At 46.3% G+C, this 72089-nt stretch overlaps 2 protein-coding genes across 2 annotated transcripts; one reads left to right on the top strand and one right to left on the bottom strand.

The window, feature by feature from the left end:
* The first annotated feature begins 17742 nt into the window (after positions 1 to 17742).
* On the top strand, positions 17743 to 18714 carry LOC115091631 (putative olfactory receptor 52P1). The gene has a single exon (XM_029601796.1). It carries the CDS (start codon positions 17743 to 17745, stop codon positions 18712 to 18714), a length of 972 nt encoding a protein of 323 aa, XP_029457656.1.
* An 18820-nt stretch (positions 18715 to 37534) lies between these two features.
* LOC115091630 (olfactory receptor 52M1-like) lies at positions 37535 to 64409 on the bottom strand. The gene is made up of 3 exons (XM_029601795.1): positions 64405 to 64409; positions 40556 to 41497; positions 37535 to 37592 (listed from the first exon to the last, which is right to left on the bottom strand). The coding sequence occupies exons 1-3, from the start codon at positions 64407 to 64409 to the stop codon at positions 37535 to 37537; spliced, it is 1005 nt and encodes a 334-aa protein (XP_029457655.1).
* Positions 64410 to 72089: the final 7680 nt, after the last annotated feature.

Genomic DNA, 72089 nt, shown 5'->3' with positions numbered 1-72089 from the left:
CCCCCTGCCATTGATGCAGAGAGCAGTGCTAGAGCCGCATCGAAGTAAAGTATCTAACTTAATTGGTTAGGGGTAGTAACCGCTACAATAAGCAAGCTACTTCCACTCTTATTTGTTTACCCAGCCTATGCAATTCAGTCCTTGTTGGTTGTTGTCTGAATATAAATCCACTTTTCTTCATTCACCCTGCCGTTGAAGCAGTGAGCTTCGCTGGATATGTATTCCAAGTGAAGTATCAGGCTTAATTGATTTGAGTTATTAACCGCCGCAATAAGCAAGCTACTCCCACTCTTTTTTGTTTACCCAGCCTGTGCAATTCAGTCCTTGGTTGTTGTCTGAATATAAATCCTCTTTTCTTCATTCCCTCTGCCATTGAAACAGTGAACTGCGCTAGATATGTATTCCTAGTGAAGTATCAGGCTTAATTGATTTGGGGTAGTAACCGCCGCAATAAGCAAGCTACTCCCGCTCCTTTTTGTTTACCCAGACTATGCAATTCAGTCCTTGTTGGTTGTTGTCAATGTAAATCCTCTTATCTTCATCCCCCCTGCCGTTGTTATGTATTCCAAGTGAAGTATCAGGCTTATTTGGTTTGGGGTAGTAACCGCCGCAACAAGCAAGCTACTCCCCCACTTATTTTGAATGCAAATCCTTTTTTCCACATTTCCTCTTGCCGTTGAAGCATAGAGCAATGTTGGAGTCGCATTAACCGTGTGTATGTTTATTGAATAAGGGTATTAATCACCAGATTGTAGCCGTCATTCCCGCAAGCCATTCCCATGCCTTTTCTCCTCACTCACGTCCTCTAGATTTTATGGATCCACAATGTTTATCCCACGCCCCTTTGAAATCCTTCACAGTTTTGGTGTTCACCACTTCCTCCGGAAGGGTGTTCCAGGCATCCACCACCCTCTCCGTGAAGAAATACTTCTGACATTGGTTCTGAGTCTTCCTCCCTGGAATTTTAAATCGTGACTTCTGATTCTGCAGATTTTTTTCTGACGGAAAAGGTTTGTCGTTGACTTTGGATCATTAAAACCTTTCAAGTATCTGAAAGTCTGTATCATGTCACCTCTGCTCCTCCTTTCCTCCAGAGTGTACATATTTAGATTCTTCAATCTCTCCTCATAAGTCATTCGCTGAATACTCTGTGTCAGCTGGATTGCCAGTCTCTGCCTCTCATCCTCTAGGTGTTTATAACTGTTAGCCATTTTTTAATGCTGTTAAAGGAGTATGGGTTTCTTAGTTTTTGGGTACTTGCCAGGTTCTTATGGCCTGGATTGGCCACTGTTGGAAACAGGATGCTGGGCTTGATGGACCCTTGGTCTGACCCAGTATGGCATTTTCTTATGTTCTTATGTTCTTATTTGGTGTGTTTTATGATAATTTATCAATGACCAGCAGTAGGACCAAAATTAGTCAATTACTAAAATCAGAATTAATTGCACATGGTTCTAAATCACTGATTCTTATTTTGAAGATATTCATCCTAATGGGGGATAATAAACTATATTAAAAATAAGTGACTGAGATGGATGAGAGATGGGAGGGGTAGGTGGGAATCAAACAATGGTGACTTCTTGCCCAGGAATCAGTACTCACACCTTCTCAGAGCAAGCATGTGACTTTAAATTAGAAGCCTTCTAACTTTACAGTACACACGAATAATTCAAGCTGTCTCTAGCTCCCAGAACACATATACGTAGTATTTATCTCCCTAAACTTCACCTTTTAGCTGCTAAAAATAGCCAGCTAAGTAAAGATAAACTTAGTGGGTTAGATTTAGAGCACCTTTCAATATGCTCAGAATTAGCCAGCTAAATTTACCAGTCATGCTGAAAATAAGCTCTAACTAGTTTTCTTCTCCCAACCACACCTCTGGGCCTGCCCATTTTCCCACATAGTGATTCAAAGTGATTAAAATTTAGTCGATAGGCCCTGGTGAATTTTCAAAGACTTTGATTTTACCAGCTAAGTCCTTACTTAGCCAGCTACATCCCTTTGAAAACTGATCCTTAGATGCTCACCAAACTCCTTACTGGCACCTGCCACCCTCAGGATACAGGGTTATACCACATTCTTCCTGTTGCTAAGGACAGGACTACATTAATAATATTCTAGTGAAGCTGGGGGGCCTTACATGTTGTTCTGCAATACCCTTCCAGCTGAGATGCATGTTTAGAGGATAAAGGCAGATATCTAAGTGACTGCAGCTGATGTGGGGATTGGCTCTGATTGACTTCTTGCAGATAAAAAGGAAGTTTTTTACTGATGAATAGAATTGACTGAAGTCTTGCTTTGCTCCGTATCTTCCTCTGGATCAAACAAATAATTGCCCAGACTCTGAAAACCAGTGAACTCAGTGATCTTTTTTTCTTAACCAGAATAATTACTTATGAACATGCTGTACATATCTCTTACTTACAGAAAATATTTTCGTAATGAAAAAGAGCCGAATATGGACATCATGTCACCTTCTAACACCATCAACATCTCATCTCCTACTTTCCTCCTGACTGAGTTTCCAGGGCTGAAAGCTGCACACATCTGGATCTCCACCTCTTTCTGTGTGATGTATGTTCCCACCCTTTTAGGAAACAGTGCTATCCTGCTTATCATCAGAACAGAGCAAAACCTTCCCACACCCATGTACTTTCTCATTTCTGTCTTATCCAGTGCTGATCTAGGTCTGTCTCTTTCTACCTTGCCCACAGTGCTCGGGACGCTATGGTCACAGGCCCTGGAATTTGATTTGGACTCTTGCGTTACCCAAATGTTCTTTGTCCATTGCTTCACAGGGATAGGATCGAGGGTTTTTTCTCATCATGGCATTTGATCGCTTTATGGCAATCAGTAATCCTCTGAGATAAGTTGTCCTCTTAACCAATTCAACAATAGTTAAAAGTATATTACTGATTCTACTGAGAACTATAGGTCTTGTCATCCCAATTCTTATTCTTCTAAAAAGACCAAACTTTTGTAGATCGAATACATTTTCTCATGCCTACTGTACTGTTTGCATTCAGATGTAATAAAGCTGCCATGTTCTGATGTAAGAGTTAGTATCTATGGACTATTTATAGTTCTGTCTACATTCGTTTTAGACCTAATACTCATTGCACTGTCCTACATATTGATTCTCATGACTTTCCTGAGTATTGCATCACAGGAGGAGCGCTGCAAGGTATTTAATACCTGCGTGTCCCATATCAGTACTGTCCTGCTCTCGTCGCTCCCATGACATACAGATTTGGAAAACACATCTCGCCTCTGATCCGCATCCTGATGGCCCATCTACATTTTCTTGTTCCTCCTGTGCTGAATCCGGTTGTGTACGGCATCAGAACTAAAGAGATTCCAAAGAAGCTCCTCGCCGTGTTTCCTAAGAGATGGAGCAGATCAGAACATGTAAGAGCCGCACTGAGTGTACTTCAGGTGAACTCTGTAGTGTACAAAGAACTATTTAAGAATAGTCAACAGTTGACATGAGGACACCAAATAAAACATGAGAACTTTCACTTGTTACCAAGTGTTGGCTATAGAGGAACGTCTTATAGAGACCTAGCGATCTCCTCCTGCCTTCAGGCTGCCTTCTCTCTGGACCATCTGGGCTGCCCCCAGCTTCGACAGTGGGGGGAAGGGGGAAAGGGGAACTGGATTCAGACGACAGCCAATGCTGGGCCCTGACTTTTAAGGTCTGGGGTACTGACGCGCAGACATTAGGAAAATATGCAGGACTACTTCTATGGACCAAGTAGAAAAGCAAAGCCTGCTCAAGCAGCATTGTCTGAATTATCGAGAAGCCTCCTCACCCCGTAAAAATGTTGCTAGCAGTAATTTTGTTATGGGTTTGACAGTTGCTTGCTTTTGATTGTAAATATTGCTTGGGCTGTACTGTCCTTAGCATAAGGTTTGGGGGTAACTTGCATGGAGCGGCAGTTACTATACCATAAGAATCTTGCTGGGCAGACTGGATGGACCATTTGGTCTTTTCTTACTACAGGTTTATCAGGCCAAAGCAATACAATGTGCTCAGCTGAGTGCACAACTTTACCGGTGCTTGGACTTGCGTTTTGGACTTGTGTCCAAAACCCCTCATGCAATAAGGGGATTAGTGCATCCAAAACATGAGGCTGTTAGCTATTATCCCCGATGCAAAAATAAATGTGTGCCCGACGCACACGTTTTTACTCTAAAAAATTAACGCCTGGCCCGGAGCAGACATTAATTCTTGAAAAGCCCCAAAAGAAACATATAGAAACTTATTAATGATGGCATAAGAGGACCAAACAGTCCATCCAGTCTGCCCAGCAAGCTTATGGTAGCATCTGCTGTGCCATACAGGTCACCCCCATAATTAGTTCCCCAAACTGTCAAAGTCAGGGCCTTTGTCGGTTGCTGTCTGAGTCCTGCTCCCCGTCACTTCCTGCCATTGAAGCAGAGAGCAATGATGGAGTTGCATCATCAGTACGAAGGTTTATTGGTTAAAGGTAGTAACAGCTACACCAGCAAGTTACCCCCATGCGCTCTTTTCCTCATTTCCATCCCTTAGCCTTTAGGGATCCACAGTGGGCACCGCAGGAGCGGGTTTTCGGGGTTATGCGCGTAATCCTTTCAAAATACACCCCATTATGATCACTATTGCCAAGCGGCCCCACCACCATTACCTCTCTCACCAAATCCTGTGCTCCACTGAGAATTAGATCTAAAATTGCTCCCTCTCTCTTGTCAGTTCCTGAACCAATTGCTCCATAAAACTGTCACTTATTTTATCCAGGAACTTTATCTCTCTAGCATGTCCCGATGTTATATTTACCCTTCAGTCAATATTGGGGTAATTGAAATTTCCCATTATTCTTCACTACCAATTTGGTTAGCTTCCCTAATTTCTTTTAGCATTTCACTGTCCATCTCACCATCTTGATCAGGTGGACAGTAGTGTACCCCTATCAGAATAGTCTTCCCCAACACACAAGGGATTTCAGTTTTATCTGCATTGAGTGCCAGGTGGAGGTTGGCCAATAGGGAGTTGATGGAGGAGAGGCAGGATTCCCAGTATTGTAGGGAGGCCTTGAGTGTTGTTTGAATGGGGATGAGGATTTGGACATCGTCAGCATAGAGGAGAGAAGATGGCAGAAGGGGAGAAGATAGATATTGAAAAGTGTGGAGGATAGGGAGGATCCTTGGGGAACGCCTTGTGTGAGTGGGATGTGTGAAGAGGTACATTTATCGATTTGTACAAAGTATTCTCTGTGGTTAAGATAAGAGGAGAACCAGGATAGAGCAGTGCCAGTGATGCCTATTTCTACCAGCCTGGAAAGCAGGCTGGTAGAAATAGGCATCACTGGCACTGGTTAACAGTGTCAATAGGCTCTGCCGCCTTTGACACTGTTAACCACCAAATCCTGCTTTCCAGGCTGGTAGAAATAGGCATCACTGGCACTGCTCTATCCTGGTTCTCCTCTTATCTTAACCACAGAGAATACTTTGTACAAAGAAGAAAGGTCCGAAGTGGCATAGAGAAAATGAAAGGTGAGAAGGATCAATGTGTGGAAAGAGACCAAGAAAAGGCAGAAATATTAAATAAATACTTCAGTTCGGTGTTCACTAAGGAAAACCCTGGGGAAGGTCCGTCGTTGGTTAATAAGGCTGTGGATGGGGGTGGATTTGATGAAACCCTGATTACGGAAGAGAATGTGTGGGAAGAGCTTGGAAAACTGAAAGTGGACAAAGCCATGGGGCCGGATGAGGTTCATCCTAGGATACTGAAGGAGCTCAAAGATGTGCTGGCGGCTCCGCTGTGTGACCTGTTCAATAGATCCCTAGAAACGGGAGTAGTGCCGAGTGATTGGAGAAGAGTGGTGGTGGACCTGCTTCACAAGAGTGGGAGCCAAAAGTAGGCTGGAAATTACAGGCCAGTTAGCCTCACCTTGGTGGTGGGAAAATTAATGGAGACGCTGCTGAAAGAAAGGATAATGAACTACCTACAATATGGTGGCTTGCTCAATCCGCGTCAGCACGGATTCACCAGGGGTAGGTCCTGTCAGACAAATCTGATTGATTTCTTTGATTGGGTGACTGAATTGGATTAGTTACCCAGTTACTGTTTCTTGTTGATGTTTATCTCTTGTATGCAGAGTTTACTGTTCTATGTAATGGCAGTGCCAAAAGTTCTGTATAATGACACTGTCAAAAAGTCTTAGTTATCTGTAAACCGATACGATGTGCAAACGGCTATCGGTATATAAAAACCTATAAATAAATAAATAAATAAATAAATAAATAAATAGGGAAGAGCGCTCAATATGATTTACTTGGATTTTAGTAAAGCCTTTGATATGATCCCACATAGAAGACTCATGAACAAAATGAGAAGCTTGGAAGTGAGCATCAAGGTGGTGGCATGGATTACACACTGGTTGACGAATAGAAGACAGAGTGTGTTGGTAAATGGAACCTACTCTGAAGAGCAAATAGTGTTAAGTGGAGTGCCACAGGGATTGGTGTTGGGACCAGTTCTGTTCAACGTCTTTGTGAGCGACATTGCAGAAGGGATAGAAGGTAAAGTTTGTCTATTTGCGGATGATACTAAGATCTGCAACAGAGTCGACACACCAGAAGGAGTGAAGAGAATGAGATATGATTTAAGGTCATTTGAAGAGTGGTCAAAGATATGGCAACTAGGATTTAATGCCAAGAAGGGCAGATTTATCCATCTGGGATGTGGTAATCCGAAGGAACTGTATGTGATAGCGGGTGAAGCACTGCTGTGCACGGATCAGAAGAGAGACCTTGGGATGATAGTGTCTAGTTATCCAAAGATGGTGAAGCAATGTGACAAGGTGATAGCTAAAGCTAGAAGAATGCTGGGCTGCATAGAGAGAGGAATATCTAGTAAGAAAAAGGAAGTGATAATCCCCTTGTACAGGTCCTTGGTGAGGACTCACCTGGAGTATTGTCTTCAGTTCTGGAGACCTTATCTCAAAAGGGACAGAGACAGGTTGGAAGCAGTCGAGAGAAGGGCGACCAAAATGGTGGGAGGTCTTCATCAAATAACTTCTGAGGAGAGGTTGAAAGACCTAAATATGTATACCCTGGAGGAAAGGAGGAGCAGAGGAGATATGATACAGATCTTCAGATACTTGAAAGATTTTAGTGATACATGATCAACAACAGACCTTTTCCGCTGGAATGAATCTAATAGAACTAGGGGTCATGAAATGAAACTCCAGGGAGGATGTCTCAGAAGCAATATCAGGAAATATTTCTTCACGGAGAGGGTGGTGGATGACTGGAATGCCCTGCCGGAGGAGGTGTTGAAGACAAAAATGGTGCAAGATTTCAAAAGGGCATGGGATAAACACTGTGGATCCCTAAAGTCAAGGGGGAGGTGAATGTAGTAAGACATGGGGGAATCTTGCTGGTGTGGCAGATACTACCCTTAACATATAAACCGTCACGTGGGGGTAACTTGCTGGTGTAGCGGATAATACCCTTAACAAATAGCCTTCAAAATGTGATGAAACTCCATCATTGCTCGCTGCTTCAACGACAGGGAAAAGAGGAATTGGATTCAGACAACAACCACCAAAGACATTGAACTATATGGTGTGGGAAAACACATAAGCGTGGGGGTAACTTGCTTGATGCAGCAATTACTACCCTTAATCAAAAAGCATGATACTACAATTCTGATGCAACTTCAATATTGCTCTCTGCTTCAACTGCGGGGGGGGGGGGGGGGGGGAAGAAATTAGACTCAAACAGTAACCAACAAGAGCCCTGATCTTGGCAGTCTGAGTAACTGATAAATATGGGAAAATGATAACTATGGGAGCTTGCTGGGCAGACTGTATGGGCCATAGGGTCCTTTTCTGCTATCACTTTCTATTTTTCTATGACTAAATTTCACAGATTTAAGGCAGTAATGTAATATATTTAGCTTGGAGTTCTTCTGGACAAGAAACCAATATCTGGAACAAAATGCCCACAGACCTGCGTCTTGAACGCTGCCATAAAAAATTCAAGCAGAACCTCAAAACTTGGCTGTTCGAACAAGCATACTCACAATGATCTTCCCCATTTTCTGAAACACCTATTACTTGTTCGGCATCTCCGATCGATCGATTATGATTATATTATTATTATTATCAATTGATTATGATTATCTTGAAGTTAATTTGATTAGTGCTTAACTATGTCATTAATTTGTTCTTAATTGATTTATTATGTTCACATGAGTTTATTCTCTTTTTGAATGTAAAGCTTGTTGCTGATTTACTGTTGATTGTGAACCGAGGTGATGTTATTAACGTGCCGCGGTATATAAAAAAACTTTGAAATAAAATAAATAAATAAATAAATAAATAAATAAAAGAGACTGGCTAGTTAGAAGAAAACTAAAAGGAACAGTTACAATGGTTAAAAGTCTGCATGAGCTATGGAAGCTATTTAAAAACACTTTTTTGGAAGCCCAGACAAAATACATTCCACAAATTAAGAAAAGTCAAAGAAAAAGAAACACAAGTACTAACCAGCATGGCTACTAGGTGCCATAAAAGAGGACATCAAATACAAAACAGTATCCTTTAAAAAATGGAAAGCAGGGCATAGTGAGGAATATATAAAGACAGACAAGCACTTCCAAATTAGATATAAAACACCAACAAAGCAAGCCAAGAGGGAATTTGAGAAGAGGCTTTCCAAAGAGGCAAAAAGATTAAGTAAACCTTTTCAAGTACATTAGAAACTAAGAACCTGCAAGGCAGTCAGTTGGGCAGTTAGATGATCAAGGAGTAAAAGGAGTGCTTAGGGAGGACAAGGCCATAGCAGAAAAATTAAATGAATGTTTTGCTTCAGTTCTTACAGAGGAAGATAATGGGGAGACACCTACACCTGATCCATTCTTTTCTAGATAACAGGACTGAATCAAATCAGTATGAATCTAGAAGACGTGCTAGAGAAAACTGACAAATTAAATAGTAGTAAATCACCAGGACCTCATGGTATTCACACCAGAGTTTTAAAAGAGCTCAAATATGAAATTGTACACCTACTATTGGCACTCTGTAACCTATCATTCAAATATGCCATTATACCTTAGGACTGGAGGGTAATAAATGTAGCACCAGTTTTCAAAAAGTGTGTGTGAGAGAGAAAACTCTATGTGTGTGTGTGTGTGTGTGTGTGTGAGAGAGAGAAAACTCTATGTGTGTGTGTGTGTGTGAGAGAGAGAAAACTCTATGTGTGTGTGTGTGTGTGTGTGAGGTGCTGTGTGAGAGAATGAGAATATGTGTGTGTATGTGAAAGAAAATGAGAGCATGTGTGTGCCTGAGAACCTATGTGTGACACATAGTGTCTCACATACGTACAGATTCTCAGTCTCTCATGCACACAGTTGGGGGAGAGGCGCCATCAAAGATTTTCTCCCAGGGCACCATTTGCCCTAGAGCCGGCCCTGCAAGAGCCATTAAGGGGCCAGACCCTTGTTTCAGAAGAGGTTTGTAATGCAGATTGTATGCATAAAAAAAAGGAATCAACACAATAAGTATTCTCCATGCCAAGCTTCGAAGAAGTTATACTACTCTACTTATGGATACATTAATGTCAACTGAGGATGGCAATTAAGCTGAGGATACCCAGCGGAGTTCTGTGTAGCTGGTTAATAAATACGCCTTCCCTGGCACAGACGACAGTAACACGGCTCGTGTTCTCTTAGGGTGGAGACAGTGCTGGAGCTCTCCATGGTTCAGGTGAGTAAGTTACTTCCTTCCATTGGGGACAGTACATGGTCTTACTGCTTGGTTAGGGGCTCAGTTATTCAAAGAACGTTTTCACTGTAACAAAAGGCTAGGTTACATCAGTTATGTCAAGATAATCCTTACAGCCCACATGCTAATGTGGATAAACGGTGATCAACTTTATAAAATAATTTACTGGGCATTTTGAGTAGGAATAAGATACAATACGGTGCCACGGAGCCACGTGGGTTCAGATAAATGCTTTGCAGCAGAGCAGAATCTTCCATCTAGACTCATCAGTTGGGTTACTACCTTTTAACTGGATGCGACCAGCTTTTGAGAGCGCTACTCCCTTCATTAGATAAAGAGACCATAGCTCTCCAATGTTTGCCACTCACACTGATTTCATTAGTCTAATAAAAAGGTCTCGCCTGCAACTTGCTTGATGACTTCTGTTTCTGCAGGGCTTAGCAGAAAATGTATGATTCTTCTTGAAAAAAAATGTAGATGTAGACCTCTAGAAATGCAGGTCAGATAACAGCCAGAGCTCTCGCTAACATTTCTGCTCAAGGGGGGAGGTCCTCAAACTGTGGCATAGCCCATGGCATTCCCATTTTACATAATCTCACGCATGGTTCAATATGCACCCCAAGCAAATTAGAAATAAAAGTGATTGGATGCAGCAGTGTTAGTTTTGTTTTATATCAGCTGCATTCATGATTTATGCATCCCTTGTGGTGTAACTGTATCACTGACTCACTCTTTTCTCCCCCAATTCTGTTTCAACTCCCCTTCCTCTCCTCCCCAAGGTTCTTCTTCCTCTCTTACCCAAAACAAGGAATCCATCAACCTGTTTCCCTATTTCCACTCCAACCTGTTTATTTCTCCTTCCAAAAAAATGTGTATTTGTTTCTCTCAACCACATCCTGCCTCTCAGTCTCTGTCACCCAGCCTCTCTCTCTCCCACATCCCCTAAACCTGTTTCCTAAATTTTTTACAAAATAAGTCTGTCCTTTTCACTTTCTTCCTCTCATCCTGGCTCACTTTACCCAAACTCACAAGTCACACATTAATACGAGCTCACGTTCTGTAATACAGCATCATTCATCCTATCACTGATTGTAAAACTGAAATCCTGTGCTCCATAAGAACATAAGAAATTGCCATAATGGGTCAGAGCAAGGGTCCATCAAGCCCAGCATCCTGTTTCCAACAGTGGCAATCAAATCCCGGTCACAACTACCTGGCAGGATCCCAAGGGGTAGATAAATTCCAAGCTGCTTATCCCAAAAATAAGCAATGGATTTCTGGAATTCTACCTTAATAATTGTGAATGGACTTTTCCTCCAGGAATTTGTCCCAATATTTTTTAAATGCAGCTGCACTAATAGCTTTCACCTTATCCTCTGGCAATGAATTCCAGAACTTAATTATGCGCTAAGTAAAACAATATTTTCTCTTATTAGTTTTTAATGTATTACCCAGTAACTTCATTATGGGTCCCCTGGTCTTTGTACGTTTTGAAAGAATAAACAACTGATTAACATTTACTCGTTCCACTCCACTCATTATTTTATAGACCTCTATCATATCTCCCCTCAGCAGTCTCTTCTCCTAGCTTAAGAGTCCTAACCTCTTTAGACTTTCCTCATAGAGGAATCATTCCATCCCTTTTATCATTTTGGTTGCCTTTCTCTAATTCTCACGCCTCACATTAACATTATCTTGTGCTCTGTAATACAGTGTCACACTACTACATATCATTTCTGTAATGCCACTAGAGTTACACAGTGTGTATATTCCTAAAAACACTGAAACTGTTTACAACTGAGAGGGCTATGATAAGGGTCAGCCTGGGTCTAAGATTTAAAAACATCCGGGATTTTAGGCAGGACTTAACTACGGCCAAGGAGGGAGCACGGCGCACCAACTCACGAAACTTGTTGCAAGAACGTAGCACAACAAGATGGAAAGCATGAAACCAGGAGCTGGCGATGGAGGAGAAAGACACAGATAAGAGCAGTTTGCCCAATGAACGGAGTTCACGAGGGAGGGCGAAGGGATAGATAGGGAAGAAGAGGTACCGAGGAGCTGCAGAGTGAAGGTGCTTGCAGGTGAGTAGGTGAAGCCTGAATGCTCTGTCAGGGGTGGCCAATTCAGGTCTTCAAGAGCCTCAGACAGGTCTGGTTTTCAGGCTATCCATGTTGAATATGCATCCAATAAATGTGCATGCACTGCCTCCATTGAATGCAAATCTATCTTATGCATATTCAATGTGGATATCCTGAAAATCTGTTTGTGGCTCTTGAGGACCAGAGTTCGCCATCCCTGCTAACGCAGTAGCAAAGGGGAAACAAATGCAATGAGTTGAAAAAGGGATTATTTATGTATTACTTATTATTATTAATGTGCATAGCCACAGCAGCAGCGGAGGAGGATACATTTTGTCTTAGGCATGTTGTCTGAAGTGGCAGTAGGATTCTGGGGGAAATTTCTGGTGCAGAGAGGTAGATTGGGAGTCATCTGCATAAAGATGGCACTGAAAGCTGGGAGAGAAAATCAGAGCATGGAAGGAATGACTTTAGAGCCTGTATTATCAATTGTAAACCTGGGACTTTTTATCCAGCTCCTTCTTCAGGTTAAGCCAATCTCAGATCCCAAAACAGAGTGTCACTCGGTGCATGGCTGATTGTAATGCTTTGATGGTATCTCTTATCTTGAACACCGCTCCACAGTGAACACTGATAATCTATCTAGCCGGTCTTGGATTGGGAGCAAAATTTACAAGTCCTCCGAGAAGTCGGTTAAGTCACAGAATTCAGAGACTCATGGCTAGTGGTGAAGGGAAAGTGACCAGTGAGATATTACAGAGATCAGTGCTAGTTTCAATCCACACCAATGTCCACTCCAAGCATGACATAGTGGAAGGGCTAAAAGAGAAATGCACCAGCTGTGGAAGATAAGTAAATCTGTAAGATGAAGGATGAACTTGAAAACTGTAGAATGGTCAAGGGTTCAATCGCTGTGTTTTAATTCATAAAACGCATATTAAATGTTGAGTTTCTTATATCCAATGGCCAAGAACCAGTCGGGAGGGCAAGATGTAGCAGTCACAAAACAGAAAAAGACCCAGGGAATTAATCTCTCATGGGCAGCTAAAATTCAATGCAAAAAAGTGCAGACTCATGCATTCAGGATGCAGAAATTCAAGGATGCAGCAAATGATGGAAAATGAGATATTAAAATGCACCAATCAGGAGAGAGACCTCAGGGTGATCCCATCTAATGTCCTTATGATTGCAAAACAGTGTAAAAGGACAGTGGCCAGAGTCCAAGAAATCCCAGGGTTCACAGGGTGAGGCATAAGCACAGCAGTAGGAAAACTTAGGAGGTGGCGCCTCTCTACAGCATATTAGTGAATCCTCATCTGGCATATTGTGCCCAAATCTGCAGACCCTTCCTCCAAAAGGATAGAGGCAGGGCAGAGTCTGCATAAAAGATGCACGCACTAGAGGAGAGAGAGGGGGTTATGGTACATCGCAGGTATAAATAATGCACGAGAAGCAAAGTTTTGTCAGAGGAACAAATGCAGTAGAACAAGGAGAGGTCATTGTATGAGGCTCCAAGGGGGTTAGACACGGTGGAGCATTACAAAATATAACTTCCCAGAGAGGGTGACAGATGCATGAAATATCTCCCTGGCACATGCAGAGGATCCTTAGCTGCGGAGAAATGAAAGGAAAGCCCAGGATCAGCTGGGATCTATGGAAATTCCTACAGGAAGTGATTTGTGCAGATTTTGTAGATGCTTAAGGTCCTTAACTGCAATTATTTCCTGTTTTTCTGATGTCCTGAAGGAAGCCAAGCTGTGTGACCAGGCATTGGGAAGGGCGTATACTATGGGCTCAGATGCATAGGGGGAGGTATCACTGGTAGAATGAGGGTGGTATTAATACCTCTCTGCACCTTGGGGTAGATTTTCAAAGGGGTACGCGCGTACCCCCTGAAAACTTACCCCAAACCCCCCCCTGCATGCGCCGAGCCTATTTTGCATAGGCTCGGCGGCGCGCGCAAGCCCCGGGACACCCGTAAGTCCCGGGGCTTGCATGAAGGGGCGTGTCGGGGGGGCGTGCCGCGAGTGACGTGGCGTTTCGGGGGTGGGCCCGGGGGCGTGGCGCCGGCCCGGGGGCGTGGTCGAGGCCTCTGGACCAGCCCCTGGGTCAGGTGATGGCGCGCCAGTAGCCCGCTGGCGTGCGCAGATTTACGCCTGCTTTCCGCAGGCATAAATCTGCCAACAAAGGTAGGGGGGTTTAGATAGGGCCGGGGGGTGGGTTAGGTAGGGAAAGGTGAGGGGAGGTGGAAGGAAAGTTCCCTCCGAGGCCACTCTGATTTCGGAGCGGCCTCGGAGGGAACAGGCAGCGCGCGCAGGTTGCACAAATGTGCACCCCCTTGCGTGTGCTGACCCCGGATTTTATAATATACGCGCATCTTATAAAATCCAGCGTACTTTTGTTCGCGCTCGCGCAAAATTATAAAATCTACCCCTTTGTGTATTGCGAGATCAATAGCAGCGACTGCTCAGCGGCGAGTTTTGAAGATGCTTCTGGTGCCAGCAGAGAGGTGAAGCAGAATGGTGGGAAGTGATGGGACGGGATCCCGCTGCTCAGCTAGGCTACCTGAAGGAGGTAGGGAGGGGAGAAGCAGGGGATACAGAGGATGGGGAAGAGGAGGGCAGAGGCTGGAGGACCGATGATGGAAAGGGGTAAGAATGGGAAACGGGGCACATGGATGAAGGATGTTGTGGAGAAAGAGGTGGACAGGATGGGAGTTGAACACAAAAGGAATGGGAAAAATAGGAGAGAGGAAAATGGAATGGAGGGGTGAGAGAGAGCTGAAGGATGTGAAGGAATGAGAAGAGATAGCAAGGGAGCTAAGAAGAGAGCTGGAGGGAACCGGGGAGGCGGATGGAGCTTGCATCCTGGTGACTGCAGCAGAAAGTGGTGCGAATATGCAAGCAGTGCAAGCAGTGCAAGCTAGGGATCCCCCCGCCTCCCTTGCTCACTTGAATACCTGATGCACATAGTAGTGGCCCTAGGCTGGTGGGGAAGAGGAAGATGCTGGGCAGGGAGTGGAAGAAAGAGAGAGAGGGAGTGTACTGCTGGGCAGAGCTGAGGGGGGGGGGGGAGGGGATTCTGTGTCAGAACCACTACTGCCAAAGGAGGAAATGCCAGAGCTTCCAGCAGCACTAGGAGAGAGCACTATGCAGGAGCTGCAGCCAGAGGGGCCACAAGGCTGAAGGTTTCTCTACAGTGCCCAATCCCCCTTTAATGTGCTGGGCTGCTGCAAGGGATTCGGCACATGGAAATGCTTCAAATATTAGGTGTCTTTGTGTGAATGAATGTGATATGTTTGGGAGTGTTTATCCATGAATGGTTGATAGGTTTGTGCTATTTTTAGAAGTGCATGATTTGTATGTATTTGTATTAGTGGATAGATTGTATTGAATAAAGGTTATTTAAGGTTTGGATTAGAGATTTCAGTATATCATTTATTTGTGTTTATGGTTTGTTGATATATATTGTCTTCGCCACCTTATGTAATTATCAGTATTAATATGCAGCATTCTCCGTAGAATAAGAAGCTCAAGACCAAAGGGTAGTCATAAGAAACAGACGCTTGAAGGAAGCTCAAAAGGAGTGTGGGAAACCCTTTCACAGGCTTCTAGCAGAGCTGGTAGACAGAATTCAGGCATTGAAGATTAGATCCTGTAACACGATGAGACTCACTGCCTAATTCATCTCCTATTACAGAGTGTGAGTTCATGCTAATCTGAAGGATGAGTCTAGGGAATGTCCCCATGGCGCAGCGTCTTACCATCTCAACCCCTGTGAGAAAAAGAGTCCCTGGCTAGGAATCAGCATCCTAGTTGCCAGTCTAGCTGGAAAGGCAGAGGGCAAATGTAGTGAGGGGTTTCTTCCATTCACAAAAAAAAATGTTGTGAGCATCTTGTTCCAAGCATTAAATCCACTTGGAATCCCTTTTGTTGCCTTGAGTTAGTTCTACCAGTATTGGCTTGAGACACTTTCAACAATATCCACGTGGGAAAAATGGTCGTTCATGATTGAGCACCCACTTTCCTAATGTACGCTACAATATTAAGTCAGAGGAACCACGGAAAAGCAGTATTTCCAGCTTTTCTGTTAAACTTTTGATGCTCCTCAAGGCTTAATGCCAGCTCCACGGCTGGCATTATGTTTTGAGGGTTAAAATGTGCAGGTTGGGTGCATGGTTATTTTTTATATAAGGGGGTAATAGCTAATAGCCTCATCAACATGGCATTTACATGTGATGAGTGCTATTAGCTATGTGCTGGTTTGGATGCGCGTTTTGGACGCATTGTTATGAAAAAGTCTGTTTAGTGAACCCTTGGCCCGGCTGTCTGGACAGCGGAATCCAGACGATGGAAAAGGAGCCGGGAGGCGGTACGGGTCTGGCGTGTAGGAGAAAGTGTTCGCCCTGGAAACCCGAGACCCCCCCAGGAGGAGCCCGTAGGGGTCCGGGTCGCTGGGACTTAGGAGGTCCGGTATTCAAGGCTGGCTGAAGACGAGAAGGGTCAAGCAGGAGTCCGAAGGTCAGGGCTGGCTGAAGACGAGATGAGTCGAGCAGAAGTCCGAGGATCAAGGCTGGCTGAAGACGAGAAGGGTCAAGCAGGAGTCCGAAGGTCAGGGCTGGCTGAAGACGAGATGAGTCGAGCAGAAGTCCGAGGATCAAGGCTGGCTGAAGACGAGAAGGGTCAAGCAGGAGTCCGAAGGTCAGGGCTGGCTGAAGACGAGATGAGTCGAGCAGAAGTCCGAGGATCAAGGCTGGCTGAAGATGAGAAGGGTCAAGCAGGAGTCCGAAGGTCAGGGCTGGCTGAAGACGAGATGAGTCGAGCAGAAGTCCGAGGATCAAGGCTGGCTGAAGACGAGAAGGGTCAAGCAGGAGTCCGAAGGTCAGGGCTGGCTGAAGACGAGAAGGGTCAAGCAGGAGTCCGAAGGTCAGGGCTGGCTGAAGACGAGATGAGTCGAGCAGGAGTCCGGAGGTCAAGACTGGCTGAAGACGAGAACCTGGAAAGGCAGGAGCGGAACCACAGGAACAAGGACTGGAGCAAGCAGGAACGGATCCTCAGGAACAAGGACTGGAACAAGCAGGAACGGAGCATGGCAGGAACCACAGGAACAGGACTGGAACAAGCAGGAACGGAGCACGGCAGGATCCAGGGAAGCAACTAAGTACTCACAGGAGCGACCTCGTTGCAAGGCAAGATAAGAGAGACTGAAGCTGGTTTATATAGCCAGCCAGCCTCTGACGTCAGGGAAGGGGCGGTTCAGCACTTCCGGGTGCTGGACCTACAAGTGCCTTCCCTTCGCGCGCGCGCGTACCTCGGCAGGGGGGAGGAGTCAGAATCGGCCTCGACGGCGTCTCCACGAGGGAGACGCCGCTGCCATGCGGCTGTACAGGCCCGAAACCCCGGCGGAGCGCGGCACGAACGGGGACCACGGCACGGAGGTAAGCGCCCGGTCGCTAGCCTGGCGACCGGGATAGCAACACGCATTGATCCTCTTGTTGCATAAGGGGTTATGGACACGTGTCCAAAGTGTGCATCAACCGTGGGTTAACTTGTGTGCTAGCCTGAGTGCAAGGTATTGCATTGGCCTGTTTGACAGAACAGTGTAGGGGCAAGTCCACAGGATCAATGTATGTGATCATAAGTAAACGACTTTTATTTTCCCAACACTGTCTTGCTAAATCTGCTAAAGGCATTTCAGTGGCAATACAAAATTGTAGTGTTTAGGATAAATCTGATGGCTTTGTCTTCTTAAGGAAATGTTTGAGCTTCCAAATTCTTTCATGTAATCTATGCATCATTTATACCATAAGGTGTAAACCTGCATTGACCATTTTATTTTAATTCAAGGGAAAGAAGCTTCCAAGAGACTGCTCTGGATCCCAACGTCAAGTCATGTTAATCCTTAATTACACCAAAGTCATCCCCTCGACCTTCACCCTGATTGGCATTCCTGGTCTGGAGTTCGCTCACTTCTGGATGGCTTTTCCCATGTGTTCCATGTATTTTATTGTGCTGCTGGGAAATATCACCATTCTTTTCATTATCAAAACTGAAGCCAGCCTCCACCACCCAATGTACTTTTTCCTCTCCATGTTGGCATTCATTGATCTGGTGATATCCACTTCCACCTTCCCCAAAATCCTTGGCATCTTCTGGTTCAACGCCACACAGATTAGTTTTGATGACTGCTTCATCCAGATGTTCTTCATTCACTCCTTTTCAGCCGTGGAATCAGGGGTCCTTCTGGCCATGGCGTTCGATCGCTATATGGCCATCTGCTACCCCTTGCGATACGCCACTATCCTCACCAATTCCATCATAATCAAAATCGGAGCGGCAGCGGCCATTAGGGGCTTGGGTTTAATGACTCCACTGACCTGTCTGGTGAAGCGGCTGCCCTACTGTGGAGCCAATGTCATTTTGCACTCCTACTGCGAGCACATGGCTGTGGTGAAGCTGGCCTGTGCGGATACAACAGCCAACTATGTGTACGGCATAACGGCAGCAACCTTTGTGGTGGGCTCCGACTCAATATTTATTGCAGTTTCTTACTTTATGATTCTCAGGGCTGTTTTAAGTCTCTCCTCACAAGAGGCTCGGCGTAAGGCCTTCGGCACCTGCGGCTCCCACATTTGTGTCATCCTGTTATTTTATACCCCAGCCCTTTTCTCCTTCTACACCCAGAGGTTTGGACGGCAAGTTCCACACCACGTTCATATTTTACTAGCTGATTTGTACCTCCTTATCCCTCCCATGCTAAATCCACTCATCTATGGCATGAAAACCAAGCAGATCCGTGAGAGGGTGCTCAAGGTTTTCTATCAGAATGCATTCTGGTCCACAAAGGGAAGCGAAAAATATTAATCAATAGATAAATGAACGCGAGAAATAGCTCTCCTGAAAAATAAAGAGCATAACCTCTATTTCAAAATGTAGGCTTCCATCCTATGCCTACAGCAATCCGCCTTCCAACATTGAGTCCTCAGAGGAAAGCATTTTTAGGTCAATTTTGGGAAGGATTTACCTGAGCAACTAAGAAGCTACTCGGGCAAATACCTGAGGCTGAAAACCGAGTGGTTAAATCGAGTCACTGAGATCCACAAAGCACTTTGATTTAGCTGTGGGGAGAAGGGACGGTCTCGGGGAGGAGGGAGGTCAGGGGAAGCAAAATATATGCAGGGATTTGATTCTCCCCCATGGAAAAGCAATTGCAAAGTCCATGCTTTCTTTCTCATGCGTGAACTTTGCCAACGTTCATTTTTATTTTAAAGGGAAACCAGGGTTTTCAGCAGTGGATCGGATGCAAATATTCACTTTTTTTTTTAAGACAAAACTTTTCCAGCCTTCAATCTGAGAGCCAGTGATAAGTGACAAATATTTGTTAGTGCGTGATGGCTAAACAGATACAGACTTGTCCACAGAAGGCCACTGGATTCTTGCCTCTTATTAACGCTAAGCAGCAAGCAAAACCTAGCAGAAAAGGACTATATTTATCATACCTGCACTGGTTAGTATTAAAAACTAGTTAAGGTAAGGGATTCGAGATCATGACCCAGTGACTGCATTTTCTGATTGTGATCACAATCTTGACTCGTAATGTTAGGCTTTACCAAATTCCCCCCATAGAGTGGGTTTCTTCAGGCAAGCAGTTTTGAGGCCCTCAAATAAGTTTCTGGTTTTCAGGATATCCACAAGCAATGCTCATGACATATATTTGTATACATTTGACTGATAACCTTCAAACAAGGTCATTCATCAAATGTGTTGTGTTAATGCCATAACACATATGATAATTGTCTTACTGCATGGTGTAAATCAAATTTTTTGAGGGGGTGGGAGAGAGGAGAGGAGTGGAGTGGAGAGGAGAGAGAGGGAGAGGGAGTGAGCCTCTTATGAGGCCTTCCCAGTATTCAACTATTTATATCTCTATAGGAGGGCCCACAATAGCTCTAGGTGAGGTGTTGGTGGTAGTTTAGGGTGTAGGGGCCAGTTTTACAAGCAGAGTGAGACGTACGAAGAACATAGTACACCTCAGTGAAGATTTGACATCATTTGGAGGGAGGAAAGTCTCACAGAGTTGAGATTCATTTTCTCTCACCCTAGCTTGATAGTACCCTGTTATAGAGTCCATCATGCTAGGGCAAGACAACACTGTAGAAATCTCATCTTTATGAGACTTTCCTCACTCCAAATGACATAAAATCTTCACCGAGGTGTACCTTGCTGTTCTTACTTCTCACTCTGCATATAAAACTGGCCCTAAACAACCACCACCTCACCTCGAGCTATTAGCTGGCCCTCCTATAGAGATATAAATAGTTGACTACTATGAAGACCTTATAAGTAGTCTCTGTCTCTGTCATTAACTCCTAAAACCCAGATTTTTGTGATGCCCATCAGAAGCAGAGCTGCGAACCCCTGTGATTTAGGCTATGGAAAAACCTTTCAATCAAGTACTGAATTCATGATTGCAGTCAGGAAACAAGGATCAGGGCCAGATGTGTTACAATTCTTCCTGTAGCTGCGCCACAGGAGGCATCTCACCTTTTTCTGGAGGCCGCTCCGAAGCCAGGGCCTCGCCTGAGTGTGTGTCCGGATTCTGATCCACAGCCTGGGAGGCCTTCGGTGTTGTTCGGGGCCTACTCGAGGCCTGCTCCACTGCAGCCTGCATGCTCTGGTGTGGGCCACGCCATTCTCCTAAGGGGCGGGCCCGCGGCTCCTCTCCACTCTTATAGAGCCAGCGAGGGACGGCCCATCTGGATTCCTCCCAGGGAGTTGCCTGCTCCTGGGCTATAAAAGCTTTGCTCCAGCACTCATGCTTTGCCTTGCATTGGAGTTACACGTCTTTGGATGTCTCCTGTTCCAGCGCTCTGTCATGCCTTCGTTGTTTATTTCAGCTTGGTGTTCGATGTCTCCTGATGTTCCTTGATGTTTGTTCCTGATCCTGATGTTCCAACCCTGCTTTAGACTGCCGGTGTGCAGCAATCTTGCTTTAGACTGCCGGTGTGCAGTAACATGCTTCAGACGGCCGGTGTGCAGTACCTCGCTTTAGACTGCCGGTGTGCAGCAATCTTGCTTTAGACTGCCGGTGTGCAGCAACCTCGCTTTAGACTGCCGGTGTGCAGTAACAATCTTCAGACGGCCGGTGTGCAGTACCTCGCTTTAGACTGCCGGTGTGCAGTAACATGCTTCAGACGGCCGGTGTGCAGTACCTCGCTTTAGACTGCCGGTGTGCAGTAACATGCTTCAGACGGCCGGTGTGCAGCAACCTCGCTTTAGACTGCCGGTGTGCAGTAACATGCTTCAGACGGCCGGTGTGCAGTACCTCGCTTTAGACTGCCGGTGTGCAGCAATCTTGCTTTAGACTGCCGGTGTGCAGCAACCTCGCTTTAGACTGCCGGTGTGCAGTAACAATCTTCAGACGGCCGGTGTGCAGTACCTCGCTTTAGACTGCCGGTGTGCAGCAACCTCGCTTTAGACTGCCGGTGTGCAGTACATTACCCTGTACTGCTTTGTGCAGCGCTTTTTCTTTCCTGCGCTGGTCCCGCTCCTGCGGGTGTAGGACAGGGTGGTCCGGGACCAGACCAGTGGTACTGGCTGTGTAGGGCACCCTGAGGGACTGTGCCAACGTCTCAACCTTCCTACTTGTTTCAGAGTCTACGTCTACAGGACCTTGCTTTAGAGTCTATGTCTACAGGACCTTGCTTTAGAGTCTATGTCTACAGTACCTTGCTTTAGAGTCTACGTCTACAGGACCTTGCTTTAGAGTCTATGTCTACAGTCTATGGTTCCCAAGTCTTTGTCTATTGCTTTTGAACCTTCATCTGCCCATGCCCTGAGTCCGGCCTGCTGCCTCTTGCCATCCCAGCAGAAGGTCCAAAAGGGCTGGGAACGGTCGGAGGACTTTTCATCACCAACACTCCACAGTTGGTTCCAGAGGCATGCAGGTCCGGCTGGGGGTCAGGTTGTCTCTCGCCACCCACGCTACACCTACCCTTGGCGTGGGCTCATGCCAGGGGCCCAAGGGCACACTCTCTCTAAGGGGGACCTCTCTCCTAGCGCTCCCCGGTAACAAAATGCATTGTAGATCATGAACCGTGAATCTCTCAAATCATCTCTGGTTTGTGAACACAGGATACTTCAGAGTCAATGTGTTGTTCATGAAACTAGAGGTCAAAATGCTCTAAATTCAGTGCATAACAGGGCTTTTCTGAATATTATATACACATTGAATATATCTGATGCCCTCAAAGTAGGGAGTGAATGTGCTAGAGCAGTTGGGAAAGGTAAGAGTGTGCTTGGCTGCATAAAGAGATCTATCACTAATAAACAGAGGGAAGTATTATTATTTTTCTCCAGGTTTCTGGTGAGACTGCCAGTTTGCATACTCTATGGAGTACTGGAGATCACATCAACGCTAGGGCATTGATAAGCTGGAAGCAATTCCAAGGCAGGCCACCAAGATGGAGCATGGACTGCACAATAAGCCATAAACAGAGAGATGGAATGAGCTAAAGATGTGCTCTCTAGAAGAAAGTGGAGATACAATACACTCAAATATCTAACAGACTTCAATGAAGAACCTGAAGGAAGCATTTTCCATAGATTGAAGAGGACAAGGGGTCATCACATGAAAGCAAAGGGAGGGAAATGCAAAAGGAACATCAGAAAACACTTCTTCGCTGAGAGGGTGGTGAACACCTGGAACAGACTTCCAGTGAGGTTACGCAGAACTCAAGCAGACATGAGACAGACACATGTGGCTGGGTTTTCAAAGGGTTTATCATCTACGATCTTTAGCAGTTACCTAGCTAAAGTACTCAAAAATGTATCTTAGTAGCAGGGGAAGGTGGATGGTGCCCTGTGACAGGCGAAGCTCCAGCCCTGTCACAGGGCGCCTCCACCATCACTCCTCAGCATTAAGGGTCCACCATCCAGATCCATTAGAACTGCACACAGTGCTGTAAGAGTGGCCTCAATCTGGAGAGACACACAGGCATATGATATTCACCGTTATATTCCCATAAAACAATACTTCTTGGACTCTGTTTTCTAGAATCCAATGATGAGATGGGAATATGTGTGCCCAGGAAAGACTAGGGGGCACTCCATGAAGTTAGCATGGGGCACATTTAAAACTAATTGGAGAAAGTTCTTTTTTACTCAACGCACAATTAAGTTCTGGAATTTGTTGCCAGAGGATGTGGTTAGTGCAGGTAGTGTAGCTGTGTTTAAAAAAGGATTGGATAAGTTCTTGGAGAAGTCCAGTACCTGCTATTAAGTTGACTTAGAAAATAGCCACTGCTATTATTAGCAACAGTAACATGGGATAGACTTAGTTTTTGGGTACTTGCCAGGTTCTTATGGCCTGGATTGGCCACTGTTGGAAACAGGATGCTGGGCTTGATGGACCCTTGGTCTGACCCAGTATGGCAGGTTCTTATGTTCTCATGTTCTTAGGTTCTTAAGCTCTCTGGGCTTGTCTAGGATAGTCCCTGTCTGCCCGAGCTGCTCTGAGGCCAAACTTCTGAGCTGTACCCAATGCACACACAGCATCCACCTTACAAATCTCTCGGGAATCACCAGAAGTTATGCTGCAAATTATCGTCTTAAGAATGACCTGGGAAAACCCAGACTAGGAGCTGAGTAGAAATATGAGGCTCTCCAGGAAATCCGGGATCTCGTCCAGTAAGCATTCCTCCCTCAGCTTCCTCCAGCAGAGCCTCACAGAAAAATAAACTAGAAACCTGTATAGGGATTACACAAAACGCATAAGGGATCTCACAAACTGTTAGGCAAGAGCGTAAAGGAATTCATAGTCTGTTACACGGCATCCCCCCAGGATGCATGGGAGAACCTTTTCACATTGCGTCTTTCACTTACAGGCAAGACATTTGCGAGACTCAAAAAAAAAAGCTTCTCTAATTAATAAATGGAACTCTGAGCCTTTGATGGAATTGGATGCAATTGATTGGGGAACCATATGACTCTCTATTTCAAGGTCATCCATCTATAACAAAGACACAAATTTCATACTGCAGCTACTTCATTGAACATATAGATTTCCATGCAAGAGAAAGAGATGGAGGGAAGAGGACACGGACAAGGGAAATGAGTCACAGAGGAAAAGAGAACCAGGAGAAGGAATCAGGAGAAGCTGGAGAAGATGAAAGGAAAGATGAGATTGATTGATTGATTAAAATTTGATAGTTTTTCTTTCATCACCAACAGAGACATTAAGACAGAGTACAATAAAAAGAATACAATCGATTCCACAATGAAAATCTTACCCCCACTACCATCCTCCCTCCTCATTCCCAACATCATCTTCTCACTCAGCACCACAGCACTGAGAGGATTGCAATGGAAAAGAATGCTAAATGACATAGGTGGAAACAACTTCCCAGGAGTAAGTAAGGTCTGAAAGCTTCAAATGTATGTAAATGTAAGCTCTTATTCTGCTTTACTTCACCTTGATACAATGTATGTAAATTATAGGTTTTATTGTGCTGTAACTCACCTTGATACAATATATGTAAATTATAGGTTTTATTCTGCTGTAACTCACCTTGATACAATGTATGTAAAAGGTGGGTTTTATTCTGCTGTAACTCACCTTGATACAATGTATGTAAATTATAGGTTTTATTGTGCTGTAACTCACCTTGATACAATGTATGTAAATTATAGGTTTTATTCTGCTGTAACTCACCTAGATACAATGTATGTAAATGTAAGTTTTTATTCTGCTTTAATTCACCTAGATACAATGTATGTAAATTATAGGTTTTATTGTGCTGTAACTCACCTTGATACAATGTATGTAAATTGTAGGTTTTATTCTGCTGTAACTAACCTTGATACAATTTATTTTGTTTTATTTAAAATTGTTTGTATACCACCTTTGCGATAAAGAATTGATCAAAACAGTTTATAACTTTTATTCTGCTGTAGCTCATCTTGATACAATGGACTGGAATTTAAAAACCGTTATTTGCGATAAACAGCCCATATTCATGAGTATCCGAGCTGTGCTTATTTTGAAAACTGGAAATTTTGTGCATACATAATGCATGTGTGAGTAAAAAAAACAGAGAGCAGAGATGGGGGTGGGGCACGGACATTCCAAGGTGGGGCCAGGGTAACGCGCATAACTCCATATTTTAAGAATTTAGGCCACGGCGTGCAGTGGTTTCTTGACTGCATAACCTTACTGCTGCTCCTGATGAGGTGCAAATCTACAGATCTGACATTTTAGGGCTTATGGGACAGGGTGAGGGGACTGAGTCAACTGGTGGGGGGGGGGGGGGGGGGTGTGTGTGCAGGATGAAGAGCCAGAGGAGTCTGAACGACCTCGAGGTAGACTGGGCAAACTGGGAATGTGCCTCACGCACGCATGTTTCAAATCCCACTTACATATGTGGGTTAAAGCCAGCAAAGACCTGTGGAAGATACGTGAAGTAGGTTTCATTGAGTGACCGCTTACAATTAGGAGCGTACTTACATGCAATAGGCATATTTTAAATCCTACACATGGAAATGCACACACGATTTAAAATCCCAGCTTATATTCGCTCACACGCCTATACGTGCATATCTTGCTGCCCATCAGCTCATTTTTAAATTAGACTGAATGTATGTAAATTGTAGGTTTTATTCTGTAACTTTGGGCTATCATTTAAAAGGAATGTAATAAAAAATAAAACTAGAAGCCAATAAAAACATAAATAAAACACTTTAAAACCCTAGGTATAAGGACTGACATCGGTGCTCTGTGCTTCTTATTTCTCCTCTTCTACATACAAAATCTTATTGTTGGTTTGCTGTATTATTTTTTTGGGGGGACGGGATTGCTGAAGGCCCACTTTTCTCAGCATGGCCTGCTTAACAAAAGCTCAGAGTTCTCCACATCTGCAGTTATTTGGGCGCTTCTCCAACCTGCAATGAGTTATAGTCTCAGATGCTTGCTTGCCAGCGTCTCCCCCTGGCAGGGCACAGTCTGCTTATCATTATCTTGTAAGTTAAACACAGGTGCATCACCTTCCTTCCTCCACCCTCCAGTGATCCAAGGAGAGAAAACAAAAACAAACCCCTGTTTCAAAAATCTATTCTAGTTTTTCCCCCCAAAAAAGTACTATCTGGGTGCCCGATGGACCTGCAGATACTACAGGCTGCTGAACTTTTAACACAGAGAGTAGCAACTGTGGACCGCAAATTGCATTCATTCAGTCTTTATAATCTATGCGAGAATCAAAACAGTAGCATCTGCAACTAAGTATGTAATTAGGTATTAGATAACGGGGGGGATTTAAAAGCCCGGCACGCACAAATCCCGGGAGATAGGCGTGCGGCTGTGCCATGCGTGCGCCAAGCACATTTCCAGACTGGCCCAGCCACGCACGTACCTTCTGGTACGTGTGGAAGCGCCGAGCTTTTAAAAAGGGGAGGGCCGGGGGCATGGTCTGGGTGGAGCAGGGCAGGGCAGGGGCCGGCCGAGAGGGCAGCATTTTGCACTGTCCTAGTGAGCCAGCAGGCAGCCGGCGCACAGAATTCACTTCAGCTCCTCGGATGAAGTAAGTTCCAGAACAAGTTAGGGTGGGTTTAGGGGTCAGGATGGAGAGGGGAAAAGGGAGGAAGGTTAGCTAGAGGGATAGGGAAGTTCCCTCCCAGTCAACCGAATCACGTCGCTGCGCGTTTTTAACAAAATCTCCCTTGCGCGCGCACGCGAGTCAGCACCTGCGCGCACATGTGCGCGTCAATATGAAATTGGGCGTTCATGTGTGCAGGGGTGGCTGATTTTATAACAAGTGTGCAGCGACACACATATGTTAGAAAATTTGGGGTAGATTTTAAAAGAAGCGCGCGCGGCCTACATGTGCTCACGCTACCCGGCGCGCGCACATGTTCGCCCGATTTTATAACATGCGCGTGCAGATGTGTGCATGTTATAAAATCCAGGGTCGGCGCGCGGAAGAGGGTGCACAATTGTGCACCTTGCACGCACCAAGCCGCGCTGCCTTCCTACGTTCCCTCCCCCTAACCTTCCCACCCCTTCCCCTAACCTTTCCCACCCCTAGCCCTACTCTAACCCCCCCTCCAGGCAGGCGCAAGTTGCGCACACCAGCAGCCTGCCGGCACGCGATCCTCCGATACAGCGGCAATCGCAAGGAACTCGCGCATCCCGGGGCTTTACGCGCGTCGCCAGGCCTTTTTAAAATCCGGCCCTTTGCCTATCCCTTTTAAAATCCTGCCCTTTGCGTGTCCATGAGCACGCGTCGGGAACCGTACACACATAGACTCCTGCGCACCACATTAAAAATGTATCCTTTTGTGCATAATAAATATATTTCCTCATGGTAATCGGTTATTACATTTCAGATAGACATATATGTTGCGACCGCGACCTACGGGTCCTGATGCGGGCGTGGTCGCTAGCTCACGGGAGAGCGTGAACCGACTCAGAGAGGAGCCACGAGCCACACCGTGGGAGGAGAGCACATGCAAGCACGGGCGGAGCAGGAACAAAGCTGGACTGGAACTAAAGCAAGGAACTTGGAACAGGCACCAGGCAGAAACATCCCTCTGCTGGACCTACAGGCACCAAGGAGACCCAGCAATGCAATGCTGGTCTCAGGAGTAGCCCTCCGGCCACCCGAAAGCCCTTTCGGACCCGCTGCTTGGGAACGACGAGTGCGTGAGGCCAGGCGGAGGCTGAGGGCAAGAGCAAAGACTTGGAACTTAGAAGGACTCAGATTCAGACTTGGAATTGGAAAAACTCGGACAAGGATTCAGGTTACTCAGAAGGTCTCAGGCAAGATTTCAGGACTCAGGCGAAAGTACTGGGTGAGAACTGCATCGCAGCGCGCCCTACACAGCTGTCCATAGCTGGTCGCGGACCACGCTAAGCGTGAAGCAGACTCCAGGCAAAGTAGTGGAACTTGAGACTGGAACATGTCGAAGTTTCAGTAGAGGCCTGCACCGGGGCGCGCCCTACACAGCCGCCTGTGGCTGGTCGTGGACCACGCTGGAGCGGAGCAGGTTCTGGCAGAGTCTTTGGCATGGACGGAAGCAGGCAAGGAACTCCGAAGACCGGGACAGGATTCAAGACCCAGGATTCAAGACTCAGAACAAGGAACTCGGAACTCGGAGCATTAAAAACAAGGGCCTTCTGGAGACTTGCACTGCAGACGAGAAGAAGGCCTTGTACTATGAAGCACCCTACACAGCTCCCCATGGGCTGGTCATGGATCACGACGGTGGCACGCCAGGAAAGGTGGACGCAGGAAGCTGTGAACTGGTTGCAGATGCGAAGACGAAGGCATCAGGATCAAGACATGAGGAACACGGAACATCTGGAACATCAGGCCTCAGGAACAGAACCACGGAACTTCTAGATATCAGGACCAAGGAACATCAGGACATGGAACAGGCGACGAAGGAGCTCAGATGAGGAACATCAGGACAAGGAGACCAGGAACACAGAACGAAGCCATCTAGACAAGTGAAGACCACAGAGGACCTGGACCAGCACAGAAGAACATGGACAACCATGAAGTCTGATCCAAAGCCCTGAGAAACTGGAAGTGAGCCCTTTTATAGGGCTGAAGCAGGAAACAGGATGTTGACGGCTTCGGTGGGGCCACGGGCAAGGGGGTGCATGAACCCTAGGGGAGCCCCGATGGCTTTCCCTGTTCCCTCCGAGGCCGCTTCGAAATCAGAGCGGCCTCAGAGGGAACTTTCTTTCGGCCCCCCCCCCCCCAACCTTCCCCTCTCATCCCCTGTCTAACCTGCCCCCCAGCCCTACCTAAAACCCCCTCCTAACCTTTATCTTGTTAGTTGCGCCTGCCTCTGGACAGGTGTAGGTTGCGCGCGCCGGCCAAGTGCCAGCGCGCGATCCCCGGTCCCAGCGGCAGTCCCAGCGGTCCCAACGTCCTGGGGCTATGCAAAATAGGCTCGGTGCGCGCAGGAGTACTTTCCCGTGGTTATGAGTGTAAGTTACGCGCGTGACCATTTTAAAATCTGCCCCTTAATATGGATGTCCAATATTGTTCTGTCATAGTTGAAAGAAGCAGCTGTGTAATGTCCAATCCTTTATTTATGTGTCCCCATTTTACTATAAAATAACATGCAATATTCAAAGACATAAGTGACCCTGGCGCTCATTTATCCATTCAGGCAGTGCATGGAAGACCATGACACAGAACATTTATTTCACTTAACTGATTGCAGAAGTTATCATTCATTCATTGCACTTTTCCCATACTCAGTATCAAGGAGAAAACACAGTTATGTTTTTTGTCAAACTCTGCTGTCTTTATCTGTACACAGTGTAACATGCACAACACATAATGACACACAAATACAACGTATAATGACAGAGAATTATAAACGGTAAACGGTTATCAAACATGAGCCCAAAATGTAGGCCTTCAAAAAGTATAAAAGCGCAAAAAAAAGTATTTGGATCCAAAATTAGAGAAGAAATCAGAATTTTCAGACAGATCTGTTCAAAAAAGCAAAAAGGAATAACTGGGGAGAATAAATCTTTAGATACTGTACCCTGTTCGGTTAAGCGGACTTCATTTTTGTCAATCTGTCAAAATAAAAAATCTCACATCCGAAGAAAGGTTAATTCAGTCTTTAAAATCAATTCACATCACACGGCAAGAACAACTATAAACAACTGAGATAACTAGACACAGCTTCATTTCTAGGCAAAGTGGGAAACATCTACTTTAATTCAGTTTAATAAAAAGGAAGCTTTCTCTGTTCAAACTACATGATTTTAATATTTCAAGCAAGAAGGCAGAAAGGTTCACATTCCTGCAGGTTTAGTCATAGGTAATAAAAGAATCAGGTGAGAAGGAAAGAAAACATCACACAAGGAGACAGATTACTGCCCATCTCTTCTTTCTGTAACTTAGCTTCACATCAGTTTATATCAGATCTCAGTATAAAACAGCTACAAACATAGGTCTGTGGTCTGAGTCTTTTCTGCTGACCCTCACAGACACACTACAGCTGCACGATTAACTATCATGCAAACATTCATGGGTAAATTAGGTGTTTGCACCTAAAAAAGAACACATACGTCTGCTTTGTTAAAAGATAAAGCTAATACCATAGAAAGAAAAAAACAAAATCTTACAGTTCAGAGTGCATGAAGAAAAACAACAATTTCAAGGCACCCAGCAGCTAACTGCACTTCAATGTACGTAACTTTCATGTTATCAGCGGAGACTAGACACCACGCGGTTTAAGCAGGTTCTCGGTTTGGGGTCAGTCAACCCCACCTTCTGTCTGGGGAATAAGGTACTGAATGTAAAATCTGGGGGTCTGAATTGTGCCTTTTGCTATAACTATTCTTGGCTATCTGGCCTCTCCTTTTACATCAAAAGGAAATACCATGAAACTTTACTGAATGAGCTTTAGGAGCTGGCTCAGGCTCCAGATCAAAGGCAGGGCTGCAGTTTAAAATCTTGTCAGATTCCTCATTCCCCCTCTCTTCAGGATTATTTTCTCCCCTCTCCCCAGTGGTTTTTCTCTTATCCTCCTCATCAGAGGGGAATTAGGTGTACAGCAGGCCCCTAGGATTGTTATCTCACCATCTTTATCCAGTAACTGTTCATTTAAATGGGTAATTTCAGACCTAAAAAGCCATATCCTTGGTAAAGATAGAACTGTGCAGTTAAACAGGGGATTTCAGACTTGAAAACCTTCTCCTGGGTATTAGCAATTTTTAACTTCTCAATTAAATCAGCCTCACCTTCCTCATTCCACCGACTGGGCAGCAGACAACCTTTCCTGTGTTAATCTAGCACAGTCTTCTTGCTTCAGTTTATCTGTTAAAGTACTGAGATGTTGGCACCAGGCTCTTGCACTTTCTAGAAGCAGCCACATTAAGGCTGAGCTCTGTTTTTTCTTATCTTTAACAAATGTGGAGTTGATACAATTATCCTCCAGATCGGCAAAAGAATGTAAGCCTGCTACCACATTAGGACCCCACGGGTTCTTCCAACCTGCTGCTGCAATTTCCAGAAGGTGCTTTCCCCTTGTTTTCTCCTTTTACTTCTACCTTACTGTCCTTTTGACTCTTAACAAATGACACTTTTGGGGACTCCATGATGCTAAAGTTACACACAGTATTCTGTACTCAATATGTTTTCTTATGTTCTAGCCTCTATTCTGCAGATCACGAGAAAAATCAGGAACACAAACGATCTATCTATTTATTTATTTCAAAACATTTATTGCCCGCCCTTCCTACGTTCAAAGTGGGGTCCAATATAAACATACACAGTCACATAAAAAGGAAAGGACAGGACAATACAACATTTTTAAGAGAAGGGGGGAGTAACACAATTATGCAAGAAGAGGAGAAACAAATAAGCATCTAGGGAGTACATTCTTTTGAGATAGGGGCCAGAGGTGAGGCCAGAGGTCAGCTAAGAAGCACCCTCCAAGGAGGGGGCAGTCCATTATCATTTAGGTTCAGGAAAGTTTTCTTGAAGAGGAAAGTCTTTAAGGCCTTTTTAAAGAAAGATCTTTCCTGGAGACATCTTACTTCCTTAGGGAGGCTGTTCCATAGGAAGGGTCCTGCATAGAAGAAGGCACATTCTCGGATTTCCTCAAGGTAGGTGGGGCATCTAGTAGCATTAGATTAGACGATGTGAGTGCACGGGGGGGGGGGGAGGAGGTGTGGATTTTTATTGTTGAGGAGAACCATGGGGAGTATAAACTGTAAATCAAGGAGTGTATGATCATGGCAAGCTTAAATTGTACTCGGTAAGAGATAGGGAGCCAGTGTAGAGCTTTGAGTACAGGAGACAAAAGCAAACAAATCTGGCCTTAATACTAAAAGATCAAGAAATACTCAAGCTCATAAAATGCAGGCTCATGCAAACCTCAAACCTGATATCCCAAATGTAATGGGTATGGGAACGAGATAATTGCCTTGCAGTCTGGATCACACAAATACAGTGAGAAAATAACACCTGACCACAGCTTATATGAAAATATGAAAAGCTATATTTCTTTCCATAATCTATGCAAAAACAGGCACTTATAAGAATTTGGGAACAAATAACAAACAAAACAGATTATAATACAATACCAGAGACTCTGGCTCTTTTCTCTCAGTTCAGTTCTCAGCAGATGTCCCGCCCATCCCACCTTGAGTCCATATATTATGTCCTTAGCTGCACATGCTTAGAACAATCTTCTTTGTTTATAACTCCTAACATTTTCCCTAAATAACTGATAAGCAAAAACTACTGCATATGTCTCAGGACCACTCTGAAAATGGGGGATTTCTTGAGGGTTCGACACTACCTGTAATTGTCATTTTGTATATCATTTTCACATGTGTAACTACTAGCCTTGCACATTATCTCATCAGTGTCACTTAAAAAAATATTTCAGACAGCAAGCAAAATACTACCGGACTTGTAAACACGGTGTGCAATTCATATTATGACTATAATCTACTTCTTAATAGATTAGCTTTCCCAAAACTAATCTGAGTATATGCCAAGTGTTTCCAGCTTCAACTTTTGCAAAACTACCTATGCTGCTCTTGACTGATGAAGCCAGTCTAGGTCAAGATTTAACTCTGAATTTGCTAGCTGGCTTTAAGTAAGTGATGTTCTTATACTCTTACTTTCAAAGCAAGCTACGTGCGGACCTTTTATATACAACTGTATTTTCTCTCTCATATGGGGCTAAATGAACTTATTATGCTTTTCTTACTAACTAATACAGCCTTTCAGTTCTAGAGGTAAGAGACTCTGTGTCCCTGCTCCCTTCCCCTGATCCCTCCAGTCCTAGAGATGACAGGCTCTGTATCCCTGCTCCCATCCCCTGATCCCTCCAGTCCTAGAGGTGACAGGCTCTGTATCCCTGCTCCCATCCCCTGATCCCTCCAGTCCTAGAAGTGACAGGCTCTGTATCCCTGCCCCCATCCCTTGCTCCCTCCAGTCCTAGAGGTGACAGGCTCTGTATCCCTGCTCCCATCCCCTGATCCCTCCAGTCCTAGAGGTGACAGGCTCTGTATCCCTGCTCCCATCCCCTGATCCCTCCAGTCCTAGAGGTGACAGGCTCTGTATCCCTGCTCCCATCCCCTGATCCCTCCAGTCCTAGAGGTGACAGGCTCTGTATCCCTGTTCCCATCCCCTGATCCCTCCAGTCCTAGAGGTGACAGGCTCTGTATCCCTGCTCCCATCCCCTGATCCCTCCAGTCCTAGAGGTGACAGGCTCTGTATCACTGCATCCATCCCCTGATCCCTCCAGTCCTAGAGGTGACAGGCTCTGTATCCCTGAGCCCATCCCCCAATCCCTCCAGTCCTAGAGGTGACAGGCTCTGTATCCTTGCCCCATCCCCTGATCCCTCCATTCCTAGATGTGACAGGCTCTGTATCCCTGCTCCCATCCCCTGCTCCCTCCATTCCTAGAGGTGACAGGTTCTGTATCCCTGCTCCCATCCCCTGAGCCCTCCAGTCCTAGAGGTGGCAGGCTCTGTATCCCTGCTCCCATCCCCTGAGCCCTCCAGTCCTAGAGGTGACAGGCTCTGTATCCCTGCGCCCATCCCCTGATCCCTCCAGTCCTAGAGGTGACAGGCTCTGTATCCCTGCTCCCATGCCCTGCTCCCTCCAGTCCTAGAGGTGACCGGATCTGTATCCCCGCTCTCATCCCCTGAGCCCTCCAGTCCTAGAGGTGACAGGCTCTGTATCCCTGCACACATCCCCTGATCCCTCCAGTCCTACTGGTGGCAGGCTCTGTATCCCTGCTACCATCCCCTGCTCCCTCCAGTCCTAGAGGTGACAGGCTCTGTATCCCTGCTCCCATCCCCTGATCCCTCCAGTCCTAGAGGTGACAGGCTCTGTATCCCTGCTCCCATCCCCTGCTCCCTCCAGTCCTAGAGTTGACAGGCTCGGTATCCCTGCTCCCATCCCCTGATCCCTCCAGTCCTAGAGGTGACTGGCTCTGTATCCCTGCTCCCATCCCCTGATCCCTCCAGTCCTAGAGGTGACAGGCTCTGTATCCCTGCTCCCATCCCCTGATCCCTCCAGTCCTAGAGGTGACAGGCTCTGTATCCCTGCTCCCATCCCCTGCTCCCTCCAGTCCTAGAGTTGACAGGCTCTGTATCCCTGCTCCCATCCCCTGATCCCTCCAGTCCTAGAGGTGACTGGCTCTGTATCCCTGCTCCCATCCCCTGATCCCTCCAGTCCTAGAGGTGACAGGCTCTGTATCTCTGCTCCCATCCCCTGATCCCTCCAGTCCTAGAGGTGACAGGCTCTGTATCCCTGCTCCCATCCCCTGCTCCCTCCAGTCCTAGAGGTGACAGGCTCTGTATTCTTGTGTCCATCCCCTGATCCCTCCAGTCCTAGAGGTGACAGGCTCTGTATCCCTGCTCCTATCCCCTGATCCCTCCAGTCCTAGAGGTGACAGGCTCTGTATCCCTGCTCCCATCCCCTGATCCCTCCAGTCCTAGAGGTGACAGGCTCTGTATCCCTGCTCCCATCCCCTGCTCCCTCCAGTCCTAGAGGTGACAGGCTCTGTATCCCTGCTCCCATCCCCTGATCCCTCCAGTCCTAGAGGTGACAGGCTCTGTATCCCTGCTCCCATTCCCTGCTCCCTCCAGTCCTAGAGGTGACAGGCTCTGTATTCTTGTGTCCATCCCCTGATCCCTCCAGTCCTAGAGGTGACAGGCTCTGTATCCCTGCTCCCATCCCCTGCTCCCTCCAGTCCTAGAGGTGACAGGCTCTGTATTCTTGTGTCCATCCCCTGATCCCTCCAGTCCTAGAGGTGACAGGCTCTGTATCCCTGTTCTCATCCCCTGAGCTCTCCATTGCTAGGGGTGACAGGCTCCAGCCATAAAGCAAGTCTAGTTTAACTGAGTAAGACTTATCTGGCTTAATATATTGTACACAGATTCAGCAGCATAGCCATGCTCTCAGTTAATGGGAGAAATCTTATCCAGCTAACTTACATACCCGGATAATTCTGAATTTCTCCTTCCTGGCTTTCCATCTCAGCTGGACAAACCATTTTGAATACCAACCCCACAATCTTTGAGCAGTAATTTCTCATCTTACCTGCCCTAAGTGCAGCTAATAGGTGAACATGTTGTATAAGGAATGTGCGCATTTATCAGGAAACCAACTCATCTGGGTAAATGACATGGAAAATTACTCTCGTCGTGTTCTACAAAAAAATCAAATGGCATTTATTCCTGGCAACTGCTGTTCACTTCTGAGAAAATACAAATAATCATGAATTCTTGATGAACATGGAAATGAGAAACTCTTGTTTTTCCAGCGATGCGACGTTTGACATTCAGTGTAGAGGTATCTGGAGCCTCTCGCCCTTCCCTGGGAGATGCTGTGACAGTGATCTGCCGCACGGATCCCAAAAGAGTTAAATACCCATGAACAAATGAGCTCAGGAAGGAAGATGCTCTTACTTCCAGGACTGGAGAGCTATGGGGACTTCACCTCTAGGATTGACCAAATCAGTCAGAATATCAGCACATCTGGCTAGCAAGCACTGCCCTATTATGCCAATTGCCTGCCCCTGACTTATCCGGCTAAGTGGTGATCTTCGAGTGTAACCAGATGTTCAGCAACCACCAATTGGCCAGATGAGTTGCTACTTATCCGGCTAAGTAGCTTTTTTATATCGGGCTCCTGGGAGTTTAAACTTGTCATCCCTTCCCGCAGGCCGGAGAAGTTTTAGCAGTGAAAGCCTTTATCCAGTAAAAACTCATCCAGATAAAAAGCAAGGCACTCCAGGGTGGGTCTTACATCAGCCAAGTCTGGGGTTGTGGAAAGCAGTCCTAAAGCTTTATTTATTATTATTTATATAACGACATTCGATCTGAGATATCACACGGGTTTACATTCAGGTACTGTAGGTATTTCCCTATCCCCAGAGGGCTCACGATCTAAGTTTGTACCTGAGGCAATGGAGGGTAAAGTGAGTCACCCAAGGTCACAAAGAGTGACAGCGGGACTTGCATCCTGGTCTTCTGGGTCGTAGCCCACTGCACTAGGCTACTCCTCCTTTCCAGGTACAGGTGCCCAGATAACTCTTCCCTTAGCCATTTATATTCAACATACAGCTGGTTAAGTGGCTGCAAATCAGAAATTAGTTTTAAAAAACACCCTCCCTCACTGCATTGACTGCTGAAGGCTGCTGACAATTTACAACACACAAGAAGTCAGCAGATAAGGACCACTTCAGCCACCCGGTCTGCAAATTTTTACCTGCCTACAGACTATTACAGGTCTTGCTCCATCCTTGGGCTTCTCCCATTCGGCCACTATTTTGGCTCCTAGAAACCTCCAGCAGACGTCTGTTCCAGGGATCCAGCCTCCTCTCCGTGGAAGAGTTTTCCCTTGCTTTCCTTTGAGCCTGCCTTCCTGCAGCTTCACGTAAGGGTCTCACCAACGTGTCCCTCACGACGTGCATCAGAGTCTCGACAGACGCTGGCTGGGCAGGGTCAGAGGGGGGAGGCGCCAGCAGGGCTCCTTGATGCGTCTTGAAGGGCGTGGGTGTTTAACAAAACTCGTAATCCCCCACTTTGGCCCGTCTGGGTCGCTGGGAACCAAGGGTGGAGGTTCCTGGGCTCTAGGGACTGACGGGATTTCATTGGCATCCGAGAAGGATCTTGAGAGGGAGGAGACCCAAGGAGATCCAAAGGAAGAGGGAAATTATTCCCCATAATCTTCATCCGAGTGAGAGATTTCCTCATTGTCTGAATTGTATGAAGTGAAATGGCTTTAAAAGAAAGTCTCGACGAGTTATTGGAGGAGAAGTCTATAAATCATTATTTACCAGGTAGACTTGAGGGAATCCCACTGCTTAATTATCCCTGGGCGTTAGCAACATGGGATCTAAATACCCCTTGGGATACTGCCAGGTACTTGTGATCCAGATTGGCCGCTGTTGGGAGCAGGATATTGGGCCTGATGGACCCTTGGTTCACACACTCTTACTAGAGTCAGAAGCAGGCCTGCCAGTATTGAAACCTTGCTTCAGAGCTGCTGTGTAAGAGAAATCTGTAAGAGCCCATCCCTTCCAGTGCAAGAGAGGTGTCCACTGCACCCAAGAAACAGGAGAGCCCTGGGGGTGTGAGTGTAGGAGGCGGGATTGCAAGGTGCGGAGGATGTTTGTGGGATCCCTGTAACTATATCTGTGAGTGCGTCTGGATTTCTGGACTTTATTTTCTGTATGGATGCCACCAGGTCCAGGTGTATTCATTGCAAGATCATTTGCCTGCATCAAGTTATCCAGGAAAAGATTCATTTTGTGGAATAACAGCTGACTGTGTGCAGGGCTTTTTTTACTGAAAGGTGGGAGAAGACCTCATAACAAAGGCCGGGCCTTGAAAAACGGACTCTTACCCCTTATCCAAGGGAGCATAAAGGTATCTGCCTGCCCCTCCAATCCTGAACATACCCCCAAGTCCTACTAACTGGATGAGCACCTGGCCTTGAGTTTTCCAGTCCATGGAGACTGCTTCCTTCCAGTATCCGTATTCCCATTGCACATCTTTAGCACCCTCATTCTCTCTGGGAATGGCGTACAGTGCAGGCCAGCCACCATTTTGGTGCTTCTCCTTTGAATTGCCTGTAACTCATCAATGCCCTTTTGTTGATGTGGTTTCCAGAATTATACACAGTACTCAGTGTGGATTCTCTAGAGACGACGTATACAGAGGTGATATCACTTCTCTCTTCCTACTAGTGATATCCCTCCTCATGCATTTAAGAAGAACTCTATTAGCTTTTCTAAACGCTTTATCAAAACCACTCTACGTCGTAGTTCTGGGCCCAGTGCTGTGTCCTGCAACCTACTGGGGCAGGCCAGCCTGGTTCCCAGCATCCTCCTCCTCTGCTGAGTAAGGCCCCCGTAGCAATTCACCAGCTTTATAGGACCAGCTCCCAGGATTTCCTGTGTCGCGGACTGATGACATCACCACTGCTCTAACATAAAAGGAAGCTCACTCCTCTGGGCTGGCACCTGAGCGACAGGTTCTGTTTCTTCATTCCCCTACATCTGGCTGTTCCTGTTTCCAAGTACCCTTTAAGATCCAACCTGGTTCCTGACCTTGCTGCCTGCCCTGATCCCTGCCTATCTCCTGCTTCTGAGAGGAGTCCGCCTGCCTCAAGCTTGTCTGCCTGAACAAGTGTCCTCTCAAGGTTGAGAACCGTGGCCTTGAACAGAGTCCACTCTTCCAAGCCCATGACACTACCTCCACGTTATTAGAGATTATTGGCCTCCAGCACTCTTTTCTGCTTGGTGAATGGTAGATCCTTCCCCTTAAAATTAGTATTTGGCCTTTCCAGCTATTCTGGAGAGGACATAGCCTGGCATTTGTCCTGTGGTACCCTGCTGTCCACTATTTATTCTCTAGTGTGGATCCCATTGACCACTAGTCTCTAGGTCTTGTTTAGTAACCAATTTCTCACTCAGCTTATAATTTTTGTTCTAGTTCTGCGATTAGCCTGCTCACTCTCCAGATAAGCCGCCTCTACCGTACTCTCCCGATCAAAGGACACAATCAAGGTTTTTGGTGCTGTCTTACCCTGCTCAACAGCAACGAGTGCAAGCTCTGCGAATCGTATGCTGCCAGTTAAAACTGAGTCCCATAACTTAGGTGTTTGACGTTGAAGGCTCAGGTTAAAGGAACAGCCCCGAAAGCATTCTTCAAATTAAAGGTTTTAAGACCGTTAAGGAATCCGTTACCTTTGAGGATTTTCAAATGATTGTCCAGGCACTGGTTCTTAGCTATTTATGTGGGAATGCCGGCAAATTTGTTAAAAGTGCTGCAATTAATACAAAATGCTGCTGTAAGGGTGATTTTTAATTTACTGTGCAGGGGGTATTTATTTATTATATACCGACATTTAATCTGAGATATCACTTTGGTTTACATTCGGGTACTGTGGGTATTTCCCTATCCCCAGAGGGCTCACAATCTGAGTTTGTACCTGAGGCAATGGAGGGTAAAGTGACTTGCCCAAGGTCACCAGTGGGACTTGAAGGCTGGTCTCCTGGTTTGTAGCCCACTGCTCTAAGCACTAAGCTTCTCCTCCTCCCTAATCTATCACATCTTACTTATTAAAGCTGCATTGGATCCCAGTTACATAGCGAATTCAGTTTCAGATGTATACAATAAAATATAAATCAATTAGGCATGAATGATATGGGTTGGCTGGTAAATTAGACAAGAATACACCTGGTCGTTCCTTAGGATCGTCGACTGAAGATTTATTGGGAATTCCTTCTGTCCAGGACTTTCCGCTAGCCAGAACAAGAGCCAGGGCTTATTCTCTTACTGCCCCTGTGGAACAGATTGCCCTTGTGGTTACGTCAAGAGCAAGATTACGTGCAATTTAGGAAATTGTTAAAAGCAGAATGATTTAAAAAGGCATTACAATACATTTTTCATTGTAAGTTTTCATTGTAAGCTGCCCAAGAGGCAGTCCAAGTTATTTATTGTTAGTTTTTATGTTTCATTGTAAGCTGCCCAAGAGGCAGTCCAAGTTATTTATTGTTAGTTTTTATGTTTCATTGTAAGCTGCCCAAGAGGCATCAGTTTGATTTCACTGTAAACCGGTGCGATATGTATATTATACAGGAACATCGGTATATAAAAATAAAAAATAAATAAATAATACCGAGGAAGCGGGAGCGCTGAGGTGACGTGTGGGACCACGCAAGAAATATGCTCTCGTTTTATTTTGATGGTTTCATCGTTGTTTTAGTTTTGATTTTATGTACGCTGTGTTGCAATCCGCCTTAAACAAAATGGATTTTGCTGAATAAAAGACGCATTAATAAATAAATAAATAAATAAATAAATAGGTTGCTGCAGCAGCCCCCTGTAAATATGCAACACCCCCCCCCCCACCCCTGGATTGTGCTATTGCATCCTTCAGTAATGCTTCCGTTACTTTGCCCACCACGGATGCCTGTAATTTTCTGCATTTTGTAAATTTATTGTGGTAATCTGCAGCTCGTTCCCTTCAAGGCCTTAGAGGTGCATTAATTTGCTGTAAATATGCAAGACCCTCCTAGATTGTTCAAAACGTATGTTGCACAGCACCTTGTGCCTATCACGATCATTGTGAACTCAGCCCGTGAGTGGGAAGGAAGGAGGCAGCATAACCTTCTCTTGCCTCTGGGGGAGGAAGGGGTAGGGGTAGGTTGAGAAGACATTGAGGAATCTGTGAGGGGGCTCCATGTCAGCTCCAACGACCTCCTCAGCATCGTGGCTCCAGGGATGGGGGGGGGGGGGGGGGGGGGTCATCGCCAGGCCTTGGGGAGGAATGGTTCTCTTCAGCATTTGCATGCCAAGGGTGGGAAGGGTCAAAGTGTTTTGGGGCAGAGTTTGCAACCTGCCTAACTTAAGGCTTTTGTCAGGTAGATACTTGGTAGCCATTTGCAGTTGACCATATTATAGCCAATTAAGTAAGCTTAGGTGAATTTTCAGTTATAGCCTGGCTGGTTAGGTTGTGGTTGGAAATTCACCCAGACTTAGCCCTTGATCAATGGAGGTTTGCCACTGAGAGAGAGAAACTCTTTCATGCACAGAGCCCAGAATTTATCATAAACCGAGATCGAGTGGAGTATGACCGTTTTTTGGGAGACATCAGTGTCATTCAGTCCGTGGCGACCTCCATTCCTTTTCTTTCAGCACAAAACTCCCAAAACCCTCTGACGAATCTGCTTTGTCCTCACAGCATAAACAACTGGGTTCAATACGGGAGGCACTAGGAGGTAGAAATTGGCCAGAAGAATGTGCACGGGTGGAGCAACATTATGACCAAACCTGTGAGTTAAAGATGAAATGGTGATCGGGGTGTAAAAGGCTAAGATGGCACAGATATGGGAGCTGCAAGTTTTGAAAGACTTAAGCCGGGCTTCCAGGGTCGTGAGTCCTAAGATTACTTGCGTAATCTTAAAATAAGACACGGCAATGAGAACCGAGTCCAGTATTAACACAAAAAACCCAATAGTTAAACCATAGAGGTTATTGATGAATATATCATCACAGGTCAGATTCACCACGGCCATATGCTCGCAGTAGGTATGAGAAATGACATTAGTTTTGTAGTACGTAAACCTTGTAATAATTAAGAGCGGCAGAGGGAGAATATAAATCACGCCCCTCAAAACAGCAACTAATCCCATTTTGGCTACAACAGGATTGGTCAAGATGGTCGTATGATGCAGAGGTTCGCATATTGCAACATAACGATCAAAGGCCATAGCCAGGAAAATTCCAGACTCCATGGTAGCCAGTGAATGAATGAAGAACATCTGGACCAGGCAGCCACCAACAGCAATTTCTCTAGAATTGAACCAAAAAATGCTGAGCATTTTAGGCATAGTAGTAGTGGATAAAATAATGTCAATGGCCGCCAGCATAGCAAGGAACATGTACATGGGTTGCTGAAGACAGGATTCAGTTTTAATAATAAATATAAGGGAAGAGTTCCCTAAAAGGGCTATGACGTACATCAAGAAGAACGGGATGGAGATCCAGATGTGGGCATTTTCCACACCAGGGATGCCAATCAAGATGAAAGATGACAGGGTAAAGCAGCTACTGTTGGCCATTGCAATGACCGTCCCCAATCTGACTCAGGTTCTGAAGATCTTCTTTTCCTGAAAGAGTAATAGGAACAAGTTATACACTGCCATCAGCATGCACAGCACTGTACAACACAAGTCACATGGCGACAACGTCCCTGCACCAAAGGTGGAGCTTCAGGCCCTGCTTTCAGACAGGTGCATCTTGTATCCTTTATGCACACAATAACGAGCACAGGAGGAAAGCAGCTCATTTTGGAAGTACGCAAATGCTCCCATGTCAGTTCTGTGGTTTTGTTAAGCCACATTCATATTTTTTCGGTGTCAGCTGACATACAAAAAATTCCCTAAAATGGCAGATATAGGATAAAAAAAAAGATTACTCTTCTGGCACCATACAGTTTTACAAATGAGTTTGCATATTTTTTTTGTATGAGCTGATTGGAAAAAAAACAGATAAAGGTAAAGCAGTAGTAAACTGTTTGAGCCCTATGTGATACAAGGTGTATCGGAAAGCAGCAACAGAAAAGGCAAGTCTTTAAGTCAAGCTATGATGTATCTGCTAGGGATTTTCCTAAGTTAAATATCAGTGAGCCAATCCTCATGAAACCATTACTGGGAGACGAAACGCGCCATTGGAGGCTGGGAACCCCATGCAGAAGGTTGCACCCCGCTCATATCTGGTGGGCATTGAAGGGACTCTCTATCACCGTAATGGGGTGGATGTGCGAGTGGCTGAGCAGCCAGCTTCACAAGACTGCGGTGGCCACCACACATATGGCTCGCCTGAAATGCCAAGCAATCCCTCCTAGCCAAGCATAGAGAGGATCATGCAGAAGGTTGCATCCTGCTCATATCTGGTGGGCATTGAAGGGAGTCTCTATCACCGTAATGGGGTGGATGTGCGAGTGGCTGAGCAGCCAGCTTCACAAGACTGCGGTGGCCACCACACACATGGTTCACCTGAAATGCCAAGCAATCCCTCCTAGCCAAGCATAGAGAGGATCTGTGGGAATTCTGAGCAAGCAGGCACACCTGTTAGAGGTTTTGGGCCAAGCATGATGGCCAGCCCACGGACATCAAACAGAGATTAACCTCTGCATAAACTGAAAAGCCCCATCTACACTCACAAAGCTTCTTAAGTGAGAGGGAGGATAACTTTAAAACAAGCGCACGAAAACCCATATAATGTGGCTATATGGACACGTGCGCATATGCACATGATTTTGTATTGTGCATGTGAATGTATTTATTTAGTTAGGAACACTTATAAATCACCTTATAAATTACAAATTATAAATTATAAATTTATAAATTACAAATGCACAATAAACAGAACACTTGGACATCAAACATCGAACCAGAAAACTATTTAAAGAGTTGGAACCATGAACATGCATGTAATACAGTTAAAGCAGTCGTGAAGTAGCAACCAGATGTCCTGGTTTCTGTGGCAGAGACGTATGAGCTCTGAAGCCTTTGATTTATATTTTCAATTGATATTTGCTATTTCATCCGCACCTGGATCAGGCCACCAATGGGAAGGGTTATAAGGTAACCACAGACCAAATCATGGGCTAGATGGCTTCCTGGTGAAAGGAACTGATTATAGTGTAGAGAACGTCTTGGCTTTTATGCTTGCAAGTCATCACATTTTGTAACATGCCCATGCAAAGGAAATGATAGGTTTTACTAATTAGTCCACTAGTTTGCCCAATCTAACTCTAGGTCATCAAGACCCTCCTGGTTCTTCAGCCTAAACTCTCCCGAGTTTACCCAGACCTCTCACCCAGTTGGCTATAAAGAATGTTATTCTCACATGCACCAGGTAAATAACAGGTTTAAATATGCGCATCGCTATCGCGGGTCATAAAATAGAAACTTATATGCATGAAGGTTGGCCCCTCCCTAGAACACCCCTGGCCTGCCCCAGCTCACCCATTTCTTAAAAAGCAAATGTATTCACACACCATCTCTTGCACATGTATGTTCGAGGTTTAATAAACAGCATTTAACACAAATACGCGTCATTTGCGTGTGCATCAGCTAATTTGTAAATGTGCAACCCTTGAAAATTTACTGTGCAATCTGTAGGGCATTGTAAGTTGTGCATATACTGAGCAAAGAAAAGGGAGATGTTACAGATGTTGACTTATAGGTTGATGCCACCTTACGCCAACCTCGTTTCACTGTTTTTCTACTTCTTGTCTGTCACAATTTTGGCTGCTAGAGGGTCCCCCTGCCAGCAGGGGCCTTCACTGGTCCACACTCAGACCAGCTGTAGGCTCTGCCTTCGAGGTTACGTGATGCATCAAGAACAGTCCTATATAGACTGCCTCAGTTATAAATAAATAAACACTCAGACCAGCTGTAGGCTCTGCCTTCGAGGTTGCATGATGCATCAAGAACAGTCCTATATAGGACTGCCTCAGTTATAAATAAATAAACACTCAGACCAGCTGTAGGCTCTGCCTTCGAGGTTGCGTGATGCATCAAGGGCAGTCCTATATAGACTGCCTCAGTTATAAATAAATAAACACTCAGACCAGCTGTAGGCTCTGCCTTCGAGGTTGCGTGATGCATCAAGGGCAGTCCTATATAGACTGCCTCAGTTATAAATAAATAAACACTCAGACCAGCTGTAGGCTCTGCCTTCGAGGTTGCGTGATGCATCAAGGGCAGTCCTATATAGACTGCCTCAGTTATAAATAAATAAACACTCAGACCAGCTGTAGGCTCTGCCTTCGAGGTTGCGTGATGCATCAAGGGCAGTCCTATATAGGCTGCCTCAGTTATAAATAAATAAAGACTCAGACCAGCTGTAGGCTCTGCCTTCGAGGTTGCGTGATGCATCAAGGGCAGTCCTATATAGACTGCCTCAGTTATAAATAAATAAACACTCAGACCAGCTGTAGGCTCTGCCTTCGAGGTTACGTGATGCATCAAGGGCAGTCCTATATGTATTTTATATATATAGCACTATATATATATAGGACTATATAGACTGCCTCAGTTATAGCTCGAAGCCTCTTCATTGAGTCACCTTGGCTCTTTGCTTTGGCCATCTTGCAAGTAACTTGCCTTACCTAAGATTCCTGTTTGCCTTTCTGCCTATGCCTTGTCCTGTCTCTTATGTTCCTGTCCTTGTCTTGTCCTGTCTGGGCCTCCCTGTGGCCCTTCTGCTTCCTTGGGTATCCCAGTGGCTCTTCTTGCCTGTGAGTCTAGGTCTCCCTGTGGCCTAGCCTGTCTGTATATCTCTTGCCTTGCCCTTGCTCTGGTTGGATCTCCTAGTTGTTCTTCTTGCCTGTGAGTCTAGGTCTCCCGGTGACCTAGCCTGTCTGTATATCTCTTGCCTTGTCCTTGCTCTGGTTGGATCTCCCACTGGTCCATCCTGTCTGTGTGTACTGTGTTTTGTCTTATCCATGTTCCCAATATGGCCAATTTAGGCCTTCTCTTGTTCTGTTTGTTCTCGTGTTCCTTGATTGTCTGTTTGTCAGGTTCCCCGCGGGCCTCCCAGTGGCCCTCCTGTTTCCTGTGAGCTTCCCAGTGGCCCTCCTGTGTCCTTGCCTAGGCTTCCCAGTGGCCTATCCTATCTTTGTGTTCCCTGTCTTGTCCAGGCCTCCCAGTGGCCTATCTAGCCTCTCCATACCCTGCATTGTACCCCTGTTCCAGTTTCACCCTTGGTCTTGTCTGCGTAATTTACCTTGTTCCTGTCCGTATCTTTTACCTTGTTCCCGTCTTGTGTCTCCTAACTTCTGCTCTGCCCAGCCTTGTTCCCCAGTCCCCCTTTTGCCTTTCTCTGACTGATCTTCATTGCTGATTCAGACTGTCTCAGGTCCTTGCCTCTGTTTGATCTCTGCCTACCTTGATCTCAGCTTGGACTCTGACTTCACCTGACCGCTGCTTGCCCTGCCATGCACCCCTGGTCAGAAAAGTCCTGCAGGCCCACCCCAAGGAGGAAGTGGCTGGACAGGCAGAAGACCCCACCCTGCTCTGCTATAGAATCTGGGGGATGACCTCTAACGAGCCCGCCAGCCGTCACATTGTCACTGTTGTTACTTTAACATTGTGTGCAATGGGGGGGGGGGAGGAGTTAAGATGGCTGCCGGAGGACGCTAACGGTTCCTGCTCTGCATTTCTGTTTCCTAAAAGAATCGGGTTCTCTTTGAATATAAGAATAAAATGCCGCATAAAAGAAAAGGCAAAGTAAGAGTCTTTCCTTCGGATTCTCCTGGCCCTGCAGGGCGGAGATTCATCACTGAATATGCGCTTACCGGCTTTGAAACAAGGGCTGATGGCGCCGCTGTGGAAATACAGAGAGGAGCTGCGAAGTGACCTTAAGCCCTCCGGATCCACGAGGCCCGCTGTGTGGCTCTGCCCTCCGCCAAACCGGCAGGGTTGTGTTCCAAGGCCAAAGTGTCCCTGAACAGACACCGCAAGAAGGGCCTGCCGCTGGAGCGGAAGCTGGGACCGTCCCACCTCCTCGGATAGTGGGCCCCAAGGCATTGGAGAGAGGAGCAGCCGCTCCCGGGACGACAGGGGAAAACCCGCGACTGGAGGAGGAAGGAGAAAACATCTTGGGTCCCCTTGGAGTTTGTGAAGCCAGCGGTGATAACTTTAGAGTCCACCTTGGGACCTGATGGCGGGTACAGCCCAATCTTTTGGGGTACAGTCTCGGCTACTGAGAAAAGTCGAAAAAAGATTGGACTCGGTAGGAAAAGAGCATTCTAAAAAAGTAGAGGATCATTCAAATGCTATACAAAGCTTGACAGAAAATAGTAAAGTGGTTCGAGACATGAATAATCTTCTTGTGAAAGATCATGCTACGTCCTGAAGGAGAATTGAGTCAATAGAGAACCACTTGAGACATTCGAATGGAAGAATGATCAATTTTCCCCGAATTATGGGAGAACCACCACTGGTACTTTCAAGAGATTCGCGAATGAGGCTCTAAGGATTCCCAACGAAATGATACCTGTGGTGAAAAAGATCATTGTTTGTACCTACGAGAGGGAGCCCTACCCAGGAGTCCTTAGTGGGAGAATCTCACAGAATACCTGGAGAACCCTAATATGGAAGTCGCAGGATGTGCGGCTCTCTTTAGTTCCTTCTACACCGAGCAGGAGATGATTCAGCCGATGAAAGCTTATTTCTAAAATATAAAGAACTCTTTCATGGGTTAGGGTCTACCTAGGGTCTTACTAGGGCCACTCAACAACGTGGGAAGGCTTTTTTTATCAATGCGGCCCGAAGCAATAGCCAAGGGAGTAAATTTCCCATTACGTCTCCCATGTAAGTGTATTTTAAAATTAGCTGGGAACACTTGTATTTTCTTTCTACCAGAACAGCTGAGACAGTTCTTAAATGGGAGGGCATAGACCCACAGTTATTAGGGATCCTATATAAATACATAAAGCCGGTGCCCTGGGCAATAATATAAAGTAATATTGTGATTATACTCCCCACCCCCCAGTGTTTCCATTGTAATTATGAGAAAGAATAAGATTCTTAAGGATAAATGTGATATACATGAATTAATGTATGTAAATTATTGCCTTGATATCTTATTTCAACGTTTCACTGCAAAGGTGCTCTTTGTATTTAACTTGTAAAATTGATAAATAAACAAAAAAACCATTGTGTGCAGTGCCTGCTGGGTAACAAATCCTGGCACCAGTTCAGCAGAAGCTTTCAGCATCAGAGAGTCTGTGGCAGAGCAGAGCCTGACACACAAAACACGCACCCTGGAGTGAAGAAGGACCATGCTAGAGACGTTCGCTGCCCGTCTGAAGGCCACACCGTGCCATGAGGGGGGGCCTGGGCTCAACTGCCGGGTCTGGGGGTGCCGCAGGGGGAGTGACCGGGAGTGGCCGAATTAAGGGCCCATGATTCTGGAAGGGGCCAGGCTGCATGGCCCCCAGCCAAGGACTCTCTTTACAATGGCTGGGCAGGAAGTGACCTCTGAGGGGGCTGGATATGTACTGCATGTACCCCGCTTCCTGAGCTGGATATGTATTGCATGTACCCCGCTTCCTGACAACAGATCCCAGGCCCGGACCCAATACTTATCCACAGCAGCGAATCCTTCTCGGGTTTCCCTTTTCTGGACGTACTGTGTTATCATTTACGAGTGTTTTAATGCTGTAAGCCACCTCGGGCTGCTCTGTAGAGTGCGGGCGATAAATTTGTTAAAATAAAGAAATAAACTGAGCTGGAATCCCCAAGGCAGAGAAGGAAATTGTCACCTCCCCCCTGCACCTGAATCAGATCGAAATATGGTCAAGAATGCCAGTGGACGCAGGGGTCGTGAAAGGGCATAAAGTCGATATAACCGTGTGAAGTGTGAAAGACTGGAACGATATTATCATGGGGGGCGTTCCTGGGAAGCGCTGTCTGGCGAGGAGCGGAGTTAGACGGCTAAGTTAACCGGCACTTTCCGATATTTAGAGCTCGCCAGCCTTTCCTATCCGGCTAACTCTGGTCGGGCCATAGGGTTAGACATAGCCGGCTAACTTCAAGAAAGCCGTGTGGAAGTGTCCACACAGCCCGGTGGCTATGTTGTCTGTTTGTTTCACTGTTGCTCAATAAAAATTGTTTGAACATAAAAAAAAAAAAAAAGAAAGCCATGTTCATCCAGCTAACTAACTAGCCAAGCCGCACAGCGGCTGAAAATGCACCCCGTTATCTTACATACGTGTTTCTGATCATGAATTTGTAATCCGCTTAGCGCGTGCCGTTACAGGCAGGCTAAAAATATTTTAAATAAATAAGGAAATGTATTTTTTCATAGAAAAGGGTGGTGGATGTACAGGACGGGTGTGTGTGTGTGTTAGCGGCCGCTGTTATTAGAGGCAGCAGGTCAGCACTAGACACGTCCTAAATTCACCAGTGTGGCTTTCCAGAGACGTGTTCCCGTAACACACGATGAGGTTATTATCTTGACTCTACGGGGCAGCTTTCATGCGAGAGATTCCCGGGGCGTTCTGTGGGTGCAGAAGCTGTGCAGCCACCCCCGGGGTGGAGAGCCTGGCACAGCACATTCCCTGCTCCTGGACTGCCTGAAAGCTTTTATATTTCTGGAAGATGAAAGGTCCTAAAATGTCCCATCCAGTGAGATGCCCCTTGTGAAAGGCTGATGAACCGGAGCCATTTCCTCTCTACACCCATAGAATCAGGACTGCTTAGTTTGCCGGTTCACTTAAAATCAGGGTTTTACTCATTAACAAGAAAAGGAATTTAGCCAATTTAGTACTGGTTTGCTAGGCTTACTCTACTACCTTTCTTATATTAATCAAAGAGGCTTCAATAATGTATAAGGAGAATGCAAGTCATAACATTAAATTCCAGCTAAAGCAATCACAGCTTTAAGTTCATCTGAAAAGATCATAATATACAATCCTACAGTTAATTAATCACTGCAGATGGCAGACAGTCAAGCAATGTCTCTGACTAGTAAAAGATGCTGAACTGACAAAGCCGAGACTGCTTCAGTTTGTCCCTCAGTGACCCAGGCTTGATAGGTTTGTGCCTTTCATGGGACTTCAGCTCATGAATTCGGTGCTCGTGAAGGACGCAGAATTAATAGCACTGGAAACCAAATTCCTACAGTAAGGGAACTGGTGCAAAGCAGCCAGAAACAATGCACACGTCCCTAATAACAGGCTCTGGAAGGACCTGGCCCCCAGACCAGTCTCCTGCTCAATGACAGGGGTCAGCTCCTGTAACCCCAAGCCGCGAGGCCACACTAGGAGTCCTTCGTCTGAGGAAGTGGACGCTGCTTTAATAATTTGGTGAATCTAGAAGGTGCCACACGACTCCTGTCAGTTATGAGTCCTTCAATATTCCTTCTCTAATTATTCAGAGAAAGCCCTGGGTTTTTTGCTTGTAATTCCTACTTCAACGTCCGCCGTGCAATGTGAATTAATTTCCTGAAGTTACACAGACACATCCCGACTAAGCTTCTGAAAGTCTAACCCATACAACTCAGAATGCATTTTTCCACCCATGTACATTCATCAGACAATAACCATAGCTCTCTTGTTCTTGACCAGCACCAGGGGAGCCTTCACTGTTGGGATCACATTCATGTACTATTTCTGCCGTTTAACCACGAACCACCCAGCATGATGTTTGTCATCACAGGCTCCCTTTTAGGACACCTCAGTGGGTCTCTCTACTCCACACACAGGGCTGCTGAGTCTTCTGGTAAAGACGACTTATCCCCACAATTACCAGGTAATCAGATTCTATCACCTGCCTACCTTAGATGCACGATTAAGTTCTCAAACCGGCCTTTGAGCGACTCAATCCAGCTCGCTTTTTCACTGGATGCGTTTGCATTAAATATGATTTCAGCAATTCCTGGGCTTTCAACATTACATCAGCAATACCAGCAGAATAATCGTCCAAACTTACTGTGCCAGGAGCGCATAGGTGTGAGGATCATGAGGTTCCCGGCCTCTGTGCACAGAGCTGGGTGCTCATCTGGCGGGAGGGCAGTGCGCTGCACTTTATCAGGTATCCATGGACGAAACCCCCCTCCCCCGGAGGCACTGCAATCTCACATCCCTCCAGGAGCGCCACTCACTTCCTCAGGTCCATAACAGGGACAGGTTTCAAACTCCACGGGGAAACTCGGCGGGTAAAGATGCTCTAACATTCGCCAACTCCAAACACCTTGTTCTGCTTTTTCAAATTCATTTCATTAAAGCTACCGAGTATAAAATGCTTTTAATTTGTAGTGCTCTTAAAATAATAAAGAAAATGCAACAAAGCTGTTTTTTTTTCAAAGTATTAAATTTCCATGTTTAAAAACTCAAACCAGGAAGTCACCAAATAATGATGAATGAATAAGATGTCCCCGCAACATTAAATGTGCCTAGACTAGCAAGGAATCAGGACGGCAAAAAAAGACCATATGGCCCATCCAGTCTGCCCATCCATCCAATGAATTTAGCATCACTTCCTTAGAGATGCCCTGCATTTATCCCAGGCGTCTCTGAATTCAGAGGCTATTTTTGTCTCCACCAGCTCCACTGGGAGGCCGTTCCATGCATCCAGCAACCTCTCTGTACAGAAATATTTCCTAAGATTACTCCTGAATCTACCCACTTTCACCCTCATCCCATGACTCCTCATTGAAAAAGGCTCCCCTCCTGTGGAAGGAAACCTTGGAGATATTTGAATGTCTCTATCCTATCTCCCCCAACCCGCCTTTCCTCTAGGGTATTCATGTTTAGATCTTTAAGTCTATCCCCCTATGCTTCAGAACAAAGACCACTGCCCATGTTAGCAGCCTCCCTCTGGAGCGACTCCATCCTGTTTATATCCTTTTGAAGGTGGGGTCTCCATAACTGTACACAGTACTCCAAGTAAGGTCTCATCAGGGACCTGTACAGGGGCAATATCACCTGCTGACCCTTCCTCTCCCTGTGCAGCCAAGCAGCTTTCTGGCTTTTACCATCGCTTTATCCACCTGTTTGGCCACCTTAAGATCATCAGACACAATCACCCCCAGATCCCGCTCTTCCTTTGTGCTTAGAAGAACTTCACCTCCAATACTGTCCCTCTCCCTTAGGTGGGACAGGGTGGTTGGGGCCTAGGACACTGTAGTTACCCTTTACCAGGGTAACTCAGAACTGCAGCAAAGTAACAGCTTCTATGTCAACCGCAAGCTACAAAGAGATTTGTGACCAGGATAATTGCAAGAACTGGGAACACTATCATTACTGCTACTACTACTACTACTGCTAGTATTTATCACTTCTAAAACACTACTAGACATGCGCAGTGCTGCCCTGACACACATAAGAGACAGCCCCTGATCTTTAGAGTCTACAGTCTAGTCAAGACAAGCACACATTGCTCGGTGCATCTCATGGAAAACACACCAGTTCTGCGGTCACTACCCTTGGCTGCCCATAATTTAATATGTCACACTTAAGATCCTATTACTAATTCTCAAGGCATTGCATGGTGATGTGCTACTCTGTATTAGTGTGGCTTGAAAGATCGATGTGCCCAGTTCTCAACCAGAGATACCATCGTTTGGAAATGTGAGAATCTTATGAAACGAGAATGTGTGCACTTGTGATGGAATTCCCTTCCCGAGGAAGTGAGGGCTGAGTTGTGCATGAAGGCCTTGCCAAAGCGGGAGAAGGGATTCGTATTTTCACAGGCATCTGGAGGAGAAAGTGGACCGTTTTATGTTTCAGCCGTGCCTGCTGGTTCACTGGGACGTGGGAACATTTTGTTTTCATGCGTGTTGTGTTGTAATCTGCCAAGGATTAAAGATAGTGCAGGCCGGAAATGTTTTAAATAAATAAATAAATAAAAAACAAGACTCTGTAAGAACCGTATTGTAGAGCAGTGTTTCAAACAAGTGGGTTTCTGTACTGGATTTGAATATGGCCAGAGAAGAAGCGTGATGCACGGACACAGGAAGTCTGTTCCGGGCATGTGGCGCAGCGAGATGGAAAGCGCGGAGTCGGGAGCTGGCGGTGGAGGAGAAGGGCACAGGTAAGAGTAGAGACAATGAATGGAGTTCATGAGGAAGGGTGAAGGGCGAGAGAAGAGATTGGTAATGAGGAGCCGCAGAGCGAAAGCAATTCTAGGCGCCTAAGAGAAGTTTGAACGGTGAGAGGACCACTAAGAGCAAGTTCCAGTAGTCCAAGCAGGGGGTGATAAAAGTGGCTGAGCGTTTTGGTAGCAGGCTCAGAAAAGAAGGGATGGATTTTAGCGATGTTATGGAGGAAGAAGCGAGGCACTTTAGCAGTGTTTTGGATATGCGTAGAGAAGGCATCAAGGATGACCATTCGTAGCAGAGCGCTGCCAGTGAGCTGGTTTTACTGACTCTGAAAACCTGGTGCAGGAATAGGGACGGAGCTGGGATGACTCTTGGAAATCACTCTGGTCTGTGAGTTGGAAGTAAGTTTTCTGTTCTCTGATGGGAACTCTCTCTGAGGTTTGGTCAAGCTGAGTCTCTTTTATAAGATTTTTACTTTTAAGAGAGGAATTCTGTGCTGGCAAACAAAGCCAGCAAATGTTTGGACTGACACGGGCTAGAGGTAAGTTTTCTTTTGATGTGTCAAATGTTTTCTCTGTTAAACAGCTGCCACCTACCTTGGGGCCCTGAAAACAGATGTAATGTTTGTAAATACCTGCAATTAAACACCTCTAATCATTCAGCAACCAATACATGGCTATAGTTTGCAGGTTCAAAGCACAAAATAATCACAGACTTTAGTCTGAATTTTCAAAGCAGACTTATATGCACAAGTTTGCTTTGAAAATGTGTAGGTTGTCCTACTACGTGTGCAGACATACATACAGAAAGTTATACCCTGTGACGCAGAAAGGACATAGAACCCCTCTGTGGGAGCTTTCAAGGATTCCCTACTTGGGAAACTGGGATAAAAAAAAACATTATATGCACAGTCACATGGTCCTGCACAAGTAATTGTGCTGGTCTGACTTGACACAATTGGGCTGGTTTGATTGGACACAATAAGCAGGGAGGAAGAAGGATCCATCAGAACAAAATAGGATAAAACATAAGAATTGGCAAGTTAAATGTAAGACATTGATAAGATAGGCTAAGAGAGAATTTGAAAAGAAGTTGGCCTTAGAGGCAAAAACTCACAATGAAAACTTTTAAAATATATCCAAAACAGAAAGCCTGCAAGGGAGTCAGTTGGACTGTTGGATGATCAAGGGGTTAAAGAGGCACTTAGAGAAGATAAGGCCATCGCGGAGAGATTAAACAATTTCTTTGCTTCAGGCTGAAGAGGATGTTGGAGAGATACCCGTAATGGAGAAGGTTTTCATGGGTGATGATTCGATCAACTGAACCAAATCACTGTGAACCTGGAAGATGTGGTAGGCTTGAACAGTAGTAAATTACCTGGACCAGATGGTATATACCCCAGGGTTCTGAAAGAACTAAAAAATGAAATTTCAGACCTATTAGTAAAAGATTTGTAACCTATCATTAAAATCATCCAATGCACCTGAAGACTGGAAGATGCACCTGAAGACTGGAAGAGGTTCAAAACACGGATCACCCACAGAAGGAAATAAGAAGAAAAACAAAGAAAAATTGTGAGAACAAACACACCATCATCACTAACATCAACACTAAGACCTTCAGCAGTTACATAGCATTATCATTCCTACTATTCAATGCACAATCCATAGTAAAGAACCTACCGACCTACTCGATGATTACAAACCAGATTTCATAGCCATCACGGAAACATGGATAAAAAACACCGACCCAGTTTTAATCAACCAAATCAACAACCCTATCTACAGAACGTTTTCAATCCCCAGACCAAAAAAGAAAGGAGGAGGTCTAAGGCTATTTATAAAAAAAAACCATACAGATGAAATTACTCCCAACTAACACACACACTCACCACTGGAAATTGCAATATTCGACTCACCAAATCTACAAATCTGTCTTGTATACTGCCCCCCCAACTCACTAGATCAGAACTGCTCACCACTGATAGAATTCTTCTTGACCAATCTAACTATCAACAAACCCATCATCATCTTAGGACACTTTAACTTACACTTAGACACCATCCCCCACTCCCCCCCATGCACCTCAATAACAGATGCCCTCTCAACCCTAGGCCTAAGTCAAATCATCAAAGGCCTAACGCACAAAGCAGGTCACAAACTAGACCTCGTCTTCATCAATACTGACATATGGGCTACTTACCACACAAGTATCACTAACATCCCCTGGTTGGACCACTCTCTAATCCACTCTAATCTGACTTCCAACTGTAAATATACAACAGAAAAAAGCCCTCCTAGATCCTTCGCATACCGGCCACCCTTCAACATAGAGACACTTCAAGACAATCTCTAAACAGAACTAACGAACATAGACCTATCCAACACAGAAAACGCCACTTCCTCCTGGCTCACCATCACTAAAGCAATAGAAAAAGATAAACCCCATGATAAAGAAAACAATAAAAAACCCAAAACATCAGAACCAATGGTACAATGACAACATCAGATCAGCCAAACATGAACTCCGAAAAAAAGAAAAAAACCTGGCGGAACAACAAAACAACCACACTACTTAATGCCTACCGATCACACTTAGCGTACTACAAAAAACTTATCCACAACGCAAAAAACGATTTCTACTCAAACAAAATAAACAAATTCCAACATAACCCAAGAATGCTTTTCAATATCGTGCAAAGCCTAACCAAATCCACCAATGACCAGACCTCATCAACCTCCAAGATTTCAAGCAACGACTTTGCAGATTTCTTTAACGAAAAAATCAAAAACCTCATAAAAACCTCAATCCCCTTAGAATTACGACAGGAACCATGTCTTCCAACATTCAGAAAGAGACTTAAGACATGGCTGTTCAAGAAAGCCTTTCCGGATTCTGACTGATGCTCTTCCACCAAATACAGAAAGACGGATTATCTCCCACTAAACTGATACAGACATACCAAACACTGCTTGTTCTTCTTGCTAAAACTTCTATCATACTCTGCTTCTTCTCCAAGTTAGAACCATCCTTGTTTTATTGTAACTGATTTTTCTTCGCACTTTTATAACTTGTTATAATGTTTAAATGTATACTCTCATATTTATGCACATTTATAATGTTTTGATCACCCCTTGTTTTATGTAAACCGACATGATACGAATTCTGTGAATGCCGGTATAGAAAAAACTCAAATAAATAAATAAATAAATAAATAAATAAATAATAACCTCAACAACAACACGCAAGACCCAAAAATATAAATCAACCAAACACCAAGCTGGCCCAACTTTGATCCAGCATCATCACTGGAAATCCAATCTATCAGCAAAAAAATGAACCCAGCTAAGCACCCCATCGATAGCATACCCATACCGACAATCAAAGCCATCAAACCATCAATAACCAAAACGTTAACCGACATCGTGAACTTATCCCTCACAGAAGGAAACTACCCCAACTGCCTAAAATCAGCAATTATCAAACCTATACTGAAAAAGACCAACCTGGATCCAGAAAACCCACTAAAATACAGACCCATATCAAACCTACCATTCATTGTCAAAATTATTGAAAAAATCGTCCACTCACAACTCAGCGACCACCTGGAAAGGAACAACATCCTACTCCCCACACAATTCGGCTTCAGGAAACACCTGAACACAGAGTCACTACTCCTATCATTAAACGACACCGTGCTCAAAGGATTTGACAATGGCCACAGCTACCTTCTAGTCCTACTAGACCTATCAGCAGCCTTCAACATGGTAAACCACTCAATCATGATTGATCATCTCTCCAAAATTGGTGCAAATGAAAAAACCCTACAATGGTTCTCATCCTATCTATCACAAAGAACCTACCAGGTGTCAATCAATGACACCCTCTCAAAGAAAATAAACCTTGACACCGGAGTTCCCCAAGGCTCCGCTCTATCTGTGACACTCTTCAACATTTATCTTCTCCCAATATTCCACTTCTTCTCAAACCTTAAACTGAACCACTTCATATATGTAGATGATATCCAAATACTAATCCCAATATACAACACTCTGAAAGATACCTACGAAAAAACAGCCACTTACCTCACCAAAATAAAGCAACTACTAATCATGCTGGATAGAAAGAACAACTCTTCTCACCTACCACCACTCAACATAATAACCAAAAGGCGGCAATCTCCCCTGTCACTCATGCCCGCAACCTAGGAGTCATAATCGACAATGAACTATTCTTTAAGAACCACATCACTGCTAAAATCAAAGACGGATATCACAAACTCCTAACCCTACGTCTAAAACCTTTCCTTACCCCCAACGACTTCAGAACAGTCCTGCAACTACTCATCTTCTCCAATCTGGACTACTGCAACTTACCTCTCACCACCATCTGACCACTCCAAATCCTTCAAAATACAGCCGCCAGAATACTCACAGGAACTAAAAAATACAATCACATTACTCCCACACATATATCACTATACTGGCTCCCAATAAAATTCAGGATAGACTACAAAATACTATCCATATTACACAAAATAATATACGAAAAACAAACAAACTGGCTAAGTGAATCTATAAAACTCCACTCACCAAACCAAAACCTCCGCTCAACTAATAAAGGTCTATTAAAAATTCCACCTGCTCGTTCCAAACAACTTACCTCAATTCGGAAGAGAGCCATATCCCTAGGAAGTCCCAAACTCTGAAACACCCTCCAAACCAAGCTCAGAACACAGCAAAATTTAAAAACCTTCAAAAAAGAACTAAAAACGTGGATGTTTACCAAAGCCTACCAAAACTCCCAATGACTCTCTGTTATTATCTCCCTCCCTACCGTCTTAAGTAAACACGTGGAACCAATGCATGCACGTAATATAACCTGTACAGTCTGACTCCCGGACTACGTTTATAACGCCTACAATAACTATGTTAACAATCGCATGAATCTTTTGAACACTGTTAAACATTGAAACTTTGTAAACCGTTGTGATGGCGAAACCGAATGACAGTATATAAAACTCGATAAATAAATGAATAAAATAAATTTTAAAAGGGATCCAGGGTTGATCTGGGAAACCCTAGACCTGTGAGCCTGACTTCAGTGCTGGGAAAAATCATGGAAACTCTTACAAAGAATGAAATCACAAACATTTAGATAGACATGGTTTGATGGGACACAGCCAACATGGATTTACCCAAGGGAAGTCTTGCCTCACAAATCTGCTTCATTTTTTTGAAGGAGTAAATAAATATGTGGACAAAGGTGAACTGGTAGATGTAGTGTATTTGGATTTTCAGAAGGCATTTGACAAAGTTTCTCATGAGAAGCTTCTAGGAAAAGTAAAAAGTCATGGGATAGATGGCGATGTCCTTTCGTGGATTGCAAACTGGCTAAAAGACAGGAAACAGAGTAGGATTAAATGGTCAATTTTCTCAGTGGAAGGGAGTGGACAGTGGAGTGCCTCAGGGATCTGTATTGGGACCCTTACTTTTCAATATATGTATAAATGATCTGGAAAGAAATACGACGAGTGAGATAATCAAATTTGCAGATGACACAAAATTGTTCAGAGTAGTTAAATCACAAGCAGATTGTGATAAATTGCAGGAGGATCTTGTGAGACTAGAAAATTGGGCATCGATATGGCAGATGAAATTTAATGTGGACAAGTGCAATGTGATGCATATAGGGAAAAATAACCCTTGCTGTAGTTTCCTGGGTGGTAACTCCATATTAGGATACCATATTGGATAATTCATTGAAATCGTCAGCTCACTGTGCTGCAGCAGTCAAAAAAAGCAAACAGAATGTTGGGAATTATTAGAAAGGGAATGGTGAATAAAACGGAAAATGTCATAATGCCTCTGTATCGCTCCATGGTGACACCGCACCTTGAATACTGTGTGCAATTCTGGTCACCGCATCTCAAAAAAGATATAGTTGCACTGGAGAAGGTACAGAGAAGGGCTACCAAAATGATAAAGGGGATGGAACAGCTCCTCTATGACGAGAGGCTGAAGAGGTTAGGGCTGTTCAGCTTGGAGAAGAGACGACTGAGGAGGGATATGATAGAGGTGTTTAAGATCATGAGAGGTCTAGAATGGGTAGATGTGAATCGGTTATTTACTCTTTCGGATAATAGAAGGACTTGGGGCACTCCATGAAGTTAGCATGGGGCACATTTAAAACTAATCATAGAAAATGCTTTTACTCAGTGCACAATTAAGCTCTGGAATTAATTGCCAGATGGCATATTAAGGCAGTTAACATGACTTGGTTTAAAAAAAGGTTTGGACAAGTTCTTGGAAGAGAAGTCCATAAACTGCTATTAATCAAAGTGACATAAGAAATAGCCACTGCTATTAATGGCATCAGTTGTTGCGGTCCCGGTCCCGGTCCCTACCTGCTTTCCCCTGCTCCAGGTCGTGTCGGGAACCGCCGCGTTTCGGGCCTTCTGGGCCGCATTGCAGCGGCGTCTCCACGAAGGAGACGCCGCCGAGGCCCGATCCCGACTCTGCCCCCTCTGAAGCACGCGCGCGAGGAGTGACGTTTGCTGGACAGCCCCCAGGATGACGTCAGACGCCGGCAAAGTATTTAAGCCGGCATCTGCCTGCATGGAGCTGCATTGCAATGAGGTCTCTCTGTTAGAGTGTCTAGTTGCGTTCCAGTTGTCCCTGCGTTGGTTCCTGCTGTTCCTGGATCCACTCCTGCTGTTCCTGAATCCGCTCCTGCTATTCCTGTGCCAGCTTCAGCTGCTCTTGATCCAGCCCTTGGTTTGTTACTCTGGGTCCTGACTCCAGCTTTCTTCCGACTCTCCGTGCCTGCTGCCTGCCTCGACCTTTGGATTGTCTTCTCTACTCGTCTCACTGCCGTCTCCTAAGTCCCAGCTGTCCAGATCCCTACGGGCTCCTCCTGGGGGGACCTTGGACTTCCAGGGTGAAGATCCATCTTCTCCACTAGTCTCGCTGCTGTCACCTAAGTCCCAGCGGTCCGGATCCCTACGGGCTCCTCCTGGGGGGATCTCGGATCTCCAGGATGAAGACTCCACCTGTGCTTCCGCCATGGTTCCGCCTCCCGGCCTACCTTCTTCGGCGGAGCTTTTTATTCCGCCAGGCCGGCCCAAGGGTCCACCATCCAGTTCACAACATCAGTAGTATGGAATCTATTTAATGTTTGGGTTCTTGCCAGGATTGGCCACTGTTGGAAACATAGAAACTAGAATATGACAGCAGAAAAGGTTAAAAAGATCCATCCAGTCTGCCCAGCAAGCATATGGCAGCATCTGCCACGCCATACAGGTCACCCCCATCCTTAATTTCTCAAACCGATAAAGTCAGGGCCCTTGTTGGTTGCTGTTTGAGTTCAATTCCTTGTTACCTCTTGCTGTTGAAGCACAGAGCAATGTTGGAGTTGCATCAAAAGTATCAGGCTTATTGGTTAAGGGTAATAACCGCCGCATCAGCAAGTTACCCCCATGCTTAATTGTTTTCCCAGTATGGCATGTTCTTATGTTCTTATGACATCGCAGACGGGATAGAAGGTAAGGTTTGTCTTTTTGTGGATGACACTAAGATCTGCAACAGAGTGGACACACCGGAAGGAGTGGAGAGAATGAGACGGGATTTAAGGAAACTGGAAGAGTGGTCGAAGATATGGCAGCTGAGATTCAATGCCAAGAAGTGCAAAGTCATGCATATGGGGAGTGGAAATCTGAAAGAACCGTATTTGATGGGGGGGTGTTGCAAGCACGAGGAGCATGGTCGCCTCTAAAGCAGGTGAGATGAGCCCTTGGGCCACGGCGGAACTCAGGGAGCAGCCCCAAGTCATACCCTGGGATGTGAGCTGTGCAAGCATGGAGAACCAGGCCAGGCATAGCTGAAGCAAGGAATAGAGAACAAGGTCTGACCCTTAGCCGGACCTACACGCCCAAGACAACCAACAACGCAATGTTGATTGATCAACGGTTCTCCGACTGTTCCAAGCCCTTTCGGACCTGCCACTGGGTAACGGCATTGGACAGCAGGCCGGACAGAGGACGAGGGCAGACAGAGTCCTTAGAACACAGAAGACATCACAGACGAGGGCTGAAGCGAAGACATCACGGACGAGGGCTAAGGCGAAGACATCACGGACGAGACAGGAACTTGGGCAGAAGGACATTGGCACTGTCTCTCAGGGCGCCCTACTCAGCCCACCGACACGGGCGGACCCAATGGGCTGGTCGCGGACCATCCTCTCCCACTGCGCGCCCTAGACAGCCCAGGAAGGCTGATCGCAGACCACGTTGAGAACGGGACGAGAGCAGGGAAGAAGTGAGATACTGCACTCCTGGCAGTCTGAGGTGGATACTGCACTCCTGGCAGTCTGAAGCGGGAAACTGCTCTCCTGGCAGTCTGAAGTGAGATACTGCACTCCTGGCAGTCTGAGGCGGGAAACTGGACTCCTGGCAGTCTGAAGCGGGAAACTGGACTCCTGGCAGTCTGAGGCGGGAAACTGCACTCCTGGCAGTCTGAGGCGGGAAACTGCACTCCTGGCAGTCTGAGGCGGGAAACTGCACTCCTGGCAGGCTGAGGCAGGAAACTGCACGCCTGGCAGTCTGAGGCGGGATACTGCACGCCTGGCAGTCTGAAGTGAGATACTGCACTCCTGGCAGTCTGAAGTGAGATACTGCACTCCTGGCAGTCTGAGGCGGGATACTGCACGCCTGGCAGTCTGAGGCGGGATACTGCACTCCTGGCAGTCTGAAGTGAGATACTGCACTCCTGGCAGTCTGAGGCGGGTTACTGCACTCCTGGCAGTCTGAAGCGAGATACTGCACTCCTGGCAGTCTGAGGTGGGAAACTGCTCTCCTGGCAGTCTGAGGCGGGAAACTGCTCTCCTGGCAGTCTGAAGCGAGATACTGCACTCCTGGCAGTCTGAGGTGGGAAACTGCTCTCCTGGCAGTCTGAGGCGGGATACTGCACTCCTGGCAGTCTGAAGCGAGATACTGCACTCCTGGCAGTCTGAAGCGAGATACTGCACTCCTGGCAGTCTGAGGTGGGAAACTGCTCTCCTGGCAGTCTGAGGCGGGAAACTGCTCTCCTGGCAGTCTGAGGCGGGAAACTGCTCTCCTGGCAGTCTGAAGTCAGATACTGCACTCCTGGCAGTCTGAGGCGGGTTACTGCACTCCTGGCAGTCTGAAGTCAGATACTGCACTCCTGGCAGTCTGAAGTCAGATACTGCACTCCTGGCAGTCTGAGGCGGGTTACTGCACTCCTGGCAGTCTGAGGCGGGTTACTGCACTCCTGGCAGTCTGAGGCGGGTTACTGCACTCCTGGCAGTCTGAAGCAAGCAGGAACATCAGGAACTGGAACAGGAACAAACATCTAGGAACATCTGGAACCAACATCAAGGCAATAGGCAAGACACAGGACAGGGAGCTGTCAAGACAAGAGAAGACCACAGAGGACCTGGATCGATGAAGCCGTACAGACGACTGTGAGACTCAATCCAAAGGCCAACAGGAACTGAAGTGAAAGTCCTTTTATACTGCTGTATGCAGGCAACTCCCTGGGAGGAGTACACCTGGACCGCCCCTCACTGGCCCTATAACTGAGGAGGAGTGCTGCGGGCCGGCACCTAGGGAGAGGGCGTGACCCGAAGCAGGAAGTCCAAGCAGAGCCAAGCAAGCCTCAGGCAGGCCCCAAGAACAGAGAGACCTCCCAAGCCCTGGAGCAAATCCTGGATAGTTTGCAGGCGAGGCCCTGGCTTCGAAGCTGCCTCCAGAGGAAAAGGTGAGATGCCTCCTGTGGCACAGCACAGGAGGGATCATAACAGGGGGTGAAGGGCTGATGTGCACGGAGCAGGAGAGAGACCTTGGGGTGATGGTGTCTAATAATCTGAAGTCGACGAAACAATGCGACAAGGCGATAGCTAAAGCCAGAAGAAACCTGGGCTGCATAGAGAGAGGAATATCGAGTAAGAAAAGGGAAGTGATTATCCCCTTGTACAGGTCCTTGGTGAGGCCTCACCTGGAGTACTGTGTTCAGTTCTGGAGACCGTATCTCCGAAGAGACAGAGACAAGATGGAGGCGGTCCAGAGAAGGGCGACCAAAAAGGTGGAGGGTCTTCATCGAATAACTTATGAGGAGAGATTGGAGAATCTAAATATGTACACCCTGGAGGGAAGGAGGAGCAGAGGTGATATGATACAGACTTTCAGATACTTGAAAGGTTTTAATGATCCAAAGACAACGACAAACCTTTTCCGTAGGAAAAAAAATCAGCAGAACCAGGGGTCACGATTTGAAGCTCCAGGGAGGAAGACTCAGAACCAATGTCAGGAAGTATTTCTTCACGGAGAGGGTGGTGGATGCCTGGAATGCCCTTCCGGAGGAAGTGGTGAAGACCAGATCTGTGAAGGACTTCAAAGGGGCGTGGGATAAACACTGTGGATCCATAAAGTCTAGAGGATGTGAATGAAGAGCGGGTGGCTCGCAGGAATGACGGCTACTACCTGGAGATAATACCCTTATTCAATAAACATACACACGGTTAATGCGACTCCAACATTGCTCTAAGCTTCAACGACAAGAGGAAATGTGGAAAAAAGGATTTCCATCCACATAAAAGCAGGGGAGTAGCTTGCTTGTTACAGCGGTTACTACCCCAAACCAAATAAGCCTGATACTTCACTTTCAATACATATCCAGCATAGCTCTCTGCTTCAACGGCAGGGGGGAAAGAAAATAAGAGGATTTATATTCAGACAACAGCCAACAAGGACTGAATTGCATAGCCTGGGTAAACAAATAAGCGTGGGAGTAGCTTCTGCTTATTGCGCCGGTTACAACCCATAACTAACTAGCTGGATACTTTACTAAGATGCAGCTCCAGCACTGCTCTCTATGATGGCGGGGGTGCAAGAGAAATAGAACCAAAAAAGTTATTTAAAGGGACAAAAGTAACAGAAAAGTATGATAAAAAAAAAGTGTGAAGCTTGCTGGGCAGACTGGATGGGCCGTTTGGTCTTCTATGAAATGGCAGATGAAATTTAATGTGGATAAGTGCAAGGTGATGCATATAGGGAAAAATAACCCATGCTATAATTACACAATGTTGGGTTCCATATTAGGTGCCTCAACCCAAGAAAGAGATCTAGGTGTCATAGTGGATAACACATTGAAATCGTCAGCTCAGTGTGCTGCGGCAGTCAAAAAAGCAAACAATGTTGGGAATTATTAGGAAGGGAATGGTGAATAAAACGGAAAATGTAATAATGCCTCTGTATCGCTCCATGGTGAGACCGCACCTTGAATACTGTGTACAATTCTGGTCACCGCATCTCAAAAAAGATTATAATTGCGATGGAGAAGGTTCAGAGAAGGGCAACCAGAATGATAAAGGGAATGGAACAGCTCCCCTATGAGGAAAGACTAAAGAGGTTAGGGCTGTTCAGCCTGGAGAAGAGACGGCTGAGGGGGGATATGATAGAGGTCTTTAAGATCGTGAAAGGACCTGAACAAGTTAATGTAAATCAGTTATTTACTCTCTCTCAGATAATAGAAGGACCAGGAGGCACTCCATGAAGTTAACAAGTAGCTCATTTAAAACACATCCAATAAAATTGTTTTTCACTCAGTGCATAGTTAAACTCTGGAATTCATTGCCAGAGGATGTGGTTAGTGCAGTTACTATAACTGGGTTTAAAAAAGGTTAGGATAAGTTCCTAGAGGAAAACTCCATAAACTGCTATTCCGGTAATTAATAAGCAAGAGTAGCTTGTGATCTGTCTAATGTATGGGTAATTGCCAGGTTCTTATGGCCTGGATTGGCCACTGTTGGACACAGGATACTGAGCCTGATGGTCCCTTGGTCTGACCCAGTATGGCATGTCTTATGCTCTTATGTTTTACCCCTCATTCCCCCACAGCTAAGGAACCTCTGTGCTTATTCCAGGCGGTGGAGTGCTCCATGTATTCAGCAGCCTTTCTGCTCATCCTAATCTCCTAAAAGTCCCCGTCCCACTTCCATATAAAACAGTGCACAGAGAGGGTGCAGGGAGAGAGGGGGCAGTGGGTCGGGCTGGCGGGACCCCAGGTTTCTCACTTCTGCGCTGTAACCCTGAGGCCGTGCAGCGCTGCCCAGCACAGCAGTCTCACAAGGAAGCGCTGACGGTGTCTGCACAGTGCCCCTTAGGTGGGAATTAAGATTCAATCAGAAGCGAGCGGCAGTAATCAACAGCAGGTGCTGCGCTGCGTCCCAGCAGCGTCCCTGGAGCGCAACCATAACCGCGTCCGCAATTAGAGCAGAGCAGGAAGCAAACAGGCAAGACCCAGAGGGCTTGGGCTGGGAGAGAAGGCGATTTCCTGGCCAGGGGAGCCCTCCTCAGGCTGGGCTCTGGAACTGCAGGCAGAGTCCGGCACAGCAGGGATCCTCTCGCTTACGTCATCGCCGGCCACTTCCTCTTCTCTCTCCCTGTCCCAGACTGACAAGGCCAGACTCAGGAGGCAATTTAATGGCATTCACACACTGGGGTACATTTCATAAAAGTACGCCCGCACGTAATTTTGTTCACGCACCAGGCGCAAACAAAAGTAGGTGGGATTTTAAAAGATACGCGCGTAGCCGCGCGTATCTTTTAAAATCTGGGGTCGGCGCGTGCAAGGCTGAACAAAATCGGCAGCCTGCGCCCGCCGAGCCGCGCAACCTGCCTCCGTTCCCTCCGAGGCCGCTCCGAAATCGGAGCGGCCTCGGAGGGAGCTTTCCTTTCGCGTCCCCCCACCTTCCCCTCCCTAACCCACCCCCCCAGCCCTAACTAATTCCCCCCCTACCTTTATCACGCAAGTTACGCCTGCCTGAGGCGGGGTAATTTGCGCACTCCGGGCCGGCGGCCGGCGCGCCATGGTCCAGTCCAACGGCTGGTCCGGAGGCCACGGCCACACCCCTGGAACGCCCCCGACGACGCACCGGCAGCGACACAGCCCCAACACGCCCCGATGACGTGCCAGCCGCAACACGCCCCCAACACCCCCCCAACACGTTTCCCCAGGAAAGCCCTAAGACTTACGCGCGTCCCGGCGCTTCCACGCACCGCCGAGCCTATGCAAGATAGGCTCGGCGCACGCAAGGGGAGTTTGGTGTACGTTTCCAGGGGGTACGCGCATAGCCCTTTGAAAATCTACCCAACTGTGAGCAAGGACATATAAGGTGTTGTTATAATTACACAGAACTGACGTAGTGTGCGGGGCCATATGAGATGTTATTATAATTACACAGGACTGTCAGTGTGTGCAGGGCTCTATGAGATAATATTATATTTGTACAGCACTGATGGGATGTGCGGGATAGTAGGAGGTGTTATTATATTTATACGGCACTGACGGGGTGTGCGGGGCAGTAGGAGGTGTTATTATATTTATACGGCACTGATGAGATGTGCGGGGCTGTACGAGGTGTTATTATATTTATACGGCACTGACGGGGTGTGCGGGGCCGTACGAGGTGTTATTATATTTATACGGCACTGACGGGATGTGCGGGGCCGTACGAGGTGTTATTATATTTATACGGCACTGACGGGATGTGCGGGGCCGTACGAGGTGTTATTATATTTATACGGCACTGACGGGGTGTGCGGGGCCGTACGAGGTGTTATTATATTTATACGGCACTGACGGGATGTGCGGGGCCGTACGAGGTGTTATTATATTTATACGGCACTGATGGGGTGTGCGGGGCCGTACGAGGTGTTATTATATTTATACGGCACTGATGGGGTGTGCGGGGGCCGTACGAGGTGTTATTATATTTATACGGCACTGACGGGATGTGCGGGGCCGTACGAGGTTGTTATTATATTTATACGGCACTGACGGGGTGTGCGGGGCCGTACGAGGTGTTATTATATTTATACGGCACTGACGGGGTGTGCGGGGCCGTACGAGGCGTTATTATATTTATACGGCACTGACGGGATGTGCGGGGCCGTACGAGGCGTTATTATATTTATACGGCACTGACGGGATGTGCGGGGCCGTACGAGGTGTTATATTTAAACGGCACTGACGGGATGTGCGGGGCCGTACGAGGTGTTATTATATTTATACGGCACTGACGGGATGTGCGGGGCCGTACGAGGTGTTATTATATTTATACGGCACTGACGGGGTGTGCGGGGCCGTACGAGGTGTTATTATATTTATACGGCACTGACGGGGTGTGCGGGGCCGTACGAGGTGTTATTATATTTATACGGCACTGACGGGGTGCGCGGGGCCGTACGAGGTGTTATTATATTTATACGGCACTGACGGGGTGTGCGGGGCCGTACGAGGTGTTATTATATTTATACGGCACTGACGGGGTGTGCGGGGCCGTACGAGGTGTTATTATATTTATACGGCACTGACGGGATGTGCGGGGGCCGTACGAGGTGTTATTATATTTATACGGCACTGACGGGGTGTGCGGGGCCGTACGAGGTGTTATTATATTTATACGGCACTGACGGGGTGTGCGGGGCCGTACGAGGTGTTATTATATTTATACGGCACTGACGGGGTGTGCGGGGCCGTACGAGGTGTTATTATATTTATACGGCACTGACGGGATGTGCGGGGATGTACAAGGTGTTATTATATTTATACGGCACTGATGGGGTGTGCGGGGCCGTACAAGATGTTATTATATTTATACGGTACTGACGGGGTTTGCGGGGCCGTACGAGGTGTTATTATATTTATACGGCACTGACGGGGTGTGCGGGGCCGTACGAGGTGTTATTATATTTATACGGTACTGACGGGGTGTGCGGCGCCGTACGAGGTGTTATTATATTTATACGGCACTGACGGGGTGTGCGGGGCCGTACGAGGTGTTATTATATTTATACGGCACTGACGGGGTGTGCGGGGCCGTACGAGGTGTTATTATATTTATACGGCACTGACGGGGTGTGCGGGGCCGTACGAGGTGTTATTATATTTATACGACACTGACGGGGTGTGCGGGGCCGTACGAGGTGTTATTATATTTATACGGCACTGACGGGGTGTGCGGGGCCGTACGAGGTGTTATTATATTTATACGGCACTGACGGGATGTGCGGGGCCGTACGAGGTGTTATTATATTTATACGGCACTGACGGGGTGTGCGGGGCCGTACGAGGTGTTATTATATTTATACGGCACTGACGGGATGTGCGGGGCCGTACGAGGTGTTATTATATTTATACGGCACTGACGGGGTGTGCGGGGCCGTACGAGGTGTTATTATATTTATACGGCACTGACGGGGTGTGCGGGGCCGTACGAGGTGTTATTATATTTATACGGCACTGACGGGGTGTGCGGGGCCGTACGAGGTGTTATTATATTTATACGGCACTGACGGGGTGTGCGGGGCCGTACGAGGTGTTATTATATTTATACGGCACTGACGGGATGTGCGGGGCCGTACGAGGTGTTATTATATTTATACGGCACTGACGGGGTGTGCGGGGCCGTACGAGGTGTTATTATATTTATACGGCACTGACGGGGTGTGCGGGGCCGTACGAGGTGTTATTATATTTATACGGTACTGACGGGGTGTGCGGGGCCGTACGAGGTGCTATTATATTTATACGGTAGTGACGGGGTGTGCGGGGCCGTACGAGGTGTTATTATATTTATACGGTACTGACGGGGTGTGCGGGGCCGTACGAGGTGTTATTATATTTATACGGTACTGATGGGATGTGCGGGGCCGTACGAGGTGTTATTATATTTATACGGCACTGATGGGATGTGCGGGGCCGTACAAGATGTTATTATATTTATACAGTACTGATGGGGTGTGCGGGGCCGTACGAGGTGTTATTATATTTATACAGCACTGATGGGGTGTGCGGGGCAGTACGAGGTGTTATATTTATACAGCACTGATGGGGTGTGTGGGGCCGTACAAGGTGTTATTATATTTATACAGTACTGACGGGGTGTGCGGGGCCGTACAAGGTGTTATTAGATTTATACGGTACTGATGGGGTGTGCGGGGCCGTACGAGGTGTTATTATATTTATACGGTACTGATGGGGTGTGCGGGGTGGTACGAGGTGTTATTATATTTATACGGTACTGATGGGGTGTGCGGGGCCGTACGAGGTGTTATATTTATATAGCAGTGATGGGTGTGCGAGGCTGTATGAGGTGTTATTATATTTATACAGCACTGATGAGTGTGTGATGCTGTACGAGATGTTATTATATTTATAAAACACTGATGGGTGTGCGAGGCTGTATGAGGTGTTATTATATTTATACAGCACTGATGGGTGTGCGAGGCTGTATGAGGTGTGATTATATTTGTACAGCACTGATGGGTGTGCGAGGCTGTATGAGGTGTTATATAGTATGATGGGTGTGTGAGGCTGTATGAGGTGTTATATAGTATGATGGGTGTACGAGGCTGTATGAGGTGTTATTATATGTATACAGCACCGATGGGTGTGCGAGGCTGTATGAGGTGTTATATAGTATGATGGGTGTGCGAGGCTGTATGAGGTGTTATTATATGTATACAGCACCGATGGGTGTGCGAGGCTGTATGAGGTGTTATATAGTATGATGGGTGTGCGAGGCTGTATGAGGTGTTATTATATTTATACAGCACTGATGGGTGTGCGAGGCTGTAAGAGGTGTTATTATATTTATACAGCACCGATGGGTGTGCGAGGCTGTATGAGGTGTTATATAGTATGATGGGTGTGTGAGGCTGTATGAGGTGTTATATAGTATGATGGGTGTATGAGGCTGTATGAGGTGTTATATTTATACAGCAGATGGGTGTGCGAGGCTGTAAGAGGTGTTATTATATTTATACAGCACCGATGGGTGTGTGAGGCTGTATGAGGTGTTATATAGTATGATGGGTGTATGAGGCTGTATGAGGTGTTATATTTATACAGCAGATGGGTGTGCGAGGCTGTATGAGGTGTTATGTAGTATGATGGGTGTACGAGGCTGTATGAGTTGTTATTATATTTATACAGCACTGATGGGTGTGTGAGGCTGTATGAGGTGTTATTATATTTATACAGCACCAATGGGTGTGCGAGGCTGTATGAGGTGTTATATAGTATGATGGGTGTGCGAGGCTGTATGAGGTGTTATTATATTTATACAGCACCGATGGGTGTGCGAGGCTGTATGAGGTGTTATATAGTATGATGGGTGTGCGAGGCTGTATGAGGTGTTATTATATTTATACAGCACTGATGGGTGTGCGATGCTGTAAGAGGTGTTATATAGTATGATGGGTGTGCGAGGCTGTATGAGGTGTTATTATATTTATACAGCGCTGATGGGGTGTGCAGGGCTGTACAAGGTGTTATTATATTTATACGGCACTGACGGGGTGTGCGGGGCCGTACAAGGTGTTATTATATTTATACAGCACTGACGGGATGTGCGGGGCCGTACAAGGTGTTATTATATTTATACAGCACTGATGGGATGTGTGGGGCTGTACAAGGTGTTATTATATTTATACAGCACTGATGGGGTGTGCGGGGCCGTACAAGGTGTTATTATATTTATACAGCACTGACGGGGTGTGCGGGGCCGTACAAGGTGTTATTATATTTATACAGCACTGATGGGGTGTGCGGGGCCGTACAAGGTGTTATTATATTTATACAGCACTGATGGGTGTGCGAGGCTGTATGAGGTGTCATTATATTTATACAGCACTGATGGGGTGTGCGGGGCCGTACAAGGTGTTATTATATTTATACAGCACTAATGGGAGTGTGAGGCTGTATGAGGTGTCATTATATTTATACAGCACTGATGGGGTGTGCGGGGCCGTACAAGGTGTTATTATATTTATACAGCACTGATGGGTGTGCGAGGCTGTATGAGGTGTCATTATATTTATACAGCACTGATGGGGTGTGCGGGGCCGTACAAGGTGTTATTATATTTATACAGCACTGATGGGTGTGCGAGGCTGTATGAGGTGTCATTATATTTATACAGCACGGAAAGGCTGCATGGGGGCTTATGAGGTGTTGTTGCATTTATAGAGCAGTGACGGAGATTGCAGTGCTGTATGAGGCGTTAGTATAATTAAGTAGCACTGTCGCCATGCCTAAGGTGTCATTAGACTTATACAGTGCTGCTGGAGTAGACAAGGCCATGTGATGGGTTATTCTATTCATACAGAGCTGAAGGCCGTACGATTGTATTCTTACAGGGGTGATGGGGTTCACAGGCCTCTACTAGGCTTTATTATCCTTGTACGGCTCTGCCAGCGTGCACTCGGCCACACGAGGTGTTTTATATATTTATACGATGTTGAAGGAGTGAGCAGAGCCGTACGTTGAGTGTGCCGACGGTGTGGTATATTATGCATTATATTTCCTCAGTGCTGACAGTGTGTGTGCAGGGCCATTCCTGTGATTATGCGATTAATACTGCACTCACGGCATGGTCACAGGTAACCTGTAATCATGTTTATTTGTGGCTGGCAGCGTGCGCAGCGCTGCGGTGGTAGTAAAGGGACCCTTCAAACTTCAGCAGGGCGGCCGAGCTGGAAAGTCGTGATGGTTCTCAGAATCCCCATTGCCCCGGGGATGAGCTGCGTCTGTAAACAGTTTAATAAGTGCAGCTCCACACAAAGTCGGTCTGGTCCCATCTCCCCGGGGGCCCTGTGATTAGCAGTAGCCACAAGCTAGCGATAAGGGACTGGGGACGGTGAGCGCAAACAAAGCATTTCCAATTAGTTCGGCCTGTGGCTCCCACACAGGCTGGCACTAAGGGGAGCTCACCGGGGAGGGGGGACAGAGGTTTCGGGAAGTGGATAGCAAGGGTTGATTCTTTGCACGCCGGCTCCACATTATGAGCAGGCCACGCTGCATCTGCCCCGCGTTTCTGCAGTGCTGACGAGGCCCTGCCAGGCTGATCCGGTTGTGGTTCTGCCCCCCACTGCATCCATAGGTACCAGGCCATCCCATCTGCACGGTCACCTTCCAGACGGTTATGTACAGGCTTTCCATGTTTAGCAAAGCCCTCACATGAAGATCCCAGAGCAGTGCACTCTCATTACTTTCCAGTGCTCCGTCACCACCAGGACCTTCACTCACACTTATAGTAGCACAGCCTTGAACTGAGCATTAATCGCCTGCATCACGTCCTCCCCTTTTCTATGTGAACCCTTCCACGTCCTGGAAAAGAGATTAGCATTTCTGATCGGGCCTCGGGGCCAAGGGTAGATTGTCACATACGCCCCCTCTCGTGGATAGGGCTTATTCTGGCCCAGCTATCCATCCCCAGACTATAAATCCAGACTAATATCGGCACTGAGGGTGGTCACCACCTTTTGCCCATCACTGCTTTGAGCAGCTCCAAGGAAGCTGCTGGCCCGGTCTCGTAAACCAGACTGCCGTCCAGGGTGCCAGGAACACGGGCCTGCTGCTAGCAGATCCTTCGCTGCTCAGACCGATGAGCGATCTCTCGTAGCCTTGATTGTGACGAGTGGCTCACAGTCAGCCACTGGAAGGATCTTCCGGAAGCCCAGACCTTTGCCATGCATTTATGGCTCTTTTTGGAGTTATCACCCCTCTGCCTCCGTAAGAGCGCGAGAACATAACACTACTGACTTGTGTTCTTGCCTGCGTCAGCGTTCATCACCATGGGCAGGTTAGGCTTGAAGGAGCTTCATGCGCCATTTTTTTTTTTTTTTAGAGCTTGTTAAGTTGCTCTCTGAGCCTGGTCCCGTATCGATCCATTCCCATGTTTCACGAGGGCATTCAAAGGGCGAGCACTTGAAGAACCCTTTGGTAGGCATCACCCCCCATCTCTCCCTCCCAAGTAGTTCACCATCCCAAGGAAATAGTTGACCTTCTCAGAATTTTGAGGAGTTTCCATGTTTGCAATTGCTTCAACCCTTTTTAGGGTTGGGCTTTTTCCATCCTTTCCAATGAGACTGACCGAATTAAGACAATAGTGACCTCAAGATTGAAATTAAACAGTGCAGAGCAGTGATGGAGCTGCATCTAAGTGAAATATCTAGCTTAATTAGTTAGGGGTAGTAACCGCCTCAATAAGCAAGCTACACCCATACTTATTTGTTTACCCAGACTATGTG

Source organism: Rhinatrema bivittatum, chromosome 5 (genome assembly GCF_901001135.1).
Source record: "Rhinatrema bivittatum chromosome 5, aRhiBiv1.1, whole genome shotgun sequence".
In the NCBI taxonomy this organism is placed as follows: domain Eukaryota; kingdom Metazoa; phylum Chordata; class Amphibia; order Gymnophiona; family Rhinatrematidae; genus Rhinatrema; species Rhinatrema bivittatum.
The sequence above is the reverse complement of the archived record's forward strand: the minus strand, read 5'-3'. Positions and strand labels throughout refer to the sequence as shown.

Bases quoted from the DNA above. Each gene is read 5' to 3' on its own strand.
- LOC115091630 (XM_029601795.1), bottom strand. The intron at 37,593-40,555 runs GTGCTGAAAGAA...GGATATCACTAG, and splicing joins CAGAGGGTTTTGGGAGTTTT to TAGGAAGAGAGAAGTGATAT.
- LOC115091631 (XM_029601796.1), top strand. From the start codon at position 17,743: ATGTTAATCCTTAATTACACCAAAGTCATCCCCTCGACCTTCACCCTG.